Consider the following 72,089-nt stretch of genomic DNA (forward strand, 5'->3'; position numbering starts at 1 on the left):
GAATCATTCAGAATCAATCAAGTCCAAAAGTTAATTCAAAACTCAATTCCACCACATTATACATCCACACATTCATGCATACGCATCATTCTCACTTCATCATTAGCGTCTAAGATAGTGTTATGCAAGCAAGTAAATAAATAAGGATCTCTAAAAACTCTATATGTTTGCTTTTCAAAACACTCTCCACTAATGTAAAACATAAACTATCACCAGGGATCAATAGGTCTTTATTAAGCTTGTAATATAAGGCTGGGGTGAGGGCTACAAAGAAAAGGTAGGATTCAAACAAAGCAAGATAACTTAAGTTTGAACACTAACGGAATAAATAGAGCATTCTCACAAACATCTCTTCTCAATCTTTGTAAATCTCTCAACACACCTCTCTTTACTGCACTTTCAAGTATCTCTCTCTTTACCCCTATATTCGGCAGATCAGACTTTTGCTTTTTTGGAAATATTCTATATTTTTTTTGGTTGTCTTTGCAGATGACTCTCATCGGCCTTTTCTTGTTGGCCACACAATAGACGAGTTGACTCTTCACACCCCAAACTTACGATTTTGATAATATTGTTATAAATACTTTACTTGTAGACCTTTTACTTCTCTGGCCTTTCATGCTCTTGCGAATCTGTGATTTTGTGTAAACTTAGTTCTCTTGAAAGGTAAGGAAATCAGTGCTTAAACTCAAATTGGGTAGGGAATATGAGGTTTAGAAGAAGTTAAAAAGGGCGAATAGAGATAAAGATAATAAACAAGTAAACTTGAAAGACTCAATCGGTCCAAATAATGCATTAATCATTTCCCCAGTAATATTCTGTCTGGGAGTTCACCTTGAGTGTAATCAAACAAGTTATAGAGTAAGTTGAGACCATATAAATTCACAAAATTCACATAAAATTGTTCTAGGTACTCAAAGCAATTAATGATCATAAGAAGAATTCATTAAACATAGAAAATGTTAAATTAAGTAAGATCAAGTAAAGAATTAACAACTAGACTTAAGCAATAAGAAATTTTTCCTAAAAATTATAATCAATTTCAATCACATTCTTATCATAGGCTATTTATTCCTCAAACCATACTGTTTTTATCATCATTATCATCATCATTATTATTATTATTATTATTATTTTTATTTTTTTAAAATAAAATAATATCCTTTCCCCTCAAACTTGAATATCACATCGTCCTCAATGGGAAAAAGGAAGAGAAACTAAAGCAGAGAATGAGAGAAGATAAGAGATGCACCCTTGATTTTGTCTAGTTCTGTCATTTGAATATTTTCCTTGAAGGCGCAACCGTGTACTTCTTGGAGATCTCCTCGCCTCTCTGTTCCTGTAAAATGAAAGAAAAAGAATAATGTTAAGCAAAAATAAAAATAAATAAATAAAACTTGGGTTGCCTCCCAAAAGCGCCTTGTTTAAAGTCTGTAGTTAGACATTGTTGTCCTCTCACCATTTATGACTGGCGAGATCAAGGGCACACTTTTCTAAGTTAAAGTCATCATCCATATAGGGTTTTAATCTCTGTCCATTTACTTTAAATGTGCCTTTTTTCTCATGATGGACTTCAACCGCCCCATAGGAAAAAACACGGGTCACCATAAACGGTCCCAACCACCGAGAGCGCAACTTTCCAGGGAAGAGTTGAAGTCTTGAGTTAAATAACAGAACTTTCTGCCCGACTTGGAATTCCCTTCTTAGAATATGCTTATCGTGCCATCTTTTAGGTTTATCTTTGTAAATCCGAGCATTCTCACAAGCATCATTGTGGAACTCATTCATCTTGTAAATCAAAGTTTAGAGTCCTCATCGCCCAATAGGCTCTATGTTCTAGCTCCACGGGTAGATGGTAGGCTTTTGAATGTTGTTCGATAGACCTATAGCGCATCATCTAACATTCTCGCCCAGTCTGTCTGAGAGACACTCACGGTCTTCTCTAGTATGCGCTTCAACTCTCGATTAGACACCTCTACCTGGCCGCTCGTTTGAGGATGGTATGGTGTCAACACGTGATGGGTAACTCCATACTTAGTCAGTAGCGCTTCAAATTGGTGATTGCAAAAGTGCTTTCCGCCATCACTGATTATGGCCTTCAGAGTGCCAAATCGAGAAAAGCTGTTCTTCCGCAGGAAATTTACCATGACCCTCGCATCATTGGTTGGCAAGGCGACCGCTTCCACCCATTTGGAGACATAATCTACAACCACCAAAATAAATTTATAAGAACATGACGATGGAAAATGACCCATGAAATCTATACCCCAAACATCAAATAATTAAATAACTAAAATATTGTTTAAAGGCATTGCATGTTTCCCAGAAATGTTGCCAAACCTTTGACAATGATCACACAAAGTAACAAAATTAAAATAGCCTTTAAAAATAGTTGGCCAATAAAAGCCACATTGTAAAACATTTGCTGTTGTTTTTGCTCCACCAAAGTGGCTGCCCGCTTCCAAAGAGTAGCAATGTTTGAGTATCCTCGCCATCTCCTCCTTGGGCACACATCTCCTGATTATCTAATCCGCGCAGTGCCAGTATAGAAACAATTCCTCCCAAAAATAATATTTCAAGTCGGAGAAGAACTTCTGCTTTTGTTGATATGCCATCTCGGTCAGGAGAATTTTGGACACCAAATAATTTGTCCTGTCGGCATACCATGAAACAACTTGTATAGCCATTAATTACTCGACCGAGAAGGTCTCATTAATTTTGAAATTCTCGTCGCCAGCCGCCTCTTTAAGCTCAAGGTGAGATAAATGGTCAGCCACTACATTCTCGGTATCTTTCTTATCTCTTATGATATGTACCCGCGGGAATAGAAATCCTTTGAACCCATAATCAATTTGAAAACTTTCCAAGAAAGCCAAAATCAAGTCAATGGATAGAGAATCTAGACCCGATGATAAATCGTTTCAAGAATCTAGATTATATTAAAATCTAGACCCGATGAAGAACCCGTCTCAAGAACCTAGATTACAAAAGAAGAACGCCACAAAGGTTGTGATTTACCTTTGACAAGTTCAAAAGTTCAATTAAGAACAAGAGGAGTAAAACTCAACTCACAATGAATAAATTCATCAAATTTCATAAACTTCTTAACATGAGGCAACAAAGAGTATTTAAAGCCAAACCTAATTAATCCCTAGCCAAAATAAAGCCATTTTTCCCAAAAAATGCCCCTGATGAACAGTGCTGCGGCTACAGTAACGCGCTACAGTACTCACTACAGTAAAACCCTAACCCTAGTTCAATAAGATAATAACTTTCCCAACATGCCCTTGCATAGGCCCCTCTTAAGTCCTTCCCATAATAAACTCAATTATTCTAAACTAGTAAAATAAGTCAAAATGAATTAAGCAAGTTGAAAGCTTTCAAGTACCCAAAGCGTTTAAGTCATGTTGTTGCCCTCTTCTATAGCTTATCAAATGAATCAAAACTTGATCTTCATCCTTCAAGCCCATCTTGAATGTTGGGCTCTTGGTAAACTTGTCCCAAATGGATTGCATCAATCCGTGCATTACCTCCTTGATCTTCTTGGCTCTTGACCTTGTAATTGGCCCATCTAGAAGTTGCAAAGGAACGACCTTTAAGACTAGGCTCACCTTTCTTCCCATCATTCCTCCTCTCCTCAAAAGGATTCAACCTCAAATCTCCACCTGGATCAAAGGGAAAATGGTTGTAACATCGAAAATAGCAAAAACCGGATACTTACCTGGAAGTTCCATTAGATATGCATTATCATTAATTTGTTCAAGAATTTGAAAAAGTCCATCCAAGCTACTCCTGTCATCAACAGGTAAAGGTGTTAAATCTAAAGGAATAAATGGATTAAGTTTATAAACAATTTCAAATTGTGAAAATTGAGTAGTAGCATGAACACTCCAATTATATGTAAACTCAATGAATGGCAACAATACTCCCACAAATGTTCATGAAACATATCTAAAGCTTTCCTCACACCAAAATGACCACTCCAATTATATGTAAACTCAATGAACACAAATGATACTCCCACAAATGTTCATACAACATGTCAATATATGGCAAATGATACTCACATAAAAGTTCATGAAACACACCTAAAGCTTTCCTTACACCAAAATGACCGCTCCAATTATATGCAAACTCAATGAATGGCAAGCAATACTCCCACAAACGTTCATGCAACACTTTAATCAATGACAAATGATACTTCCACAAACGTTCATGCAACACTTCAATGAATGACAAATGATACTCCCACAAACGTTCATGCAACACATCAATAAATGAAAAATGATACTTCCTCAAACGTTCATGCACCATGTCATTGAATGGCAAATGATACTCCCATCAATGTTCATGCAACACATCAATGAATGACAAATGATACTTCCACAAACGTTCATGCAACATGTCATTGAATGGCAAATGATATTTCCACAAACGTTCATGCAACACAACAAAAGTCTTCCTTACACCAAGGTTACCCAACAAACCACCATGTCTATCACAAACAAGCAACTTACACATAAAACTAGTAGGCATACAAAATCTATTATCTCTAAACAAGTACCAATCTAGTTTATAGAACTTACCAAACGATGCTTTCTCAGATGTTCCATACACACTAGCAAAGTCATCATCATTAGCATGCAATTCCTTATCATATTCAAGCCTCAACAATTTTGCATCTAAAAAGAAGACAAGGATATACCTTCTTGCTAAAGCATCAACCACAAAATTTTTCATACCTTGTGTGTATTTGAATACATGAAGAAATGTATCAATGAATTCCTCCCACTTGGCATGTTTTCTATTCAACTTACCTTGTCCTTTCAAGTACTTCAAGAACTCATGTTCGTCCAGGAAAGGTCGGGCAGGAATTGTCATACCCGGCACACAATCAATGTAATGCTCTATTTCTCTAATAGGTGGCAATCCACTAAACACACAGCTAGGAAACACTACCTCATATCCCTGCAACAAAGAGACAACAATACTAGGCAAAGACACGATAAGTTCGTTAGTATTAAGACTCGCCTTAGCATAAAACTTCATTTTTCTCTTTGTTTTTCTCTCACTTTCTTCACTCTCTCTTTTCTTTCGACTCTCTCTTTCTTTTTCACTCTCTTTTTCCCTTTCACTCTCTTTTTGCTTTTCACTCTTTTTTTTCTATCACTCTCTTTTCCTTCATCTTTTTTTGAACTCTCGACTTGACAATTATTTTTCAACTCATTCTCTCTTTCTCTTGAGGTCTCAGCCTCATCCTTATCTTTTTTTCTCTCTCTCCTTTTCGGCCTCACTATTTCTTTTTTTCTCAATCTCACATTCACTCTTACTTTTTAGCTCAATCTTTTTTTCACTTTTTCTTTTTTATCACTCTCACTTTCACTCTTTCTTATTTAATCACTCTCATTTTCACTCTTTCTTTTTTGAGCAACATCACTTTTTAGTTTCAATTGGTCCCCATGGACTTGGGTTGGAGTTATAGGAGCAAGTTTGATTGTTTTTCCATCCTTTTTAAAAGTGTACATGTTCTTTAACCCATCATGGATAGCCTTCCTATCAAACTGCCACGATTTTCCCAACAAAATATGGCCAGTATGCATAGGCACTACATCACAAAGGATCATATCCTGGTATTTCTCAATTGAAAAAGAAACTAGCACTTACTTATTTACCCTAACTTCCCCACAATCACTCAACCACCGCAACATGTATGGTCTAGGATGTTTCAAGGTAGGTAAATTCAATTTCTCAACTAAAGTAGTGCTAGCCAAATTAATACAACTCTTCAAATCAATAATCATACTACATACCTTATTGTTGATGTGGCATCTAGTATGAAAAATGTTCTTGCTCTGCTACTCTGTATCATCCATCATAATTTGTATATTGAGTGCACACCTAGTAACAAAAGAATCACTATACTCTTCTTTATCATATCCATTTTTAACACTAGACTCACATCGCCTCCTATCTCTCATGCACTGTAGATTTCTAATTACCGCATCTTGATGATCCATCCTATCCCTCACTTCACCCAACACTAAGTTCAACAGCTCAAACTGTTATTGCATGGATTGCAACACAAAGGATGAGTTATCTACCATCCCCTTTGGTGAAGAGCCACTTCGATGAGACATTATAAAGTGCTGCACAAAAGAATGTTACTGGAAAACCTCACACACTCCCTTAGGTGTTTACACGCGAATAATGGCACTCCATTCGTGTTTCACTCTTAATTGGCTTTTTCCCGATAATAGTCTCACACTCTCTTGCCTTTTACCTCAATAGTTTTCCCACTCTAGTTCTTTAAGAACCAGTTGAACTAAATCAAGACAATACAACCTTGTATTATTCCAACTAGTAATATAGATCCAAGAAACAAGAAACAAGTAAGGAATAAAATGACACGAGACTCAAGAAATTTATACGAGGGAAAGAGTAATTATAAAACAAGATACCAACTAGAAAGATGCATTCAGTTCCTTTGACGATAAAGCTCAATCAATAAATGTATTTCCTTCTCTTTATTGTAACTATATAGCAACCTTTGAATATACCACCTTTTCTTACCTTCTTCTTCTTTTCTTTTCTTTATAATCTTCTTTTCTTTTCTTTTCCTTTCTTTTCTTTTCTTTTCTTTTCTTTTCGTTTTTTTTTTCCTTTCCTTTCTTTTCTTTTCTTTTCTCTTCTTCTCTCTAATTAAATCACAAACAACAATACTCAATTGTGAAAATCAAGCAATTGAATTCAAGCACACAAGAATTGCCAATGAAATAGAAGAGAATCAATGGAACGGCACTCCAAGCAATTGACAAATTAAGAGATGTAGGAAACCTTAGAATTTTGAAACCCTAGGTGATGAAAATTTCAGCCAAATCCAAAAACCCTAAAAATTTCGGCAACCTACTTTTTTTTCTTTTTTTTTTTTTTTTTTTTTTTTTTTTTTTTTTTTTTTTTTTTTTTTTTGCAACCCTAGAACAATGAAGCCCTAGAATTAAATTTAAAGAAACAAAAATCAAAAGATAGAATCAAACCTGATTGGAAACCTTGCTCTGAATACCAAATGATATGAACCTGCGGGAATAGAAATCCCTTGAACCCACAATCAATTTGAAAAATTCCTTGGAAAGTCAAAATCAAGTCAATGGATGGAGAATCTAGACCCGATGAGAACTCATTTCAAGAACCTAGATTATATTAATATCTAGACCCGATGAAGGACCCGTCTCAAGAACCTAGATTACAAAGGAAGAACGCCACAAAGGTTGTGATTTACCTTTAATAAGTTCAAAAGTTCAATTAAGAACAAGAGAAGTAAAACTCAACTCACAATGAATAAATTCATCAAATTTCATAAACTTCTTAACATGAAGCAACAAAGAGTATTTAAAACCAAATCTAATTAAACCCTAGCCAAAATAAAGTCACTTTTTCCAAAAATGCCCCTAATGAACAGTGTCGCGGCTACAGTACTCGCTATAGTAAAATCCTAGTTCAATGAAATAATAACTTTTCCAACATGCCTTTGTATAGGCCCCCCTTAAGTCCTTCCCATAATAAACTCAATTATTCTAAACTAATAAAATAAGTCCTTTAAATGAATTAAACAAGTTGAAAGCCTTCAAGTACCCAAAGCCTTTAAGTCATGTTGTTTCCCTCTTCTATAGCTTATCAAATGAATCAAAACTTGATCTTCATCCTTCAAGCCCATCTTGAATGTTGGGCTCTTGCTAAACTTGACCCAAGTGAATTGCATCAATCCTTGCATTGCCTCCTTATTTTTTTAGCTCTTGACCTTGTAATTGGCCCATCTGGAAGTTGCAAAGGATCTTTAAGACTAGGCTCACCTTAGTTCCCATCATTTTATTTCCAAATCAAACTCTTGTAGTAGCAGAATCCATTGTAAAAGTCTTGGTTTGGCATCCCTCTTCGACAACAGGTATTTAAGAGACGAGTGATCAGTGTAGATGATCACCTTTGAACCTATCAAATAAGAACGAAAGTTGTCAAAGGCAAACACAATTGTTAATAATTCCTTTTCAGTAGTAGCATAATTAAGTTGAGCTCCTATTAAGGTTCGACTTGCATAATAAATAACATGAAAAATTTTATCTTTTCTCTCCCCAAAACAACCCCTATAGCATAATCACTAGTATCACACATTAATTCAAAAGGTAAATTCCAATCCAATGACACAATGATAGGTGCTGAAATTAATTTATTTTTCAATATTTCAAAAGCATGCAAGCATTCATCAAAAAATTCAAAACGAGTATGATTTAATCAACAGAGTGCAGACAGGTTTAGTAATTTGAGAAAAATCCTTTATAAACTGACGATAGAACTCGGCGTGACCCCAGAAGCTCCTCACGCCCTTCACATTGGTCGGTGGTGAGAGTTTGTCAATAACTTCTATCTTTGCTCGGTCAACCTCAATTCCCTTGAAGGAGATGTGGCGGCTGAGCACTATTCCCTCCTTGACCATGAAGTGGCATTTTTTCCAATTTAAAACAAGGTTTGTCTCCTTGCATCTCTTCAAAATCAAGGATAAATTAGATAAGCAGTTATCAAAAGAATGACCAAAAATCAAGAAGTCATCCTTTAAGACTTCAAAAAATGTTTCCACCATATTCGAGAAGATGGACATTATGCATCTTTGAAAAGTGGTTGGCGCATTGCAAAGGCCAAAAGGCATGTGCCTATATGCAAAAATGTCGTAAGGACAAGTGAAAGTTGTCTTCTCTTGATCTCAAGTGCAATGCCTATTTGATTGTAATCAAAATATCCATCTAGTAGTCGTGGCCGGCAAGTCTTTCTAGCATTTGATCAATAAACAGTAAGGAAAAATGGTCTTTCTGAGTTGCATCATTCAGTCTTTGATAGTCTATGCATACTCGCCATCCCATGACTGTCCTGGTCTGTATGAGTTCATTGTTGTCATTCTTGATCACAGTTATCCCTCCTTTCTTTGGGACGACTTGCACTTGACTTACCCATACACTATCTGAAATTGGATAAATGATCCCGGCATCTAAAAGATTCAATATCTCTTTATGCACCACTTCTTGTATTGATGGATTCAATCTCCTTTGGGGTTGGACGATCGGCTTAAAATTATCCTTTATTAAAATCTTGTGCATGCAAATTGAAAGACTAATTCCTTTAATGTCTGAGATGGTCGAATCCAACGCTATTTCGTGATCCCACAAGACTCTCAGCAACTTCTCTTCCTCTACATCACCCAATGAACTATTAATAATAACAAGAAAAGTAGCGTCCTGGCCCAAGAAAGCGTACCTTAAATTTGAGGGAAATGGCTTGAGTTCTAGCTTGGGTGACATCGGTTGAGATGAGTTTAGCTCTTCCACTTTCAGTTTTATTGAATGAGAAATGGAAGGTGTAGCTTCCAAATATCTCTCACGCTTCTTAACTTTTTCATTTTCAGTTTCAATAGATGTAGAGTGAGTAAGACATACCTCAAGTGGTAGCTTTGGAAATTTAGCTTCATAAGTCTTGTCAGCCTTGACCATGTCTCGGTCTCTTATTTGAAAACAGGAATGTACCTCGAACTGGAATGCCATAGATTTAAACACGTCAAATGTGACTTGCTCCTCGCCTACCCTCAAAACGAGTTTTCCTTTCTGGACATCAAAATCAAAGGGATCTCCTCATCCTCCTCCATATCAAGTACATGCAATCGGTGGGGAAGATGAACTTATCAACTTTCACCAATACGTCCTCAATGAGTCCTCTCGGATATTTGATAGATCTGTCTGCCAATTGTAGAGAGATGGTGGTCGGCTTTATGTCTCCAAGACCCAATTTCCTAAAAACAGAGAGGCATTAGATTAATACTTACCCCTAAGTCACATAAAGCTTTATCAAAATAGGAATTTCCTATAGTGCAAGAGATCATGAAAATCCCCGGATCTTTCAACTTAGGTGGCATCTTCTTTTGTAAAATTGCACTGCTCTCCTCGGTCAGCATCAGAGTCTCATGCTCCTCCAACTTCCACTTGTTTCATAATATATCCTTAAAAAATTTTGCATATTTGACATTTGCTCCAAGGCTTCCATGAGAGGAATATTAATATGCAATTGCTTTAATATACTAAAAATTTAGAGAACTGGTTATCAATTTTATTTTTCTTTAATCTTTGCAAAAAAGGAACTGGTGGATCATAAATTGAAGGAGAACAAGTTTCAGAAGTAAACTCCCTAGATTTCTTGGATTTTGCAACCCCTTTATTCTCTCTAGTCTTCTCAGCTTGTTGGTTGGTCACCTTCCGATTGGTTTCTTTCACTTCGTCCTCAGTTTCCTTCTTCTCGGTCTCCACATTTTCAGCTTCTGCATCTCGCTTGGTACATATTGTTTGTGACTGGTCAATTCTATGGCTTTGACATGGTCCTTTGGATTGGTCATACTATTGCTCGGTAAAGTCCTTATTGTCCTTTCGGTAAGCAGGTTTGAATGTTGACCGATTTGCATCTCAAGATTGCATATGGATACTGAGTTGTTTTGGATCATCATATCAGTCTTTTGCATATACTGCATGAACATATCCTCAAGTGCCGCCTTCTTCTCTTACTGCGGAAACTGTTGAGGTGGTCTATCCGGCCCTTGGTTATTGCTCCATGAAAAGTTAGGGTGGTTTCTCCATTCGGGATTGAACGTGTTTGAATAAGGATTGTTCTGACATTGGAAATTTGACATGTAGTGGGCTTGTTCTTGACTCAGTTGGACAAAATGATTCCCCACTTGGCAATCTACACTAGAATGATTTCCTGCGCAATGATCGCAAACAACATTAGTTTGAAAAGCATTAAAGTTCACCTTACCTAGTTGTTGTGAAAGATTTGCCATCTGCGCTACCAGTGTGGTAATAGAATCAATATCAAAAACTCCAGCCACCTTCCTTGACATTGATCTCTCCGCAGACCATTGATAATTGTTGGACGCCAATTCTTCCAGAAGTCCATAGGCGGCTTCATGGGCTTACTCGTTAATGCTCCTCCAGCGGTCGCATCAACTATAGATCGATTTGTGGGTCCCAAACCATTGTAGAATGTCTATACTTGAAGCCAGGCGAGGAGGTCATGATGTGGACACTTGCACAATAAGTCTTTGTATCTCTCCCACGCCTCATACAATGATTCACCAACAAATTGGACGAAGGTAATAATATCATTCCTTAATTTCGCTGTCTTGGTGATAAAGTGTTGGAAATATATAATTAAGTTGTTTAAGTGAATGATATGTTTCATCAAATAAGAGTTAAGTAACTTAATTACACATCAAATTCTAGTATCGGACTCCGAATCAATTGATACCAATATTTTGTACACAAAAGTTTCACATTTGCCTCCGAAATAATTAAAACTCATAGCATACTTATATGTGCAGGGCATTTTTGGAAAGAATGAAAGCAAAGGGCATTATTAGAATTAAAGTGTGCTAAGTCATGAAGGATGGAGAGTGAGACAACCAACGCATGGTTAGAGCATAGTGGGATTCTCGCATGTATTGGGCACGGAATAGAAAATAACACTGAGTATGTCTACGTGCTGAGTATGTCTACAGAATGGAAGTGCGCAGGATGTGGAGCACGGGACCAGCAGCAAAATCACACGGAAGAGGCCTCGCTTTAGCTGGGTCAGTTTTGCATTGCAGTACGGGGGGCAAAAGCTGATTGGATAATCCCTCTTAGTGGGGTGAACTGGCATAAAGGTGGTGCCTAGTCTTTCATCTGGAGCATTTTTATTTTTTTGGCGGCTTTAGCATTTTGGGGCGGGAGCAGTTTTTTTCGTTTTATGCATTTTTATTTTTGGGGTCTTCAGGATATTTTTCTTCTTCAGCACTTTCTTTCTTCAGCAATTTTAGTTTAGAGCAATTTAGCATCAGGAGCAGATTTTGGCAGTTTTTCTTTTGGGTTTTTTTGCGTCTTTAGCGTTTTCGGCGTCTGGGAGTATTTTTGGTCTTGAGCATTTTTTGGTCTTCGGTAGTTCTCGTTTAGAGAGAAACCAGAAATGTTGGGATTTAATCCTTTTGGGCATTTTGCTAATCTATAGATAATAGGCTAGATTTTTAGCTTGGGATTCAAGGTGTAACCCATGACTGTTTGGGGTTAGATTTTCTTTGATGTTTTGTGATTTTGATGTTTAACTTGTTGGATTACTTTTCAATTTGCATCTAGAAAGGATTGAAGCTCTTTGTTCTTGGTTTAGCTCAGTTGTAGACGTAAAGGCACAATTGATACTTGAACAAGTAACAAGACTTTGATGGTTTTCTTTCACGGTTTTAAAGTTGTTATATAATCTGTCAATTAGTTTTATTAGGCTAAAAAAATTGTGGTTCATTGCTACATCATCCGACCATGATTTCTAGGAATGAGAGAATGGTTGAGAGAAGATGAAAAGAGAAGTAAATCCATTACCAAATCAGTGGGCAAAAATTGCATCCCAAGTGTTTGTTTTATTGTTTCTTACAAGTTTAAGTCAATTTCTATACATTTCCTCTAAATCTCTTAATTCTTAGTAATTTTAGAAACATAGATTCACATTTACTTTCAGTTTTACTCATGCTTAAACTTTTAGAACAACCAATAATTTCACTCTTAATTCAGTCCACACTCCCATTTTAAATAGCCCCCATTTTGGTGTCGATATAGTTAGTGGTCAACCTATGAAATTTATTTCTCATTTCTTACTTTTTTTGTTCATTGCTAGATCTTTTAGTTTAATGCTTTCTTATGCTTTCAAAATTTCTTGTCACCATAAACGATAATATGTTGTCTTGTGAATATGAAATGTTTGCTTAATTCCCATTGTCCTTGTGAATTCGATCTTGGGATTTACCCTTCTATTACTTTGACAACTTCTACGCTTGGAAGTCGAAATTAAAAGTTGATCACTTCGCCGAAGGGAAATACTTTGCTAAATTTTTTTATGCCAACTCCTCCCAGATGGTGATGATGCCGAGCGGCAAAGATTCAACCAAGTTTTTGCTTTGTCCCTAAGTGAAAAAAGAAAAAGTCTCAATCGGATTACATCATTTGTCACTCCATTATGTTTAAAAGTATCACAAATTTTCAAGAAATTTGCAATATGGATATTAGGATCCTCTTATGACAGCCCCTCAAACTGGACGGTTTGTTGAATCATCTGAATGATGGCCGGCCTGATCTCGAAGTTATTGGCTTGTATAACCGGTCGCCTTATACTGGATATCACCCTATTGACCTAGGGCATCGCATAGTCTCTTAACGCTTTGTGCTCCTATTCGGCCATATTAACTTTACAGGTTGCAACCTTTTTCTTTTTCTCTTTATTGATCTAACGTAAGGTCCTTTCAATCTCGGGATCGAAAAGCGTATGCTCTAATGATCTAGATCTGACGTAAGCCTCTGCTCCTCCAAATCTGCCTTCTCGAAAGAACACTTCAATGATAAAAACTGGAACTCTGAACTCAGACTCTAAAACTAAAAACTCAAAAACCAAAAAGACTTTATATTCATCCCACAAGTCGGGATTAAATAGATGTTGAAATTTAAATCTGGAAACAAGATAACTGTGGCTATAATCTTACCTAAGGATCTGGAAAATAATTTCTAAATATAGATGTCAACATAAAAGGAATTATGTCAAGATTAACGGGATTATCTAAAATGGAAGATTAAGTGATATGCAGCTTGAATTGCTAAATTCGGGAGGATTTGGTCGCCACACAAATTCATTGCGGAACTCAATTTGGTGGTCAACAACAAATTGATCCCAGTCGGGAGGAATTATCCCACCGAGTCGATACCATGTGCATTGAATATAATTGGCGTGAAAGTCACAACTGAACAGGTGTGGCGGTCACAAATGATCGGGCGTGGAGGTCACAAAAACCACACAGCCCTCTCCTCGCCGACCTAGTGGAAAGACTCCCGACCGAGATGAAAGACTTCTCTCGCCTTATCTAATTGTAGCCCACGATGTTGTTTAGGTTGGTCTTTTAAGTTGGTCATTAAGACTACTCGTCTAATCTAACCGCCAAATCTTCACGCCTTCTGGTCGTGAGTCTCCTCGCCTATTGAAAGGTAAGGCTTTTCGATTTTGGGTGAGAGAAATCTCTTTGCTGCCCACGGGACAAGGTTCCTCACCCAAATCTCATCGGCTCTCTTTAGATATCGCTGCCTTTGATCAGTTTGGATATGTAGTCTCTTATTTTGTACCAGAATGCTCTCATTTTGCACTAAATCTTTTTATTCTTTCAAATCCAAGAAAATAAATAAAAATATGTAGAAATAAAATAAAACCAATAGTATTTAAGGGAAAATGACACTTTTCATAAATAACAGAGTGATAAAAATCACATAAAACTAACATTCATTAGGAGTGGCAATTTTAGGATGTTTAGGGGTATTTTTGTAAATACCCATTTTTAAACCTTTTGATTATAAACATTTTCTATATTAGTTCAAATCCTAACTTAGTATATGTAACATCCCGCCCTCGAAGGTTCAGAGAGTTATCTCTTGTAACCTAAATCCAACTTCCATAACATATTTAAATACTCCAATATTTCCAAAAATACAAATCCATTTATTCAAATCGAAAATATATGTTTCTCTACAAGGACACCAAATAAATACCTGAATGAGATAATTTAAAAACTCCATAAATATTTTGAAATATCTAAGACTCCAAATATCAAATAACATAAATTCATAACCTATTAAATAAGATTCTCTAATAAACCTGTACCCTCAGGCACGTATTCCACTACGATCATCATACATTGTTAAAACTTCCTACTCTTGATCTCCAGCTAAACCATCAAAATTATCTGAAAAATATTTGGAGATTAGGGGTGAGTTATCAACAACTCAGTAAGTAGAAAACATATACTAGTATGTAAACATGAGTATTTTTAGAATTCAGAATGCAAAACAAAATGTTTACGTTCAGAATGCATAAACAAAATCATTTATTTTCAGAATGCAAATATCAAAACATGTTACAAAAATATCAGAGCGAAACTTTCAAAAAGACATTGTTATTCAAAAATCCTTTTGGCATATCAAAATCTGAGACCTCATCTTCATCAATCAGAGCATCACACCAGGACAGATACTGTAACACCTGGACCCAGCCAAACTCGCTTTACAAAATTTTTGGGTTTATAGGTATGAAAAGCCCATTTGGAATTTTAAGTAAATTTTTTTTGGAATAGAGTATGGGCTTAAAATATTTTTGATGGATTATAATTTTTGGATAGGTTTAAAATCTTTTAAAGGAACAAGTGGATCTTCAATCGAAAATTTTATGGGCAAAGGGTAATTTTTTTCTAGGTTGAGTCGAGGCCCAAAAACATAGACATAATGCCCATATATTAACCCCATACTAGATCAATGCCTAGGCCAAATATTTTCGGGTTAAATAGCCTAGCCCGTGAAAATAATTTCAGACTCCACGTTCTACACGTTCACTTCCGTTTACTCACTACATGCATGCTACTCTCTCCTCCAGGGTTTTCATATTCAGTCCCCTATATATATGCGCGTCTCAACCATCCCTCATATATGAAGAAACCCAAAGCTGCCACTACCCTCTTTTCATGACCTCGGCCAGCCATACTCCCCAGAGCATCTACCCTCCTTTGTGAACCACGACCATCACCCAAGCTCCTCCTCAAAATCGACCCAGCCACCGTTAGCACCACCGCGAGCCACAATCTCCGCCTAGCAACCAAAAACCATCCTATTTTTGCAGCTCATAACAGAGCACCTGCTCCCTCCATATCCAACCACAACCCTGCCACCCACAGCGCCGACTCTCTCTCCGTGTCATCATTACCTGCTTAGCCACATGAAACCATAGCCACCGACGCAACAGCCTAGCGCTCAGCTCGTTTGGCACCACCATCCAGCTCACAGATACTCAGCTCGTGTTGTCCCCTGTTTTCCTACACCCAAAATAGAGCCGAACTTCACACCTCCACCAATGACTGAAGCTTCCCAGCCTTTTGCCACTGTGCACCATAGCCCAGTCACGAGGCACTTCCAGGTCGATCTCCATTCACTGTCGGAGGTCCGGAGAGTTATCTCTTGTAACCTAAATCCAACTTCCATAACATATTTAAATACTCCAATATTCCCGAAAATACAAATCCATTTATTCAAACCAAAAATATATGTTCTTCTACCAGGACACCAAATAAATACCTCAATGAGATAATTTAAAAACTCCATAAATATTTAGAAATATCTAGGACTCCAAATATCAATAACATAAATTCATAACCTATTAAATAAGATTCTCCAATAAACTTGTACCCTCAGACACTTATTGTCACAACCCTGCCCTAACCTAGGACAAGGTCGTACCCCTTTACTTGTTCTTTCTTTATTATTATTAGTACTATATTATTATTTTTTTCTACGAGATTGATAAGGGATATGCGTGAACATGTCGTGCATGTACTCTACACTTCTAGTTTAAAAGGAAACACATGATAGATGATATGTTCAATATTTTAAATAAAGGACTCTCAGAGTCCATCATTCATTCATCAAACATAACTAGTTCTAAATAAGAGAGGACTCAGTCCCTACAACACATACAAAAGGGTGTTAAACCACCGTATGTGGAGTTTCCATCACCCCACCATAGAAGTTACACCATTACCATCACCCCACCACAGTATTTACATCATGTGCAAAGGCATATTGTCTTAAAGTTAATCCAATAAAACATCCCAACACGAGACCCATTGTAAAAACATAAAAACATAAACCATTATCATCAAAATTCGAACCGACAGGGAAACTCTAAGCATCGGCCTGCCCTCCTCGGTAGTGCCTGGCTCCACAGCCTCTTCATCCATACCTGGAAGTTTAAAACATAAACACAAAGTGCGTCTAATACTTAGTAAGCAGTACACCATGTTGTCAACTTATTAATCACATAATCTTTTCTTTTGAAAGCATGCATACATAAAAATTTGCTAATTCTTGACAATGCTTTCATGCATAAATAGTTTTGGGAATAACTATACTTTCATGCATAAACAATTTAAGGAATAACTATACTTTCATACATAATCAGTTTAAGGAATAACTATACTTTCATGCGTAAACATTTTTAAGAAATAACTTTACTTTTACGTTTCACTTTCTTTGGCCGGTACACACTATTACGCCTCGTGTGTTGGGGTTAGCGGTCTTTTGGACTAGAATTCCACCCGCGGCCACAACTTGGGAATCCCTTTCATGGGGGGCAGCACTGGGTGCACTACCAATACTACTTACCCAGCATTGCAATCTACCCATTCCTTTGGTACCCTTTCATTCATATGGTCGTTACGTACTTTCATGCTTTCATTCATTTTCTTTCCTTTCTTTGCAGTCAAACGTTTTCGTTATCTTTCCTTAGTCCAAATGCATATGAGTTTCTTTGAAAAGAGTATTCCATGTCATGCTACATATAGGTAAGGCATAGTTATTTAAGAGAGAGCATGTATGAAAATTTCATGATGCATTACCTTATACACATACACACAATTATAATCAGTAGGGTGCTTAATAGGGGCTACTAAGAAAGGCTTGTACATAATATATATCTTTATTCTTTCATTAGAAGAATATTCGAAAAGAGAGAGAGAGAGTGAGAGACATTTTTTCATAATAGAGCTTTGTATAAGGAGCATGGTCATAGCTACTTACCTCGATGCTTTACTAGTAGGTTTCTTGAATCTTAAAAATAAACTCATATTCAATAAAATGGGATAAATGTATTAATATTTATTTCACTTTAAGCTTCACTATCCAACACCTTTACGCGCTCACTTAAATTCCAAATTGGAATTAAAGTGTTTTCCTCAACCCCTTTTGCTACATACATGGCACTAAATCAAGCATTAATATCCTCATTCCAATATTTAAAGAAACCCATGAAAGTACATAACTTGCTTGTTGTCCCCTTTTAAAGGCCTTCGTTTTCTATTTGAAGCATAGGTAGAAATCATAAGTTAGGAATGTATAGATGGTAGGGATTTATTTAAGAATGGAATGGAATAAAGAAGTGCTACAATTCTGAAACTTTCATCAAAGAGGGCATTTGATAGCTTTATAACATCATATGGAAGGTAAATCCAACAAAAGGGCCAATGCTCACAAGAGGGTTGATTTTTGTCACTTGTTCTTCAATGGTTTTTCATACTAAAATTTATCTTTGGTTAAACAAAAGGGTGAAACTGAACAAAGGATGAAATTGGCTGGTTTAAGCCCCAAAAGAGAACATAGTGCAGGAATTTCTGTAGTGCATGGGCAGCTAGCAAGTCTTAGTACATTCATGGTCTTAAACATCTCTCACTTAGCCAATATCTCACTACATAATTAAAAAATACCAAGAGTTGTAGAAAACTTAAGAAAACATCACATGTTTTCTGAAAACATAGCATAAATAAAAGGGGTAGAACACATGGCAACTTAAAATTCCTATAGCAAGCTTACTAATTTAACTAAAAATTCTTAGTGGCTTACTTAGGCCATAAAGTTGAGGAAAGTATGTCTAAAATTACTAACATAATTAAAACATAGCATAAACATAATTACTAACATCAAGGCAAGACTAACATAATTAAAACATGGCTTAGACTCAAAAAAATACAAGGAAGGACTACAAACCTACCTTGCAAAAACACACGGCTGGAACACAAACATAGCATAACACACACGGCATCATCATATACATATATATATATATATATATATATCAAAAGATCAACTAGCATCACTTGTGACTAACCAAGTTAAATAGAAAAATACAATTTTTGAATGATAGGAAAATACATGGCAAAAACAGCTTCAACATGCTCGGTTTGGCCAAAAAGCATAGCTTTAATGTTTATTAACACATAAACAACAACTAAAAATTAAGATCCAAGCTAAAACAACTCAACGGGTCTCCCAAAATCAACTAAAACCGAGTGGGTCAAGTTAGGATTTTTACCTATGGTGAATCCTTCCCAAAACACAAAAATGGGGAAGAGGAACGTAGGTTCGGCTTACGGAAACAGAGGACACACGAATCCCTTGGCTGGAAGTCCAAAACCGAAGCATTTACAGTCACAAAAAGGAAAAACCCACTTGATTAAACTATGGCTAAGTTTCAAAATACACGAGGGAGAAGGTTGAGGGTGCTCTTACCTTACTATTTTCTTCTTGAGAAGAAGGAAAAATGGATGCTTGGCTTGAGATTGGAATTGAAATGGAATGGGAGAGAAGTGGGTTGTAGTCGCACGGTGAGGGCTGGAAGAGTTTTCTTCTTTTCCTTGCTCCAGCAGCCGATGGAATGGAATGAAAATTTTTCCTTTTTTAGTCTAGTTTACTTGGATACCTTATTTGTTCCATTTGGAGATCATTTAATCGGTAAAAGGTTGTTTAAACCCTAGAAAGGTCATTCTGGAAGATAAACTGGAAAGTGCAATATTTTGGAGTTTTTGACCAAGCTAATGAATAGATCTTGATCCAAAATTTTTATGGAGTACTATTAACATGTGTATATGATTATTGGTTGAGGATTTGTTGCATGATTAAAAGTTTTGGTTAAAGATTTTCTCAAATCTAGAAACTTAGAAACTAGAAGAGGAAAAACAGTTTCTGTTTTGAGAAAGTTCAAATCTTTTATGGTCTAATCTTATTCCAATGGTTTTGATATTTTTATTTGAAGATCCTAAGCCTCTTATATACATGTTATAATGTTGTTTTGAATATATTTTATGTTAATTTCAAATATATGAAATTTTATGCAAGGAGATATTCGGTTAGGCCAAAGTGATGACGTTCTTGGCTAAATTCATGTTTCCGTTCATTTTTAACCATGTGATCTTGAGTTTAAAGCCTAGATCTGTTTTAGGACACCTTTTTAAACCATGTCAAGTTTTTTTTCGAAGATCACATATTTTTAAGTATTGGATCGAGAGGTTGAACCAAACAAGTTAGAAACAAAAATCTGTTTTGAACTTAGAAGAAAAACTGAAGAGTTCGAGTATGGTTTTAGTGATTTTGATGACTTTTGTTCATGATTAAAAATACTATTATTCTTAGGAATATGTTATGAGTATATTAGAAGAAAATTTTTGGTTTAATCATAAGTCTTGAAACTTGAAAGAATTGCAACAAAAATCAAGAGAAATAGCCTATGTAAGTTTCGGCCCTATAGAGTTTTAGTGGTTGTGTTTAATTTTAATTTTTTTTTTTTTTTTTGAATTGCTATTTGAGCTTAGGACAAAATTTACATGAGGTATGTAAATTTTGTTGACTTTTGGAGTTAGGATGCAAAATCCTTAAGTTAGGGGTAAAATGGTCATGTTTTCATATGTAGAGGGTAAAATGGTAATTTTACTCTAAGTTGATATTTTTCCATATTCCTAATTGTTAGTGATTAAGTTCTAACATTTAGAAATCAATACTTTCAGTTTCTTGAGATCGTACTTGAGTTGTGTCTAGAAGCGTGAAGACCAAGGTAAGATAACTTTTAACTTACTATCAGTTTAATGTGTATGAGTGATGAGTAAAGGAACTACAATGTATGTATGTATGTTATCATATGTGTCAAGCCAAGTCATTATATATTTATCTGTCATACAGAATGTATTCTGTCATGAATTGTTCACTTGTTACCCAAGATATTCTGTCACATTTTATATACATTGTAAGTACGTCTTGTTAAGTATGTCATCTATTACATTTATGTCATATCATGTAATGTTCACTGTTGCAAGCATGTCATGTTAAATATGTTGTCTGTTACATGTTATGTCATGTTAAATATGTTATTTGTTACATATTATGCCATGTTACGAAATGTTACATATTATGCCTTTCGTATTCCAATCACGTTTCGTCTCGAATACAGTTTGTGTATTTCGAGTATAGTCATGTCCAGTTGTTCATGTACCTCATGTTCATGTACGTCCCTGTGCAGTTAAGTTATTGATCAGTTCATGGTTATTGTTAAATCATGGTAACCCCATGAGATAAGATTACTCTATCATAGTAATCCCATGAGATAAGACTACACTATCGTGTTAACCCCGCAAGACAAGAACATCATGTTAATTCCATGAGATAAGAATATATTTCAAGTTCAGTTCAAGTTAAGTCTCAAATCAAGTTCATGTTAAGTCTCAGATCAAGTTCATATTAAGTCGAGTCTCAGATCAAGTTCATGTCAAGTCAAGTCTCATTTGAAGTCCAGTTCAGTTTAAGCAAGTCAAGTTCAGTTCACACTTCAGTTTAAGTTATGTCAGTTATGTTATGTTGTATGTCAAGTTACGCTATGATTACTTATGATTTTGATTATGCATTCATATTTTTGTTGCCATGCATGCATCATTAACTTGTGTAAAGATTTTTTGTTAACTTGCTGAGATTTGTAATCAAATCTCATTATGGTACTCATAAATACCATTCCCCTCAAATGGTAGATCTTGTTACAGGATCTGAAGGAGAACCAGGAATCGACAAACTAAAAACGGTCGACTAAGCGACAGTGTGACGTAGATGATAGTATAGTAGTTACCTCAGATTACTACTTGTATTTATGGAGTTCAATCTCCAGCACTCTTTTGATTACAATCATTTTGGACTAGTGTTGTGATCTTAGTTGTTTAGTATGTCATTATATATTAAGTATGTTTTAAATATTTGGGATATTTCAGTTTGGTGCATAGTATTGCTAAAGAAAAAAATTATCCGCTGCAAATATTTCATAATGCTAAATGCATGTTAGGAACATTGCATTTTATATGTCATAAACGGAGGCAGGTAACCTTGTGTTGCATGTCTCGACGCTTCAAATGTCCGTCCGATTCCAAGTAGAAATTTCGGTGCGTCACATAACCAACAGGTCATCTATGTAAACTTCCGTAGTCCATCCTATTTGGTTTTTAAACATCTGGTTGACCAGCCTCTAGTAGGTTGCCCTTACATTCTTCTGGCCAAATGGCATGACTTGGTAGTAATACAACCCACGGTCTGTGATAAATGAGGTTTTCTCTTCATTTGCTAGGTACATTTAGATTTGGTTATAGCCTGAGTAGGTGTCCAAAAAGCTCAACATCTTGTGCCCCGCAGTGGCGTCTATGATGACATCGATTCATGGCAATGGGAAGCTTTCTTTTGGATAGGCTTTGTTTAGATCAGTGAAGTCCACACACATTTTTCACTTTTCGTTTGCCTTTTTCACCAGGACCACATTGGATAGCCATTTGGGGGAATGGGCTTCCCTGATGAACCATTCGACAAGCAGGTGTTCTACTTCCTCAACAATGGCTGTATATTTCTCCATGCTGAACGATTTTCTCTTTCGACACACCTTCTTTTGCATGGGATCCATGCACAGTTGGTGTTCGATAATTTTGTATTCTATCCCGGGCATATCTTCGTGACTCCAAGCAAATACATCCAGTTGCTCTACTAACAATTGCTTTAGGGTCTCTCAGTCTTCTGGGAGAATGAGTCCTAATCTGAGTTGTTGCATTGGGGCAATCTAGTATAATTTTATGATCTCCAAGGACTCATTCGCCTATGCTTGCTGTAGGTTTTGCTCATCCCTCACCTCCACGCCCCTATCCAGAAGGACTGTGGGGAATGGGGGCAATGTACCCTAGATGTCCTCCTGGGCGGCTTGGTCGTCCTCGCATGTGATAGTGCATACTTCTCCCGCTTTGCTCCTCATTTCCTGCACATAACATTCCCATGATAGGGCTTGCTCGCCTCGTGCTTCTCCCACTCCACCTTCAGTTGGGAACTTCATCTTGAGGTGGTACATGGACGTAACCACCCTGAGATTCTTCCCATCGTGGTATGCATCCATCTTCCCATCGTGACTGGGAGGGTAATGGCACCCACTGGTTGGATCAAATCTCCAAAGAAGCCCTTCAATGGTGTTGGAGAGGGTCTCAACATTGTGGCGTCTATGCTCATCTTTACGAAAGCCTCCCAAAATAATATGTCTGCTGAGCTCCCATTGTCAATGAGGATGCACCTGGTAGTGTAATTTGTGACCAGATGGGTTACTACTAACGCGTCATCATGAGGGACAACGCTCCTTCACAATCTTCTTCCCCAAAAGAGATAGCTACTGAGGCGTCAAGTTTTTGGCGCTTAGGTGACCCGCTACATAAATTTCTTCCTATCTTGCCCTTCGGGCATGCACCTTCCTACTAGACGAGGATGCGCCGCCCCCTGCAAATCCACTTGCTATTGTACTGATTTTGCCACAGGGCGCCTTGTCCCTGTCATTATTATGGGCGTCTTCCCTCGATGGGAGTCACCTATCCGAGCTGCTACTTCTACGTGAGTTGTGTCCTCTCTCAAATCATCATTTGGGCTTTGCTTGCTCTGCGACTATTCGCTTAAACTCTCTAGTGCCCACTAGTTCAGTCACCCTTTTCTTCCTGGTCGTGCAATCCTCTATCCAATGTGAGTTTGCTTGATGATATTTGCAGTAGTGTTTGTCGGTTCTAGGCTGGTGGTATTCTCTTTCTGATTCTTCCTTTTTTTGCACATTCAAATTATTGTGGATGAATCGGGTGTTATGTTCTTGTCGCCTTTCGCGCCTCTTGTCTTGGTGGTTGGTGCAGCTTTCTTGTCCCTGGAACTGTTTTTCTATTCCACCTTCGACTCCCCTTTCCTTGGTTCTACAAGAACGTGTCCCACCACCGGTTATGATCATTAACCTGCAAATCATTATGTAGGCAACACAGTGTGCTTGTGACACTTCCGATGCTTAAATCTGCAATAAGTGAGAAATAATAATTCAAGAATGCTCAATCAAATTATTTGAGAGTTACCTGTTTCCCCTATATATAGGCGTGGAGAACATTGGATTAGTACCATAAAATGATTAATTTTGCACAATGCTTAGCCATTAGAAGGCTCATCCATGATGTATTGAAATTATCTAATCATCATGTTTTCCATATTCATAATGTAAAGGTTTATCCCCCTTAATAATCAAGGCAGTTGGGGCTGCATTAGACTACAAGACTCATTTGAATAATTATCCTCTATGGATGATGGTCCTTGGGCTCCTAGTTTGGGCCTATCCAATATTAACTCCTCCAGGATCGATGAGTTAAATGAAAAGATTGATAGCCAAACATGTCATATGGACATCCAATGGGTAAGATTAATCTTGTGGCCAATATAATTATTACACTCTATATTTTTTAGTATTTATTTGGTAAATTAAACAATGGAGAGTTTAGGTAAAGCAAGATTTTAGGTTTTATTTTCAAAACAATGAAAATTAAAGTTGAGTTCTGAATTCAAACAAGGCCTAAATGAATTCATACACATCATTACTATTTCCAGGCAACCTAAGCCCGTCTCTCAGCAAGTCTGATCACAACATAATCATCATGGTTATTGGATTTCATCCAAACTCCTAATAAAAACAAAAGCCAAAGCCTCAGATAAAGATACCAAATTATAACAAAAAAAACATCCCAAGACGAGACTTCTTCCAAACACTTGCTATTGCCTTGGTTTGCTGCTGTCACGACTTAATGTTCAGTAATTGAAACATTATTTATTGATGCTTGGACATGGCTGATCTTTCTTGATTGATCTGAACATTCGGACGACTTGTCTAGTCCATCGCCAGTACTGTACATAAGAAATGGAGGTCTTGCGGGTACTGCTAGAGTAATAGAGTGGCTACTAAGCATGAGAACGACTGAAGCTGCTGTAGGTCTATCAGCTATATTTTCTTGAACACAGAGTAACCCAATATGGATGCATCTCATTAAGGGAACTGTTGAATTAACCCTCAGTGTGGGATCTACAAGATTTAAAGGTGTTCCCTCCCTCCAGATTTTCCATGCCTACAAATTTGAGAATATATTATTTTATTTTGCCAATATCATATATATATATGCATGATTATTAGTTTCAAATTGAGATGGAAATAAAGGTTTACAAGGAGAATTAATGTACATACATAGCTTATAAGGCCTTCTCCATTTTGTTCATTGGGGAAAGAAGTGTTGCTTTGCCCACTCACTATCTCCAAAAGTAACACACCAAAACTAAAAATATCAGACTTTGTGGAAAAGTTGCCGTGCATAGCATACTCTGGAGGCATATATCCACTACATTTGGACAACAATAGTATTAGTATTGTTTGAATGATAACATGCACCATATTACTACTTATATAGTAGAATTCATTAAATTTCATCATTTTAATGAGAGATTGTAAGGCAAATCTTTCAATGAAATCCATGTTTTCTAAGAAACATGAACTGTACTGTGATGTTATGGTTATTATCTCTAGCCTAAATCTACATATGTACTTACTAGGTTCCAATGATTCTCCTTGTATTCCCTTGAGTTTGATCTAACAATCTTGCTGTGCCAAAATCAGAAATTTTTGGATTCATATGCTCATCTAACAAAATATTGCTGGCTTTGAGATCGCGATGAATAATACGTAGCTGAGAATCTTCGTGAAGATAAACGAGCCCTCGAGCAATGCCCTCTATAATTTTGTAGCGCCTTTCCCAATCCAATTGAATACGCTTCGTTGGATCTTCATGTTATGCAACAATTGATTTTGTTAAACAAATACATGTCGAACACAAACTAAATTAAAAAAAAAAAATGGTTGAGTAGAACCTGAAATTCATGAGGGGCATAGGTGTAACCATACCAAATATGAATCGATCCAGGCTTGCATTAGGAACGAACTCATAGATTAGAAGCCTTTCATTTCCTTCCAAACAGAATCCTAAGAGCCTTACCAAATTTCGATGTTGAAGTCTTGCTACTAAGAGAACTTCATTCCCAAACTCTGAATCTCGGCCTTGTCCGGAATCCATAGATAGCCTTTTTACAGCTATTTCTTGTCCATTTTGAAGCATACCCTGAAAAATGAAAATATTTCATGATGTAGAATGTATTCAATACTCTGTAACTCAAAGAATTGCATTCAATATCCAATGACAAAGAATTTCTTAGATGCTTTTCATCTCAGTAATGTCATCGATCACCTTGTAAACAGCACCAAATCCACCTCCTCCAAGTTTATTTTCATCAGAAAAGTTATCTGTAGCTACTGTAATTGTGCCAAAGTCGAACCGCAATGATTCCACAGTACTCATGTCATGCGTTGCTTCACATAAGGAACAAGATAATACATTGAAATGTTATTCTTCATTGCTTAATTAGAGAAGTTTTATTCAATTAAATATAATATGCATTAAGTATTAAGTGATATGGATGGATCAATTTTATTGATTTCTACAAATACTAGTCAATGGTGCGATTGAGACTATTGGAATAGTTATAAAGAGCAAGAACTTCCCCCTCCCAAATAATATAAAAATTGCATTCAGCTCCTGTACTATGCCACGATTTTTCTAAAATCATAGAAGCAAAAATTGCCCCCGAACAAGCATTAGAAAACATTTTACGATTATAGCTTAGTAATTAAAAGGAGAAAATGCATTTTTGGACACTGTATATATACATGATTTATGGGCACTACATGGAAGAAGGAAAGGTGGATCAATGCGTTGAACTTACTTTTAACTTTCTCTCCTGTTTTCCTGATCACCCTTGAATAGAAGATGAAGATTCCAATTATAATCAGTAATAAAGAACCAATAGCTGACACAACTATAACGATTGTAGTTCGAGATGGGTTACCTTGGTTTCCTGCAAACACCAGAAGTTTGCTTTTAATACAACATTCTAGATTCTGGAAATAAGCATATCTAGTGGATATTGATCACATAAAATATGGGGTAAAACAGAATTACCTAAATACAAAATTAAAGATATATATATATATATATATATATATATATATATATATATATAGTTAGAGGTGTACTATCATTACAAAATCATTGATAGTAGTCCCCTTATCTTATTTTATTTGATCTACTGGTTATGACTTTTCATCTAGCAGTTCGTTGTGGTTTACGCCGATTGGCACAGGTGCGATCGATTCAACTTGAGTTTCCATTTGTGATTAAATTACGATCCCCATAATTAAGAACTAACATAACACGCCAAGCATAAGAGTCATGGTTAAGATCCATGGAAAGATGTTTAAACTATAAAAGATTTTCGATATTTGATACCAAGGAAGAGAAATGATATTTGCAGTCTCTGAATGTGCAGTCTCCACGTACTCCCTTTGAAAAATGTTGGTAAATCTAAGATCCGCATGGAAAATATATATATATATATATATATATATATATATATATATATATATATATATATATATACATACACACACATTAGAAAATCCTTCCAATTAGTGCAAGGCAATTGAAATACAGTGCATTAATGTATATGAGTGCTCAAGGGAGATGATGTGCTGAGACTCAAATTTCATTAATGAATGCGCAGGGAAAAAAAGTCCAAAATCGATTAGTGGAAATTTACAGAGGTTATATATATCCTTAGACAAGTAAGCCGTAACAACAAAAATAAAGTAATTTCTGTTTTCTAAAATGATCAACCACCAATCCTGTGGATTGAACTTCTCTTAAGTATGATCAAAAGTTCCTAATAATTCAAACAAGTTACCCATCGATCGTCTCTTTTCTTATGTTTCTTTTTTGATGCTGTATGATAAAAGCCAGATCAAATCCTGCAAGCCCCAAGTTCTTCTGGGTATGGGAACGGTATGATAGGAGCTAGTACTAAAGTACCTCTGTCGGGCATGCATGTAGCATTAGTACCATACCTTCTGATGTAGGGGATGATGGCGGCAGTAGCGACGGCGGTGGAGCCTCAGCGATTGGGTCATAGAAAGTGTAAGTCTCGTACCTTAAATCACAGCTGGGTGATATATATCTCCCTCCCTGCTTTCCATAACAGCATGTTGAAAATACCCTTTGCCTAGTCTGCTCCAGGCAGCTCTTGCAATCGAGTTCATCCAAATCAGGGGTGCACATAAGAAGTGCATGTATTGTTTGGAAATCTTGGGCAGTCTCGCTTCCCACAGCAAATTTGCGAGTAGAATTTCCTGCTGCGGCGAGGTTTTTTAGCCTCTCTAACAAGGGCCCTAGAACCTGTGTGAACGCATCTACATCTGAGGCGTTTAGTGTGTTGTAGAAGGAATATAAAGGGTTGGCTTCCAGAACACCAAATATAGATCTGTTTGAGTATCGCACCATACATTTCGTGTACCATACGATCGCCTCCTTCTGGTTGGGACAATACTGCAACAGATCCTGACTCGACGCATTTACGCAACTACGGCATTCGTCTGTCCCAATGTCTCCTCTACAAAGTGCAATCGCGTTTACTTTGCCGGAATTTTCTCCGACGGAAAAATTATAAAACCCGTAGCTGATATTGGTATTGGAAGACATAGACGCCAGGACGGTGTTGAGATTTGCTCTGTATGTACTGTTACTGGTGTAGTTACCCTTATCGGAGCAGGCGTAGGGAACTAATTGAGCTAACGTGGGAGCAAACAGATGCAAGATCAGAATTAGGCAGGTGAAGAAAACTAGTCTTGAACAGCACATCTTCTTTGTTTCTCTCTGTACGTAGTAGTCTTTAAGTTGAAATATATGCGCACTCGTGGTTAAAGTTGAAATATATGCGTTCAATATTCCAAGCGCCCAAAACTCAAAACTGACGTTGTTGAATATAAAACAAGAAGTGAAGACTGAAGATTGAAAACATCATCTAACATATTCAAGACAAGGAAAAGTACATCTTCCTTGAGGAATCCTGGGGCGAAACCATTCATGAATGTGGACAATTAGTTGATATTATGATCATATAACTGTGGAAAATATGGACATGTTGATGTATATGTTGACTTCACTGGTGTTAAGGTTGATCAGGACCCTACATGATTAATATTAAATATTAATGTAATTTGTAGAAGCTAAATTATTGTGATTTATTGTGATTGTTCTTGAAAAGGCGTCAACCTTTTCAATAGGAGCCACCATTAAAACGGACGTTTATTGTTAGAATGTTATTTATTAAAATTATTATTTTTTTAGAATTTGAAAAAAATTAAATTATTTATTATATTTTATGTAGAAAATTGAGAAAGTTATAATGATTAGACGATGTCAATTGAGTTGAGATCAACTTTGAATCTAAACGGCCTCTAGTTTTAGATCAAATATCTCTCGATAGAATTGTTTTCCGGGGCCGAAACCTGGATTTCAAATCCGGATGAATCCAAATTTTTATAACCCGCAAATCCAGGTTCTAGGTTGTACCCAAATGATTTATTTATTTTTTTAATACAAAAGCCTATATTATTAAATTTTTTTCAAGAAAAATATAATGTTGAAAAACGTTATTTTTTTAATATCTAAAAGCCTAAATTCTATTATAATTTTTTAAAGAAAAAATGTTGAAAAGCATTTGTTTTTATATAAAAAAAAAAAAAAAAACTAATTATCTTTTTAACTAAATGCATCTAAAAAAAAGAAGAAATTCAAAATTTATCATGTAAAATGCACGCAACACATAATGCAATTCACTACATATTATATTATTTCGTATTTATACATTACCTTACAAGAACACAAAAATATTACAATATATGAAAGTTAAATATCAAGATTAATACAGAGAGCCATTAATGGTTACTCCGTCTTTAAATGCTTAGAATGGTTCTGCTTCATCCAATAAATGCATTCCTCCACAGCTCCAGAGGGATGGGAAAGTTGCCATGCAAGCTGTTTTTCTTGCTACCATTTTTAATAAATCATATAGTACTGTTTCTACCTCCCTTATCTCCCCCTTCATTATATTCATCATGAGGAAAGGGAAATAATAGTAGTAGTAATAATAACAATGACTTACCCAAGACTTGACTCTGGGTTGGCGGGTACTCATGCATTGAAAAACCTTGCATTCAAATTTCAATGATCAAACTTTTGAGCTGGACTGCTGGATGCAAGTTGTTAAAAGACCACTTTGTATCCCCCTTTATTAAATACACCATATAAGATCGTATAAGCATTTGTACCCTGTTGTATGAGATACAGTGTATCTAATAAGATCGTATTGAGATTAAAGTTCTTACCATTTCTTAGAGTGCCAGCCTGCTGTTTCAGCCGCTTGCTGAAGGAGTTGCCTGCCAAATACACCATACCCTTCTTTCGGCTGAGGCAATATTGTCAATACTGCAATTGACAGGGCATGAATCAACAGATACTTGCAAGTTTTGGACTTGCTTTACCTCCATTTTTTGGTCATCATCGCCATATTGTACTTTGACTCTGGCACACCCAAGAGCTTCATCCATTTCGAAGATGTTACTTGCATGGTGTGCGCATTCTCTGCACCCTGCCAACAGTTCAATTGCACGTTTAGAGAAAAAATGTCCATGATTGGACATACATGACAGACAAATATCCAAATTTTGAGTAGGAAATTACCTATGCAAGCATTTTCATTGACAAATAAGAGTGTGGGGGGTCTCAAGGGTCCTTTCAATGACCAAATTGTGCATTCTAATCAATCTGCAAAATGATCCAGCCAGCTTGAGGAGTCTTGACGATCCAATTCTTCAGATCTACAATTTCATGCTTAAACAGATTTCAAACAACTAATGAACTTAGACCCACAAAAATAATTAATAATATTTTGGATTATAAGCTAAGCTCCGCTTGATAAGACCAAATGCTGTTTTTACATATGCCTTTCAGTTTTGGCTTTTGCTTTTATTTTAAGATCCGTTCGTTGATCAAACATTTGCAAAAAGCTGAAAGCCCGAGACGCATTCCTGATTCTGTTATGGGCTGAAAGAAGTGTGAAGGCTGCAGTGTTTGTGGTGGAAGTTGATGACAGAAGTGGAGGTGGCTGTGGAGAGGAGTTGCAGATCTGGTGAAGTCAGGATCGTGAATGACAGTTTAGTTAGTTAGTTGGTTAGTGTAATACGCTGTCGTTTTAATAGTGTAGTTTAATGTGCGTGAGTTGCGTATAAATAGGACGGCGTCGTTTGGTTTAGTAGAAATAAGTAATAGAGTGTTGTCGTTTTAAGGAACTTAGCTTGAATGGTAAAAACATCTTTGATTACACGGTATAAAAGCAACCACGATTTGAAAATGGAGGCCATCTGGTATTCAGTGCAATCTTCTACCTCTCTCAGCAGTCAATCCACAGTTACAGAAGAAGGGTCTATCAGAGATTCCGAAACGAACCTTATCATTTTTCACATTGTCTTCATTCTCCGTGCCACTGCCTGCGTCGTGCTCATCGCCGTTACCTCTGCGTACCGCCAATCTCTTCATCGTAGACGTCAATAACCCAAGGTGAGCCCCTCTCCGACTCAACCTCTCTCCCTCTCTATGGATTTTGGTACATTTATCCGTCTCAGCTTGTGTTTAAAGATAGTCTATTGGATTGGTAGATTTTGTTTTTCCCTTTTGTTTCCGTTTTACCGTTTTGGCTTTGAGGAGTTGTGGGTGGTTTCGTGATTCAAACTTTGTCGTGATGGGGATTTTCTCTAATATCTATTGGGTTGGTCTGTTTGATTTTCATTTCCCCCCTAATTTGTCTATCTTGCTGTGAAGTTTTCACCGGGAAGATTTTCTGCCTCCGTATATGATTGAAGTGCCAATTTGTCTCTGAAACTATGTCATGTGATTTATTAGTGTTTAGATGGCCCAATATTAAAAAAAGAAGGTAAAAATTAAACGCCCCGAATCAAACTCTAAGGAATCGGTTTGGAGAAATTGCCAGTCGGCTTCAGGGCACGACCTATTAGGTCCTAAAACCAGGGCAAACCCTGACCGATACAGAATTATGGATCACTCGCACCCCTGTTATTGTGTAGTTCTTTTATTTCTTTGACGGGATCCACAGTGTTCTTGAGACTGCTCAGCCGAGAGGGTCCCATCCACCTCTTTTTCATCAAAACACTGCAGCTCCTGAAACAGAATGTTCCGCTGGTCATTAATGTTCCCAAAGACTTCCATATTCCAATTTCTCAAGTCATTTTTCAAGGCTTTAAGTTTCCTAGCTAAAACGAAACAACGAGTGCCCGAGAATTTATATGAGGACCACCACGATCTAACCTTGTCCGTAAATCCATTGACCTTCAGCCACATGTTCTCGAATTTAAAGTATCTTTGTCTCTCATGGAGACTCCCACAATCCGATAAGAGGGGAAAATGATCTGAACAAAACCTAGGGAGACGCTTTTGGCATAGGTTGTGAAAGTTAGCCTCCCAAGATGGAGAGATAATAAATCTATCCAACCTAGACCAAGCCCTCCCATTAGACCAAGTGAAATCTCCCCCAGCTAATGGTAGATCAACCAAATCCAACTCAAAAATTAAAGCTGAGAAGTCAGCTATGGCTGAACCTATGCTAGAGTCCCCTGATCTTTCACTTGGAAAACCGAGTGATGTTGAAGTCTCCTCCAATACACCACAGGCTGTCCCACCAACTACACAAACCAGTGATCTCATCCCAAAGAAACTTTCTATTGCTGTTGTCGTTAGGCCCATAGACTCCTGTGAACCCCCACCCAAAACCATCTTCCACATTCATGAAAGAACAAGCTACTGAAAATTCGCCGACATACTCCTCCACTAAGTTAACCATTCTCTTATCCCACATCACTACAATGCTCCTTGAAGCATCCTTGGAAGCAAGGGAGGCCCATCCTGCAGAAGAGCAACTCCACAAACTTCTTATTATTTTTCTGTCAATAAACTTCAGCTTAGTCTCCTGCAAACAAATTACATCTGCCTTCATTTAATGACTTTTATGTTGTTTTTTGCAGCGCTTAGCTTGTAATTAAGAATTCTATGGACTTGAGAGATGATTTTGATGAGATTTAGGAGATGCTTGGGGAATGAGATGAGATGAGATGAAAATTTTGTGAATAATAGTAAAATGGTTTGTGAATAGTAGTGAGATTAAGTATTTATTGGGTTTTGAGAAAGGGGAGAAAAAAAGTTGAATAAAATATGTTATAAAGTTAAAATATTGTTAGAAATAATTTTTAATATAATTTTCATTTTGAGATTTGAAAAAGTTGAGTTGTTTTTTGTATAGAAGTTTGGAAAAATTGCAATGATTAGTTTGAAAAAGTTATTTTGATTAGTTTGAAAATGTTTTGTTTGAATGATGTTTGGGAAGGAAATGAGATGGGATGGGATGAGATGGAAATTGTTTCCAAATATCTCCTTAAGGTTTCAGATCCTGCAAGACTTTATGGAACGAGTTTTTGGAAATTTGAGGTTCTTTTCCTGGGCATTACAATGACATTTGCATTGTGGTTATGCGCCCATCAGTTGATTTCGTCGCCTTTACACTGTATTTGGAGTTTTGTTCCATTAGGGTGTACAGCCGCATCATACAAGTTGCTTGTACCATGATTTCAGATTGAAATTTAGGAGTGAAAAATCTCAAGGAAATTTTAGGTGAACTCATATCGGTACATTTCATAGACATTAGAAATTTTGTTCGCAATCTAATTTCAGCTGCTAGATGAACATATTTCTTGATTTTATGTATTTAGCTCATTACCATAGGTGTGCTTGATTTCATTATTTGAATATGTGCAGGTGCAACTATTGTGGGGCTTAATATATAATTTTAGCTATTAAACACGGAGGTTAGTATTAGATCACCGAGCTTGTAACACTATGCTTTATATTTTCCATTTATAGCCGTGTATCCTATTTTAAATCCTACAAATAGTAGGTTGCACTTCTGCAATACTAGAACTGTATTATCGATACATATATTTCAATTTTCTGATATTCTTGCTTGTTAGACATGTGGAGGTGATGCTGGAATTATAGATGTGGACAAGACCACAGAGACATTGGAACCTAAGAAGATGAGCAGTGGAGGATTGTGTCTTCCTAGGAAGGATAGAGTGGAGTTTAGACCTCCAGAGAGGAAATCTCTTTTAGGTGCGCTAAATTTGCAAATATATGATAATGTACAATGTAATCACACTGATTTTTTTTTTACATGTTTCCTATCAGTTTGGAGTCGGAGAATCCTAGTGCTTTTCTTCCACCAATATTAATTGGAACTATACTCACACGATTGATAGGCAAAAGTTGCTGTTTGTTACACTAATTGTAATTTACTACATAACAGGGTCAGATGTTCTTGCTATTGCAAAACGAGCAGTCTGTCGCTAATGATGGATTCAAGGCTCCAAGAGAAAGAGTTGCTTCTGTTTTGGCATCTTTAGAGGAAAAGGAGAATTTTGAATCCTCTGGATTAGATGAAGTTGGAAGTAGTGGAAACAATGGTAGATCCAATCATGCTAGTAGGAAATATCGTGAATCAAATGCAAGCAAAGTAGGTAAAACTATGTTTTTATATTAACCAGGCATTTTACCCTTTTAAAGTTATCCGGACATGATTAGCTTGCGGTCTAAGTTATCATATGCTGCAGTATCTTCTTTATGTCTAACACAATGTGGGTTATATAGATGATCAAGTAAATTTTTCCTGAAATTGCAGTCTTGAAATTTTCATTCTTGATATACGACCCAACAATAATTATTAGTAATTTGTTTCTTTGTGTTGTCATTTAGGCCTTGTTTGAATTCAAAACCCACCTCAACTCATCTCATCTCATCTCATTATTATAACTTTCCCAAATTTCCACGCAAAATTTAATAAACATTTCAACTTTTATTCTACTATTCACAAACCATCTCAACTCATCTCTGAATCCAAACCACTCCTTAGTTAAAAAGCATTGCCTCTTATGCTTCAGGAAGGTGTTTTGGTAGAGTATGTGTTATGATAATATTTTAGGGGTTGGCTCAAGCGGTAAAGGCCTTAGTCTTGGTAGTATGCTTCTTCCAAGTGTAAGGTTAAAATCCTCTTGGGTGCAAACAATTTCTAGGGGCCATTAGACTAGGGGAACTTCCCCTTGAATTATCCGGCTACACTTGCGAGAAACTCCTTGCCGAGGGCCTATCCACTGATAGGCCACGTCATTCAACAAGGTCCCGTAAACCAAATCCCAAGTATTTGGGATAATCTGGGACGTGAAGGACCATGCATGCGGCGCATGCGGCATGCATGCAACAAGGAAGGTATATGAGACTGGGTCGTGGCCAGTGTGAAGTTACGCACGAAAGGGTCTTCGGTAGTTACGCATTTTACGTCAATTTCTTTCCGTTAATTTTATTCTGTTTTTATGCTCTGTTTTATGCTCTGCTTTACGGGCATTGCGTTCAGTTATTAGTACGCACGTTTTCCTTTTATTTCGGTTTGCAGTGTACATGATTCTGCTATTTAAGCAGACGTGAATCATTAATGAAATTTATGCAAGTTAATTCAAATCTGTGGTACATTCTCACCCGAAGAGAAAACAAATTATCTTAGTATTTTTATTCTCTAAGTTTGGGACCTATCAGCACCCTTGGGATTTGTCGGTGCCAAGAAAAAAAAAAGTGTTATGATAATATTTTAGAGAACAAGGTAATGCATGCACTCGACATCATCACTTACCATTACCAGATTTAAGATGAATTTTACTTGAGGAGTGAAACAATAGTTGTTTACTGTTGTATATTTTCTTCAGAAGAGATATCAAGGGCCAAGGGGATTGCATCAAATCCTTCATTTAAAAGTATACTCCTCCAACTCTCTATTACCATAACTTCTTTCCAGAATGATAGTGACCCATGTAAAGGTTTGCTTGTGCCATAAGTATGAAAATTGTTGAAGGTAAATGTTTAATCACTTTCTAGCTCCTAATTTGTTACTAGGTGTCCTCTGTTGTATACATCCTGTATATTTGGGCTATGCCTATTTATTTGTTTCGATAAAATTTTATTTTACTTATTAAAAAAAGTATGAAAATTGCATTTCTCGTATAAACATGTATTTGATATGCTTTTGATTAATCAATTGCATATAGTATGTATCACTTTATTCAGTGTGTGGCAACGGTTATATTCCTTTCTGTTTTCCTTTTCTATCTTTATTGAGCCAAAACTATGTATTCTTTGCACTTTAGGAAGTATAGTGACTCAAGAAGAATAAGTTAATGATACACCTCAGTCTCATCACTTGAGTGAATCTATGTCTTCAGATGTAAGTTGATATTATATCGTTTTATCCCATTTGTATTGAAATGACTGGCTTGTCTAAAAGTTGAAAAGAAGCGATACTTACTGATATGAGGCAAACTGCCATGCATATTACTCCTCACTAGAATACCAGTTACTCTCAAATCTTTGGATGCTAAGGACAAGCATAAATTAGCCATAGCTCTACATGCACCCGACCTCTCACGAGGGAACTGAGTAACATCAAAGCCTCCGCTGTTGCACTAACCAGCTTATTAATTCAGCCAACTCCATACCATGGAGTTGGAGTTGGAGTTGGAGCCATTGAAACACCTAACTACAAGAATGTGAGCATGACAGCGATATCGATGCACTGGGTATAGGATTCAAGTTAACACATCTTACTTGCCTCTTGTTCTTGAAAGCTTTTGTTTATTTCTGGTAGCCTTCGCAATTCTATGTACTCGTTCCTAAGTCTATCGTCAAAATTATTTAATTGAATCATTGGTGGTAGGGACATTTGAAGGTTTGTAAGCATCTTCAAAAATACGAATTGCTGTTTTTGGTGGTAAGTGTAGATAAATTCATGACACTTGAAGTTGAAAATGGATTTGTTGTTCATGCTTTAATTAATCTGATTGTAGCTTGATGCTTAAACTGTTGGGTTGCTTCACCTTGGTTTTAGAATATGTGCTCCTTGTAATTAATGCTACAATATATTACTTCATTTGTTGTTGACAAATATAATTGATCTGCTGTTTGTTTCTCCATTTCAAGGGTTCAAATACACCCATTAGAAGTCACCAGAATTATCGGTCTAGGAGTCCCATGTATGACAGAGATAACCGAGATATTGAAAGAAAAGATTACAGGGATAACAGTAGAAGTGAAAGAAGAAGAGTGAGTTATAGACAGTGTTGATAAAGAGAATTATCATAGAAGGGAAGCACATGTTCGGCATGATCAAGACCATGACGGAGAATATGGAAGAAAACGAAGCAGATATGAAGGGTCAAAGAGGACACCTGGTATGTAATACTTATCTTTGGTTTTGCTTAATGTTTTTATCATTCTTGCAAATATAGAAAAATGGAAGAGGACATGGTATGGATGAATATTATGTTTGAAATTGAAAATCCTCACCAGTTCCAGAAACTGGCCTTTGGAAAGGTGACCTATAAGGTGTTGAATATACACATAGTTCATTGAAAAGGGACTTGTAAAAAGGAAAATGAAGTAAAGAACATATGCATACTATCTATTCAATTTGTTAGCATTAGTTAATCGGGGACACTTCTGTATATCTTAAAGGCGTACAGTATTGCTCAATCTAATTCAAATCTTGTAGGTAGATCTGACTGCGATGATGGAAGATGGGAATGGGAAGATACACCACGCCGGGATAGTCACTCTCATACCAGTAGGTGCCACAACCCTCACCATCCCCAATGCTAGTTGGGGCATCACCAGAGATGCACATCTAGTTTCCCCATGGTCGGGTGGCCAGACACCTCTTTCTGCTGGTATGTTCTATAGATGTGAATGACTCTTTGTATATGTCAAATACAAGTTACTTTCAATGGAACTGAGTGTTTATGACCGTTTCTGTTGATTTTGGGCCTGTGACTTTGGCTCAATAATTGTTAAGCGCAGGTTCTGCCAATCCTCGCTGGGGCCATGTCTCTCCCTCTCCAGTTCCAATACGTGCTTCTGGATCCTCCATGAGATCCTCAAATTCTAGACATGGTGGAAGGTCCCATCAACTTGATTTTTCTACGGAAAACTCAGAAGCATTTGAGGTATTATGCTTGTGGTCGAGGAAGTTTTCTTCTCCTCTTCCTTTCATTTATTCTGGGGGAATAAGAGTCATGCATGTTAAACTCTGTTTCAAGAAAGTATGTTTTATCTTCTTCACCTTGAATAATGGTGATGATTGTGGATTTCCTTGCCTCAATAATTCACATGCTTTCAATCTACTGGATTTTTCATTATTAACATATGTGCAGGATGGAGGTGCAGATAAGTTTGATGCGTCTGAAGAAAACAATTACGAGATTACTGAAAGTATGCGTCTGCATATGGAATACAATTCAGACCGTGCATGGTAATTAGTCAGTGAATAAGTCTTTCTTAGTTGATAATATTTGACTTTTTGGTATGTACTGCATGACCACATCTAGACGCTGATTGTCGTAAAAGGATACAGGCATGATAACATGAAGCCATGGACATCATTTTGCTGCCATGAATTTTTTCAATTTGCAATTCATGCTCACAATCTTTTGGAATCTTTTACTTGACAAAAATTATAAAGATTGGAATCTTTGACCAAGCAGTAAATTTAATTGGCTTCTTGTTTTCTCTTGTATACTTCCTGTGGACTAGGGTTACGCCTTTTTATTGATTCAATAAAGCTTTATTCTTACAAAAACAATTAACTGTTTTCTTCGATGTAGAACTAACTCGTCCAGGACTTTTTCTAGCCAAAAAAAAGGACCCATTTAGAGATTTAGCTTTATTTGTAAGGCTGTACAGAAGCCTGCGGGACCGACCGTCGCTGACATGGACCGGCCTTTGGAGTCTGGAACCAGTCAAAACCAGTGAAGAACCGGTCGGCCGGCGGTATAAATTTAATGAAACCAACGTTGGCCGGTTCGATCCTAGTTTGAACCAAACGCAAACCACTGAACCGATCGATAATATATATTATATATATCTCTTACATAAAACGATGTCGTTTCACTTAAGTGAGTGAAGCGTTGTCGTTTTACACCTACAGTTTACAAACAAAAATTAAAATGAAATGACGCCATTTGGTTTAATACACCAAACGTCGTCGTTTGGCTTTAGGGTTTAATACCCTTGCATCCCCACTCCCCTCCACTCTCCTCCTTCTCCCTCACGTCATTTGACTTTAGGGTTCTCATACTCTCTCACGCACAGTCGTCGCCGCTGCAAGTCTCTCCTCTCTCACGCCGTGCAGCCTCTCCCTCCAACAACCGACGGCATCCATCTTGCCCTCTCTCTCACAGAGCGTAGCTTTCCTCCGTTAGGCGTTAACGTCTCCTCCCTCCCTTTCCCTCTCCTCTGCTCATCTCGCTGAGCTCTCTCATCTTGCCGCCCATGGAATAATTTGGGACTTCAAGTGGTTATTGTGTTGAGTTAATGGTTTTGTAACTTTGTTTTTTGGATTTGTTAGTGTATGGTGAATCGGTGATGGAAAAACCAAGCTTGTCCATTTTTGGTGTTTGCTGATGGAAAACCGATTCCCCAAACTGCCGAATCGATCGATACCAACAGCCAAATTCCAGTTGGTTTTGGTCGAGAATAGTAGCACATTTTCTCCTTGTCGGTGTGGTTTCGGTTTTGGACCAAAACCGCACCGATACATTTGGTTTACAGCCCAATTTATTTGTAAATATTCTATCTTTGATTTCATATTAATTCTTTTATAGATAAGGGGCTGGACCGAGTCGTGGGTTTTGGTGCTGGGTCGAGAATGGATGAGGGAGGGCGGGGGGTAGATCCTTTGGGTTTGAAGGCCACAAGTGTGCCCGGCAAAAGGGCGTTTCAGCGCTGTCACAAATAGGGTCGTTGGACGCTAGCATCTTTGTCCATGCCAGTGTCACTATGCCTCCTAAGGGAGCAGTAGGGCGTTAGGCACCAGCTGCAGATGGGGTTGGTAATTCTGTCCAGGGTTCATTTTTAGTTGAAAACGGGGGTCCCTCCAGGATCTTGAGTACTTTGGAAGAAATAGTCGAGCCTCTTTTAGAAGATGCAACGGGGTAACAGAAGGTAGTGCTTCCCCTATCTGTTCTATGCCTCCTAAGGGAGCAGTAGGGTCTGACAAAGTGGCACGGCAATGATCGTCGGGGGATGGAGCACATACAGAAACAATGGACAACAACCATATAGCTATCGAGCAACCATATGGCAGGAAGGAAATTATCGGTTTGTCGTTGGTGCCTCGTGTGGGGGAAGGTTTAGAGTCGGGAATGCAGTTGGGTACTGTGGCTGGGGATAATGTCGTTCTCCTGGTTTCTCTTCCTCCGATAAATGATATAGCAGGTCCACCATCGGATTGAGTTCTGAATAAAGTTAACGGGTTTCAGCAAATCCTGGGGCTTTCACATGGAGAATATGAAGACCAATTTAAAGCACTACTCACTGCGATTGAGGCGAGTCACACTCTTGAAACCAAATCAAATTTTAAGAAAAGCAAAAAGTTAAAACGTCTTTCATGGGCAATCAACTACAATGCTAAGGGAGGTAGCTCAAGTCGAGGGAAGACTAAAGAGAGGGCATTGTGAAGACATTCTTGTAGTGGGATTTTCGGGTAGAGGATTAGTTTTACGGGAAACAAGGGGCTGGGGTTGGGGAGGTATGTTACATTCCAATTCGGGCTTGGTGTATTTTGGGTAGGTTTAATGGGCTTTTTGGGTCATTAGGGGCTCTCTAGTATGGGCTAGGTGTTTTCTTGTATATGTTCAATGTACTTGGTTATTCCTATTGATATATATAATATTTTTACTTATAAAAAAAATATATTAAATCCTTTTTTTTATTAGTAAATTTTATAACATTTATTAGGGCTACTTAGTTGTCAACTTATTATATTGATAAGCAGTTGTCGACTTCTTTTGACCACACTTTATTTTATAGGTATGACAGAGAAGAAGGTAATACAATGTTTGATGCGGATACCTCATCATTTTTTCTAGGAGATGAGGCTTCTTTCCAGAAGAAAGAAGCAGAGCTGGCCAAAAAACTGGTATTTTAAAATGAATTGTTAGTTTCTGGAAATATGCTTGAATGATTTCATTGGTGAATAAATTTTGTACACCACAGTTACGTTTATTGGTGCATGCATGTGTCTGCCTGTTATCGTTCTCAAATATAAATGCAAAAGTATAAACTGTTTAAGATAGTAGTGCAGTTGGGGATTACATTGGAAATCTACATTCTTTTCATCTCCCATAAGGAGTTGTGATCTCCATTACAGGTTCGCAGAGATGGTACCAAGATGACACTTGCTCAGAGCAAAAGGATGTCTCAGCTCACTGCTGACAATGCTCAGTGGGAGGACCGGCAACTATTGAGATCTGGAGCTGTTAGAGGGACAGAGGTGCAGACGGAATTTGATGATGAGGAGGAGCACAAAGTTATTCTTCTTGTACATGGTAAGAAAACTTACAATAAGCCTTCTCAATTGGTTGATGGATTGAATGTCACTTTGCTGCTTAGGGAATCAGTGTCATGAAGTGCCGCAGGGATAATTGAGAAAAGATATGTCTACCTCCTCGAGCTAAAATATCTCCCATCTTTTCTTGTAACAGATACTAAACCTCCTTTCCTAGATTGGAGAGTTGTTTTTACTAAACAAGCAGAGCCAATCATGCCACTAAAAGACCCAACGTCTGATATGGCTATAATTTCACGCAAAGGATCTGGTTTGGTTAGAGAGATTCATGAGAAGCAGAGTTCGAAAAAGTCACGCCAACGTTTCTGGGAGCTTGCAGGCTCAAAACTTGGTGATATTCTTGGTGTTGCAAAAACAGCAGAACAAGTAATGGTGCTTTTGAATGAAGATATGACTTTGACCCTTTTATAGGTTTTAAGGTCTCTTCATTCTCTTTCTGTTTTTTTTCCTTTTGTTTTGTTTTTTTTTTTTTTGAGCAGGCACAAGCTTAAGACTCATCTTTTTATCTTAATGCTAGATTGATGATGATACTGCTGTAGTGGGCGAAGAAGGTGAAATTGATTTTAAAGAAGATGCGAAGTTTGCCCAGCATTTAAAGAAGGGGGAAGCAGTGAGTGAGTTTGCAAAGTCAAAAACACTAGCGCAGCAATGACAGTATCTGCCAATATATTCTGTGCGAGATGAGTTATTGCAGGTTTGCCATTACTCCCTTGGCACATGTATGTTTGCTCCTAATGACTGATCACTGCTTGCAGTCGTGTCATTGAGGCAGAAAGGAATATCTATTTTTGAAATTGGTGATTGAGCTTCGGGTTCTTAAAATCTAGGTTTTGGGGATCAATTAGTCTAACCTTATTCTTTGAATGATAATAAATTGTTTTTTTTTTCGAATATTAACTACATGGTTTCGACCACCCAATTCTTTTCTTCTTTGGAGGGAGGGGGGGAGGTAACATAAGAATTTACATTTGGCATCAAGTAATCAGCAGATATCTGAAGTATCGCCATAAACAAACTACTTTAGATCGGCACGCTTTATATCAAGTCTGAACTAATTTTACAACCAACCAGTGGTAGTGCCACATCATAAAAAATACTAAATTTTTTTTATTTGAAATTCAAATTTTACACAACTGCCCTTCATTTAGAACGGATTTGCAAAGAGTTATAAAAATATGTACCATGTGTATCATCTGATGATTGGTTGAAAAAGCCTGTTAAATAATAATTTGGTACTTAGGGTTGTGCCCCTTTGTGCTCTTAATAAGATTGAATTACTTGTAAAAAAATAGTTCTTTGTTTTTTTTCCTTAATTTATTTTGTCGCATACATTGCTTGGAATTCATTTTACAAGTGTATTTCAGAGTCCTGTATATTTTTCTCGTTTATCAAGTACCCTTCAAACAATTTATATTACTCTTTGATGTGTCCTAGTTCTGTTTGAATGTATATTGGAAAGGTAATTCACGAAAATCAGGTGGTGGTGGTGGTCGGAGAAACTGGTTCAGGAAAGACAACCCAACTAACACAGGTTCCTTCAAGCTTTATTAGTCGAACTACTATTATTTTGATCATTATTTATGTTGCCATTAATGGTTGAGGCATTTGGCCTCCTAAACTGAAATATGATATTTGGATTTTGTTGACAGTATCTGCATGAAGATGGCTACACTACAAATGGTATAGTTGGTTGCACCCAACCAAGGCGAGTTGCAGCTATGAGTGTTGCAAAAAGAGTTAGTGAAGAGATGGAGACTGAACAGGGTGACAAAGTTGGTTATGCTATTCGTTTTGAGGATGTGACTGGGCCTAACACCACCATTAAGGTGATTTTTTGGGTACTCAAAAGCACAGTTGTTGAAATTCGTAGCACTTTCAATTGTGGCTTTTTCTAATGGATTTTCTTCTGTAACTTCTTATTATTCTTGATGATTGTTGATATAACTCATGCTTTTTTAAGGGAATGAATTTTGAGTTGAGAGATTGCCTTTATATGATTATATGCTAAATCTTTGCTAGTTCAATATTACAGTACATGATGGATGGAGTACTCTTGCGTGAAATGCTCAAAGATTCTGATCTAGAAAAGTATTGTTATGGGAAGTAGGAAATTTTTTCTATCTTTACATGTAGCTGTTCAATTACCATCAGAACACAATTATTTACTGTCAAGGTTATTACTGTTGCAGTGTCATCGTGATGGATGAAGCCCATGAGAGGTCACTAAGGACAGATGTGCTGTTTGGGATACTGAAGAAAGTGGTGCTCAACGTCGTGATTTCAAACTCATAGTAACATCTGCAACTCTGAATGCACAAAAATTTTCAAATTTCTTTGGAAGGTAACCTTGTCATTTGACCGCAACTCTATTATGTCATCGTTACCCCGTCACTTGCACCAAATTACTAATTTCTGAATTTGTTGCAGTGTACCGATTTTCCACATCCCCGGCAGGACATTTCCTGTTAATATCCTTTACAGTAAAACTCCTTGTGAAGATTATGTTGAAGCTGCAGTGAAGCAGGCCATGACCATCCACATCACCAGCCCTCCAGGTGACATCCTCATCTTCATGACTGGCCAAGATGAGATTGAGGCAGCCTGTTATGCCCTTGTGGAGCGTGTGGAACAGCTCATGTCATCCACGAAGAAAGCAGTTCCAAAACTCTTGATACTCCCTATATGTTCACAGCTGCCTGCTGACTTGCAAGCAAAGATATTCCAGAAAGCTGAAGATGGGGCCCGGAAATGCATTGTGGCAACCAACATTGCCGAGACATCTTTAACTGTAGACGGAATTTTTTATGTCATTGACACGGGTTATGGTAAGATGAAAGTATACAACCCTAGGATGGGTATGGATGCTCTCCAAGTATTTCCTGTCAGCCGTGCTGCTGCTGACCAACGTGCTGGACGTGCTGGTAGAACGGGGCCTGGGACATGTTATCGGCTGTATACAGAGAGTGCATACCTAAATGAAATGCTGCCTAGTCCTGTGTCTGAGATCCAAAGGACGAACCTTGGGAATGTAGTTTTGTTGCTCAAATCTCTCAAAGTTGAGAACTTGCTGGATTTTGATTTCATGGACCCACCTCCTCAGGATAATATTCTTAATTCTATGTACCAGTTGTGGGTCTTAGGTGCTCTTAACAATGTGGGGGGCTTGACTGATCTTGGATGGAAAATGGTGGAGTTTCCATCGGACCCCCCACTTGCCAAGATGCTGTTGATGGGGGAACAGCTAGGATGCTTAGACGAGGTATTGACAATTGTTTCAATGCTTTCAGTGCCATCAGTATTCTTCCGTCCTAAGGACAGGGCAGAGGAAAGTGATGCTGCGCGTGAAAGATTCTTCGTGCCAGAATCTGACCATTTAACGCTATACAATGTTTACAATCAATGGAAGGAACATCAGTATCGGGGAGACTGGTGTAATGACAACTTTTTACATGTCAAGGGATTACGAAAGGCCAGAGAAGTGAGATCCCAGCTGCTGGATATTCTCAAGACTCTAAAAATCCCTTTGACATCTTGTTGGCCTGATTCAGACATCGTGAGAAAAGCCATCTGCTCTGCATACTTCCATAATGCGGCAAGATTGAAGGGTGTGGGGGAGTATGTAAATTGCAGAAATGGGATGCCTTGCTATTTACATCCGAGCAGTGCTCTATATGGTATGGGTTGCACTCCAGGGTATGTGGTTTATCACGAGTTGATTTTGACGACAAAGGAGTATATGCAATGTGCTACGGCAGTGGAACCTCAGTGGCTAGCTGAGCTGGGACCGATGTTTTTTTCTGTTAAGGAGTCGGATATGTCATTGTTGGAGCATAAAAAGAGACAGAAGGAAGAGAAAACAGCCATGGAGGAGGAAATGGAGAATTTGAGAAAGGTGCAAGCAGAAGCAGAGAGACGAAACAAGAATAAGGAGAAGGAAAGGAGGGCAAAGCAGCAACAAGATGTCTCCATGCCAGGTCTGCGGCAAGGTTCTTCTACCTATTTAAGACCGAAGAAGTTTGGTTTGTAAGTAGAAATTGTACTGTATGAAATAGTTAATTGTGTTTCATGGAGGAGAATAGAGCTGTTGTCAACACGGGAAAGAAAATTGTTCTTGATTGTACAAGAGACATTGGATAAAAATATAAACAGAATAGTTAATTGTGTTTCTTACCATCCTGTTGGCAGCTAAGCTCCGCTTGATAAGATGATGTCGGCAGTGAGAGACCTAATGCTGTATTTACATGTGCCTTTCAGTTTTGGAATTTGGGGGATTCAAGCCTCCGAGAAGCAAATTTGAAGTTCTGTTTAATAGGTGCCAAAGTAGCCTTCTGCTTCAGATAGGCATAAAAAGCAATGTGCATGCATGTTGGAACACTATTCACATTCAAAAGCATAAAAATAAAAATATAGGCGTTGTATTTTGAGGGCATTTTTGTTAAAGACAGACAGCCTATCTTTTATTTCTTTGACGGGATCCACAATGTTCTTGAGGCTGCTCAGTACTACTTTATATGATTCAACTTTACTCGCCATGAATGCCCTTGAGCCTCAATAATTTGAACACTATATCGAGGATGATATCAACGATTTAACGTTTGGGGGTAGGACATTAATTATCATGTTTGTTTATTGGTAAAATGGTAATGTATTCGTGCGTAAACTACTCATAATTATCAGGAGGAATCTTTTGTAACAGAATTATTCCTTATAAAAGTGTATAAATACACTGCCACAGTACTTCAGAAAACTTCTGTGTCTAACATGGTATCAGAGCAGCTCGACTAGCTGTCTCTTGATCCATGGCTATGCCCACATCTTCCTCTCTTCCCCAGCCTCACTCTTCCATACTTTCCTCCTTTTCTCACGTAGTTATCACAAAACTTACTACAGAAAATTATTTGCTCTGACAGTTTCAACTCTCTACATATCTTCAAGGTCAAGACCTCTATGGATACATTGATGGAACCATTTCTTGTCCTGAGCAAGCCTAGATTACCTTACTTGGAGGTGAACAGATCAACTGGTGCTCAATGTTTTGTTCTCTTCCCTCTCAGATTCTATTATTGGTCATGTGCTTTCATCAAGCACAACACGAGGGCTATGGCTCTCCATGAAATCAATGTTTGCGTCCCATTCACAAGCCAAAGAATTCCAAGTTAAATTTCAGCTTGCAAATCTTTCCCGTGGTGATCTTTCCATTATAGAATATTTTAGAAAGGTCAAAAACTTAGTTGACACACTGGTAGCAACAGGTAATCCTCTTCCAGACAAGGAATTTGTCACCTATCTTCTCATTGGTCTTGGAACAACCTATGAAACTTTTGTGACTTCAATCACCACGAGATCTGACCCTCTCTCATCACATGAGCTTTATTAATTACTGCTGATTCAAGAGAGTAAACTTTCTCATGTTGCTAATACTACTAAACCTTCCATTGAGTCTTCTGTTAATTACAGTAGCCAAGATCAAAGAGGAAGAGGTTACTTTCGAGGTGGAAGACAAGGCAGTGGACGTGGTGGCAGATTTCAAAACAACCATGGAGGTCGCACTTCATATAACTCCTCAGGAAACTTTTCTCAAACACATGGTGGCCAAAGATCCAACTACCAAATTTGCAACAAACAAGGGCATATTGCCCATTAGTGCAAATACAGATTCAACCACTCGTATCAAATAGATCCACCTTCCTCTTTCTATGCCAACCATGCCACAAACCATGCCTCTTCCACATCTTTTCCAGACCCAACTTGGTACCCAGATTTAGGAGTCGTTCACCATATTACCCATGATCTCACTAACCTCAATCTTCATAGTGAACCATACTCTGGTGCAGATACAATTCGTGTCGGTGATGGATCGTGCCTTCCCATCCAACATACTGGTGCAGCTCCCTTACTTCACTCTTTTTCTTTTACTTTGAAAAATCTTTTTCACGTTCCTTCTATTTCGAAAAACCTAATCTCTGTTTTACAATTTTGCATCCCTAACTCTTGCTTTTTTGAGTTTCATGCAACTCATTTCTCTTTGAGGGATTCTCAGACAGGGACAACCCTCCTCACAGGTCCAACTCGTAATGGCTTGTATGTCTTTCCCTCAATAAAATCTGTTGTTGCCTCTCTTAATCTCTATGAACGGACTACTCTCCTAACTTGGCATCAAAGACTTGGTCACCCCTCTCTTCAGCTCATCTCCAAGATCAATTACACTAATTGTTTGCCTCTTTCTCCATGCAGATCCTCCCGAAAATGCTTTGTTTGTCCTCTTGCAAAAATCCATCAACTAGCTTATGGGCCGAGCCAATCCATTTACACTAGGCCCTTGCAAATCATTAGTGTAGATCTTTGGGCCCATCTCTAGTTGTTTCAATCAATGGTTTTCACTACTACGTTTCTTTTGTAGACCATTATACTCATTATACATGATTTTTTCCATTAAAAATGAAATCCGATGTTCAAACTATCTTTTCATGTTTTTTGCCTTCCATTGAGTGTCTTTTTTATTGTAAATTAATTACTCTCCAAACTACTCGGCATTACACACACTCTCTTGCACATATGCTCATCAACAAAATGGGCTAGTAGAGCGTAAGCATCGGCATATTGTCGAAACTGGGCTTGCTATACTAGCTCATTCCTCTCTACCCACAACTTATTAGGTCAAAGCCTTCGAAACTTCTATCTATTTAATAAATATGCTTCCATCCAAAGCTCTAAAAACCAAATCACCTCATTTTATGGTGTATAATAAAGATCCTAATTACTCTTCCTTGAAAGTCTTTGGGTATGAGTGATGGCCCAACTTAAGGCCCTATAACAAACACAAACTAAATTTTCGCTCTGTAACATGTACATTTTTAGGATACAGCACTTCCCATAAAGACTATAAATGTCTTGAGCCCAACACAAATAGACTTTACATCTCTAGAGATGTAACTTTTGATGAGGTTCCTTTCCCTTCTTCAAACCAAAGCCCAGTTCCACACCAACAAGTCTGGCCCAAACTCAAGTCTCTCTTCCTCTCTTTCAACAATCTATTCTTGGTCCAGGCCTAGCCCATCATCTCAGCCCATCCCCTTTCAATATCCCGAACCCTAATTCCTCTCACATCCCTAATCTTTCACCCTCATCTTCTTCTGCCGCTAACACTCATCCCTCAAACTCTCCTTCCTCTCACACGAACTCTTTGAATCTCACTCTTCCTTTACAAAATTAATTTTCTTCTTCCTCTCTTGTTCCTCCCAGGTCTCATATCACCACACGGAGTCAAACCAACTCCTCTCGTCCACAGTATATCACATATGGCATGATTCATTACCCACGATGGACTTGCCTCAACACCACGGTGGCCGTTCCAGATGAACCTTTCAGCTTTTCAATTGCCTCCAAATTTCCTGACTGGTATGATGTTATGTCCCTTGAATATAATGCTTTGATTCAAAATAAAACTTGGACGTTGGCACCCCCTCTCCCTACTTTTAATATTCTTGGATGCCGATGGGTTTATAGAACTAAACTTAATTCTGATGGATCTTTTGATCGAAGAAAGGCTCTATTGGTAGCCAAGGGCTACCACCAACAATAGGGTTTGGACTATAACGAAACGTTTAGTCCTATTGTTAAAGCAACTACCATCTGTTTGATCCTATCTCTAGCTGTTAGTCAAGCATGGCCTCTACGCCAAATTGATATTCAGAATGCTTTTCTACATGGTACTTTCACTAACATAGTTTATATGCAGCAGCCTCAAGGGTTTATCGACTCTAATTACCCTAACTATGTCTGTAAGTTAAATAAGGCAATCTACGTTCTCAAGCAAGCTCCACGTGTCTGGTTTGCCCAACTCAGTACTTAGCTTTTGGACTACGGTTTTTCTGCTTCAAAAGCATATCCTTCCTTATTTATCCTAACTCATGGTGATCTGACCATTTACTTGTTGATATATGTTGATGTCATGGTTATCACCTCCTCACAACCGTGTGCTATTGATTCTCTCATTTCAGACTTGGCTACTGTTTTTCCTATTAAAGATCTTGGTACACTCTCTTATTTTCTTGATCTTGAGGTTAATTACACTAATACTGGCTTGTTTTTGTTACAACGTAAATACATCAAAGATTTGTCGGCTCGAAGCAATATGCTTTCAGCCAAGGCCATAACATCACCTATGGCAGCTTCTCTTAAACTGTCTAAATATGACTCACTTCAATTTTATGATTGCACTTTGTTTATAAGTGTTGTAGGAGGGCTACAATATTTGTCATTGAAAAATCCTAACATTGCCTTTGTTGTAAACAAAGTATGTCAGTTTATGCATTGCCCTAAACTCTCTTATTGGACTGCTGCTAAAAGGATTCTTAGATACCTAAAGGGTACTCTGAATTTTGGTTTGATCTTTAAGAAGTCTTCCAAACTCAACCTTCAAGTCTACACCGATGCTGACTGGGCAAGGTGTCCAGACGACAAGCGCTCAACTAATGGATTTTGCATCTTTCTTGGACAACACTTGATCTCCTGGATCCAATATTGAAGACAGTTGCTAGATCCAATATTGAAGCTGAGTACAAATCATTGGCATCTATTGTTGCTGAATTGATTTGGCTACAAACATTTCTCCGTGAACTTGGTATTTTTTTGTCACAACCACCTACTCTTTGGTGGAACAACATCGGAACAACTTTTCTCATAGCAAATCCAGTCTACCACTCGTTGACAAAGCACATGGACGTTGACTACCACTTTGTTTGAGATCGGGTTGCTACAAATACTCTCAAAGTTTCCTACTACAGCTCAAAAGATCAACTATTTGATGTCTTTACTAAACCTTTAATTTCAAACAATTTTATTTTATTCTTTTTTGTACGAGTCTCAATGTAGTTGACACCCCACTGGACTCGAGGGGGTGTATTAGCACAATACCTTAGTCTTTTAGAATACTCTAGAATATAGAACTTTTACTTTTCTATTATTATTGGAATCTTTTGTAACAGAATTATTCCTCTTGTAAAAGTGTATAAATACACACTGCCACAATACCATTAATACAACTTGAAAATTCAGAAAACCTCTGTGTCTAACAATGTGTATCAGATTTTGTGAACCATAATATTGCTCATTTTATTATATTTTTCATTTTTTGTAGTGTGGAGGAAGGAAATAAGTTATCAAGTTTGAGAATAGCTCGACATGGGGAAGCCATTTTTCATGTTTGAAACTCAAATTTTTTACATTGATTTAGTTTTGAATTGGTACAGTTTTGACATGGTTTTTGTGGGATATTGAGTGAATTCTTTTTTTGCCACACATTGTTCTGTGCTGGCTGATCTCCTTTCACTCTTCCGGAGAACATTTGAGTCTCTAGCTGTAGATAATATGACAATGTCAATCTGTACCCTTTTCTATCAAAGTTCAAACAATTTTCTAATATGCTTTTAAATAGTTTTCAATAGATGACAAAATGATTTCTTATGTAGAGAGTTTTATTGCAGGATGTCTATTGTGACAGTCTCTAGACAACCTACAGAGATATTTTATTCAAGTTTATCTTTCCCCCTCCCTCCCTTCGTCCCTCTCTTGTACACACATTACACGTCGTCTCCCTCTTTCCTCCAATTGTAGCTCTAGATATGGCGGATTACTTAAATTTTTCTAAGCTCAATTAATGTCAATTTTTGTTGTGTTTTCTACCTTTCTAAATGTATGTGTGTTGATTGCAAAAGTAACCTATGTTCTCTGGTCCTAATAGTTGATTTCTTTAACAGTAGGTCCTAATGAATGGGTATGCATGTCCAACAGGTTTTGCGGTTTCTTTTGGAAGGCAGCCAGAATAGGTGGGGCTTCTATCATATGTTTTACTATCATCTGTCCACAGAACTCCATGTTTTTTTGTTTCACTTCATTTTTCTTTGACTTCTCTTGGGGATTTCTTGCCTTCCCATTTCCCTTTTTTCTTCTTTGGAGTGGTGGGGGTGATAATTTGTGAAGTATAACTGTTGACATCGGGGACGCAGGAAACCATCCTTGGGTTGGCACAAAAATAGAAAAGGAAACTATTTCTTGAATTAATGCTCTCAGTTGTCACAAAAAAGGGTGCCCTTAAAATCCTGGATATGATGACATCTCTTGCCCTAATACGTATTTATTTTGGATTACATAACGAATTCTTAAGCATAGAAGTAAAGAGAGATGCTAATTTGGGTTATTGATCCAAAAAATTATCATTTATTTACAAAGGGAAGGGATTGATTTAGGAGTTTGCAATACAGCTGGTAGCATCGATCATTACCAAAGGGTTTGTAGAATAGCAGATTGCCCATTGATTGATGTTCAGCCTGTCTGATGAATTCTAGAAGGCTATCTTGATCTGCAATCTGAAAGGCTGACCATTCCTTGTTTGTTTTTTTTAAAATACGTGAGCGCTTTAGTCCATGGGTGGTTGTTGGATGCTTCACCATGGGTGTGTCAATTATCTTCTTCTAAGCCACGTATTGTTATATTCAGATGTAAGCTTCGGCCTTCGGTTTTTCCTTTCTTCATATGACAAAACTCTCACTCCTTGAAATTTGATAACGAAAGTTTTGTATGATGAGAACCTTTAGCCTCTGTTTCATGACCTAATTGACATACTCATTTTGGGAAAGCCCTTCTCTTGATCCAATTCTATCATAATTCAACCATTCAATGGAAACTCTTGATCATTCTTTATAGGCATCAAGTGCCAAAGCAGTGCCTCTTGATGCGTGTTATCATAGATTTCTTAAACTGGCATGTTAAGTTGGAAATCTGACGTGAACACTGCATGAAATACTTATTGTTGCTGTTTGGTATGGTCACAACCTATATATGTTGCCATATTTTAGATTCTGAGACTAAAAAGTACTTTACAGCAAAAAATATAAAATTTTGTAATCGAAGCTTGCTACGAGTGGCATGTTATTCTATACTTAAATGTGCATGTAAGAGTAGGATGAAGGAAAAGTCTTGCGTTTATAGGTGAGGTTAGACTCACCATAATATATAAATTCATCATTTGTTCATGAAACAATGGGATTCAGAAGAACATAGGAAGACGAAGCAGGAGATTAGGCTGAAATTACGGTAGTAGGGGTCTTAATGCGAGCGGGGAAACATGCAATGACATAAATTACGAGCTTACATTTGAATCTCCTTAAGAACAAAACTGTGTCCACACCAGTGAAACATAGATAGGATAATCTTCTTCATGGGTCTCCTTTGATTACTCCCATCGGCGACCCTCCCCACATCTTCTTCGTTGTATTCATCATCTCCTTCCCATTGAAGAGGATATCTTCTCAAGAACACCCTTCTAGTATTGTACTTCTCCTCACGAAAGCTTCTTGTTCTTATCCCATCTCCCAGCTTGCCTTTACAATCCATACTGGAAAAGATCATACACTACTGAACGGTGAACAAAGTTGACTTTTAATACAAGGAGAGAGACTAATAGGGTGAGAGGCTTGGAAGCTTTACGTAGACATGATGTGATACCCCATATGATATGGATAAGGGTAGGTGGTGTAAGAGATCCCACATTGCTTGGGAAGGAGAAGTTATTGCTCTTTATAAGGTTCCAATGGGGCTCCAATTATATCATTGACTAGTCCTTTCGGAGTATAGGCCATGTGGTTTGGGTCTTCTTTAGGGCGTTACAAATGGTATCAGAGCCTACTGTAACTCCCCGTTTCCGGAGGTCTGGAGAGTTAGCTCTTATAACTTAAAGATCAACTCAAAAATCACAACTATAAAAAATCCAGAAACTCCAAAAAAAAATATTCATTTACTCAAACCAAATATCTATGTTCCTTCATAAGGACAAAATATAAATTCTTAATAAAATAAATTGAAAGTCTCCAAAAGACTCAAAAATATCCTTAACTCATCAAATCAAAATAACTAAAAATAACCAAATTACTAACGAAGACTCTCAAATAAATACTTGTACCCTCGGGTACTTATTCCTCTGCGAACATCAAACCTCTCTAATACTGCCTACTCTTGCTCTCCAATAGAATATCTGAAAAATGTTTAGAGATAAGGGGTGAATTATTAACAACTCAGTAAGCAGAAGACATTTACTAATGTGTAAACATGAACATTTACAGAGATCATAATGCAAAACATTTTCATTTTCAAAGTGCGGAAGCAGAACATGTTACCAAAATATCAGAGCGAAGATTCAAAAATAATTTCATTCAAAATATCCTTTGGCATAGCATAAATGATCATCATCATCATCAGAATATCATATCAGAACAGCTGCCATGTATAACCCCCGTGGTAGGGTTGTGCATCTGTGGATAGCCAAGCAAAACATAAATCATTATGTCACCAAGGTGTGCACTCTAAACAGAGACCACTACTATAACTCGTGACAAGGCCGTATCCACTATTATAACCCGTGGTTGGGCCGTATCCACTATTGTAACTCGTGGTTGGGCCGTATCCACTATTATAACCCATGGCAGGGCCGTAACTGAACAAAGTGAAAGCATAATCAAATTCAGAATCAAAGAGTCATACCAAAGGTTTTCATAAATCACATCTTATCCAAACAGAGTATTGAACAAAATCATATCATCTTCGTACTCAAAGTAGATCCAAAGCATATTTACATAATTATGCACAAATTTACATATTCGCTCTTTTTGCATAGGTCAGAAATAGAATGTAAAAAATAAGCTCATGTCTACACCAATCATGATAGAAAATACTTTCTTTTTAAACAGAATCTCATGAATAATGCAGAACAAATAACTAAGGTAGTTTAAATTTCTTTTCATAACCAAATATGTATATTTTCCAAACAGTCAGCCTCAACTCATTTTATTTTAATGCAAAGTCTAGCATAGGAATCTTACTTACCTGGGCTTCTTAGTTTTTTCAGACTTTTCCTCAAAAATGTCGAACAATAATTAATCGTCACCTATAAAATAATCACGTAATTCTCGTAAATTTCTAATCGAACATGTATTTCAACATTTAAGCCTAAGATGCTAAAATAACCTATTTTAATTCCTAAAAAAAAAAACTAAATTTACATAATCCTCAAATATTGTCACATTTCTCAATTCATCAATGCCTAAATAATTAGTCCGACTAAAACACAAAATCTAACTTATTTACTAATGAAATCAAATTATAAGATTTAATACTAGCTAATATATTTATACTAAAATGTTTTAAAATTAAACAACTACAACTTAGATTCATTTTGGTAATTAACTTAATCATATTTTAAAACTCATATATTTAGTAATTTAACTTCTATCCATAAATATGAATTCTTATACTGCTAATAAAATCCCACGCATAGCAGATGATAAAAACATGATCGGTACATACCCAATCAAGGGCATTTTGGGAAAGAAAACTCATAACTCTTTGAGAAAATAACCTAGGATCAAAATTTACGTGATAGGGGCCATGCATACCGAAACTATGTGCAGCAGTGGCTTGGGTGGAAGTCTACGGCAGCACAGCTGGGGGCAGTGGTAGATCACGGTGGTGGGGCACTGAGAGAGAGAGAGATGAGTGAGAGAAAAACCTCACGTAGAAAAAGAGAGAGACGGAGAGAGAGAATGGAAGAACGGCGAGGAGGCCGTGGCACTCTGTGAGCTTACCAGTAGGGACGCGGCGTGATAGGAGTGGCGTGGAGTGACTGTCGGAGTTCTCTGTGCCAGTGGTAACGATGTGGAGGCACCGGCACCGTGTGTGGTGGCTTTGAACGACAAGGGCACCGGTTGTGCGTTGCTCTGTTTTTTGGACACAAAACAGAGGAGTTTTCGATTCACTATGCAGGTGGTTGTTCTTGGCACTATGGTGGTGGTGCAGTGGTGTACGGCAGAGGAGCTGGAGCTCCAGTGATGGTCAAGTGGAGGTGGCACACGGCAAGGTGGAGCTGCGATCCGTGGAGATGCAGTGTATGCATGTGTTGCGTCGATTTTTGTATGGGGGCAGTGAGAATTTTGGGCGGTGCAATCACACAGTGGTTTCCGTCGTGCGGGATGTGGTTCATGTGTTTCGGGCTGGGCTCGATAGTGGCAGTAATTGGAGTGCTACGCGGCTTCTGGTCTTCAAGCGGGTCTTAGGACGTGCACTGAAGTTGGACGGTGGGAGGGCATGCAACGCTGCGGTTGCTAACTCTAAGGCAGTGCACGTGTTACGTGGTGTAGGAAGACAAAGGTGGATGGTTGTTCTGCCGATGAGGAAGAGAAAGTGTGCAGGATGTGTTGAAGGTGAATATATAGAACAAAAACCGATAAAAACCCTAGAGAAATCAAAGGTAGAAAAACTGTCGTGTAAGTATATCTCCAAAGCAAGTAGTTGCCGTGAATGTCGTCGGGATAGGAACATGCATGCAGAGAAAACTGAAGTCTGATGTCAAGAGTGAACCTAGTTAAGGGAGGTTCTACGTGCATGAGATGATGCCTAAAAAAAAACTAGTTGAAACCTTAAGAGAAAAAAACAATAATAAAGAAACGTGTGTGAAATGTGTAACACAAAATATATATAGTAAAAAAAAAAAAGAAAAAAAAACCCTAGGAAGGAACAAAGGGAGAACAATGCAAGAAAGACATGCATGAGGAGAAAACAGGTGCATGGCGTGCATGGCATGGAGACTAAAGGGATTTTCACGGCTTGAGTTTTGGATGGGGCTTTTTCTTCAAAAAAAATTTGGATCTCGATTAACCTCTAAAAAAAATAATAACTTGTCCCACTAATTTTCACTCCAATAAAAATTTCACCTAATCCAATGTATTTAAAGACTTAAACCTACTCGGCAAAACCCACAAATTATTGATATCCATCAAAAATAAAATAAACAATTTGAGCTCGTAGTCTATTCCAACAATAATTGCAATTTCAAGTGGGCTGTTCATAAAAAAAAAATAAATAAATAAAATAAAAAATCGGACTCGAATTCCTTGCTTGGCCCGGGTGTTACACATGATGATCCTAGGACAAAGGGAACAAGAATTATTAATTCTGTAATTGATATGCTAGTGTCAGTGAGACTCTTGTAATTGGATTTCATAACTCCAAATGGATATACTTTATCCAATCATAAACTAATATGGTTATTATTTTATATGATTGTTAGGTGGACTGAGCATTGTTTCTATATTCTAACGGATTTGATAACTACATGATTGGTAGACCTTCAATAGTTGAGTTGTTGTGCAATCATCAGGCCCTAAACAGTGCTATTGCTTCCATCTTTGCCAGTGTACTACACCATAGGAATAGGTGTGTGTGTGTGTGTGTTTGATTTCTTTTATTAAATCCTTTGTCCGCATGTGTATAATTTTATCTTTACTAAAGATGCTTCTCGTATTCTCCACCTAATTTCTAAGAAGGATCAATTGTCCTTTTAAAATAAAGGATAACTTTGGTTACTTAGGCGGGTTGAAAGCTGCTATGTTTTGAGTCCTATCTTCAATCAAATGGGCATACTCGTAGCCTCCCAGCCTCACTCTGCCATGGGTACCAGTTGCCTTGGCGGCAACACATGGGAACTTATCATTATCTCTTCTATAAACAAAGACAAAGTAGACAGTTTTCCGTTGAGAAATGAACGTTGTAGGAGGCAACTTATCGAATTAAACTGGCTATGAGAGGAAGGCCTTACTTGATGAGGAATGCTACCCACCTCTTCATCCGACCACGTGGATGAATGAGATAGTTTCAGAGCGAGGATGTTACGGGACGAAGCTGAGTCCAGCCGAGTAGCTAAGGAGTAGGCCACAACCATCAATCTTAAGCCTGAGACATTAGGATAATTGATGTCGTCTACTCATCGAGGATGATTACTCATTTAGGGTCATGTACTCGACAATAACAATGAGGAGGTCGAGCAACATATTGAACCCAGGCATTGTGGTAACATGATTTGTGACTCCAATGGTAATGTGATGTACTATATGCCTTAGCATACCAAGATAGTAGACCCCGACTCATCCCCACCCACATAGACTAGTGACTATATGTCCAATGAAGGACAATAGGTTTAGTGAGCAACATCTTCTCTTTTAGATGATAATAGTTATTTCTTTTAGTGCATGTAGATTTCTAGGATAAAATCTTTTTTAGGAGGGGAGGTTGTAATAATTCAATAGATGAGTTTCATTAGGCTTTAGGAATGTCATGAAAACTTGAGAAAGATCTCACGAATCGAGCAATCGCGTAAATTTTAATCTGTTAACATAGTTAGTTTATTACCCACTTTGGTGTCAGAAATGCGATTTTATTTATTTGAGAGACTTAGGAGTGTGAGAATGAGAAAAACTCTACATCATTAGTCTGAGATGAATATTTAGGATTTTATGGCACAATAAAATAATTTTCGTTTTACAGACAACAACTATTCAAAAACATGTTTTGATTTCTTCGAGGCACTTGGAAGTTGAAATTCACGAAAAGAAGTGCACTCCTAGTTTCATAGCATTATTTAGGATTTTATGATGCAAAGTTTATCTCACTATTTTCGAAGTGAATAGTAAGTTCTATGTTAATTCCATGTGACCTGCAGTCCAACCATTTTTAGATCACAATGTGGAATGTTCAAATCAGTCTAGAGAAGTTTCACTTGGACATATAGAAAGATCCTAGCCACACTTGGTGAATAGTATATATCACCATATTCCACTTAAGATTTGGCGGACTTCGAAGTGGTGGGACATTCAACACAAAGTTACATGCTCCCATTCATGACAAATAAAGATATAATGCACCTATTACATCTAGCAATATGCAATATTCGCAGTGAATAAATTATTTTTTTTCCTTGAACAATACATAAAGTATCATAATGCTAATCCTAAACTTAACTACTTATCCATAACTATTCACATATACCGAATTCACATAAACCATTCAGAAACTAGTTCAAACCATGCATGAACAAAAGTAGGGTTCCTACAACATGGACCCTCTCAAACCTCAAAAGAGAAGTACTTACTACAGATTAAAATATCTTAGTCCTCATCCTACCAGAATTTCTACAATCTCCTCCAAAATTTCCGCAGTTCCTTCACTAGCAGTATAGTAATATTCATGTAACAACCTATTGGTCAGAAGCGATCACCTATAGTAAATTTAGTACTACTCGATTTTGGCCATGCCAACCTTAGCAGTGTCCAGTTTGGTTTCATTGATCCATGTCACAGTACCTACCATTCAAGGGGAATGGTATTTGGGACTACGACTGTGAGATTTGATTACAAATCGTAGCAAGTTAATAAAAAATTTATGCTGACAGTTTAAATATGCATGCATGATAGTAAAAGCATGAATGCAAATGTGATCATAAATAAGGATTATGTGACTTGACAAATAACATGACATAAACTGAACTGACGTGAAATAAACATGACATAAAGCTGAACATGAAACTGAATATGAATTGAACTTGAATTGCACATGAATTGAACTAAGACTAAACATGAATTGAACTTGAACTAAACATGAATTAAGCTAAAACTGAACATGAACTGAGTTGAAATTGAACATGAATTAAACTTAAACTGAACATGAACTTAGAATCTTGTTCAACAATCAAACTGGTTAATTAAAAGTGAAATATGGGTGCTACACAAGTCCTTTTAAGCCTTGTGTCCTTACCAATACCGTATCACATCACAGGTATCTGCACTAGATGTGAGTGCATTAACATACGTATCAATTTACAGGTATTTGCACCCGCACGAGTACATATAACATGAAATTGAAATGTTGGTGTCGCCATCGGCATTGGTGCCTGACTTCTCTTCGGTGACCAATTATTTAAGCCTCATTCCGACGCCTATTGATCTTTACTTTGTCAACCCATGAAATTTCATGCTAATTTAGACACTCTAGCATGAACAGATGAGTTCCACAAGGATATTATCGCATCCTAACACTTAGGGTCGTGATAAATATAAACAGACTTGGCTGGCATGGAAATACAATTTTCGAGACACACTTTGTACTTAAGACATGACGTGACATGAAACGAAAGGATAGATGACCTGAAGTAACGTAATGTGACATGTAGTGAGATGAATGACATGAAATAACATGAAACGGACAAACATTTCATGACAGGGCATAAGGTGTAACAAATAAACATTTCGTAGCATAATAAAATATGCAATATATAAACATTTTGTGACATGATAAAATGTGTAATAGATATACATTTTGTGACATGATAAAACGTGTAATGGATAAAAATTTTGTGATATAATAAAATGTGTAACAGATAAACATTGTAGTGACATGGCATAGCATGGCATATATAAGAAAATAAGAACATGAACAACTATTCTCTTACCAACAAATACACAATATCCTAACAGTAAGTTAGAAGATAACATAGAGTGAGCGTAGGGTGACAAATTAAACGCGTGAATTATGAGAAACTGTAAGGAGAGGCATCACATGTGAGTATTAAAGCTACTGGAGCATGCTTTCTCAACAAAAGATTCAAGCTTATTCTAAATTGAATCTATTTTTAACCTCCCAATTTTAAACTTTTTAGATCTTTGAAAAAATATTTTAAAAGCTTATTACATGCAACGAATCTTTATCAAACTTGTATATTAGTATGTTAACTATAATCTATAAAAATATCAGACCAAGATCTTGTCAAGAAGACTATCAACAAAATCAAAGAATCACACACTGTCTAGTTTATCGCCTAGAACTACTTCTTCATATTTAAACAAACTTTTCATCTATTAAATGACCATGAAAATTTATAACAAATATACCAACAGAAACTTGACTCGAAGAGGAACAACTTATATGAAGGGTACTTTGTAAGAAAACACTTATAACAACTTTGAAAAATTCGATCAATGTAGGCTAGAAAAACAGTCCGAGAGTTTCTCTGGTTTCTTTTCCAAGAAAATGCTTCAAAAGTGATCAAATAAAACTGGAATGGATAAGAATGACAGCATTTGGAGGAGTAATAAGAGATGTGTGAAAAACACTTTGGGTGATGGGGTGTCAAGCAAAACCGTGGGTAATACTATATGCTATTGCACATGTTTTTCAATCAAGGAAACTTCCTAGTGAAGGGTGGTGGTGATGAGGCTTTTGGCCTTCCCATCAACCACGATTTGGGGCTGACTTGAGTAGTGAAAGGACTGTCATGGTAGGGGGGAAGCATCTTCCACATGCCTTCCCTTGGTGGTGCAATTTCATAGGCCTTAACTGAATGGGTTTCCATTTGGAGTTCCAATGGAGTTTGGGTTTCTATCAAGCCAAAATTCAATTTTTCTTGGTCTAATAAAATTAACAATGTTTAAAAGAATAAATAAAAATATAATAACATGAACAATCAAATGATTAAATACTAAGCTAAGGCTGGGTTCAATTAGGGTTTGGAGAAATCATTTGGGGTTTTGGTTTTCACCAAGATTTTGGGATTTCAATAGGATTTAAAGTATTTAAGGTTTCACAAGGGTTCAAACCCTCTTTGGTTTGGCACAAATTGGATGGTTTGATGTAATAATGTTTTGGCTTAGGTGGCATCATCACAAATCTTGATTTTCTTTACATTTTTATCTAATGGTTCCTCTTGGTGCCAAGTGTCCAATACTATTAACCAAGTATGGTTAAGATCTTGCGAAGTTTCTAAATAAAACTTTTCAAACCTAATTTGCACTGTGATTTTGAAAAACATTAATCTAGGTGCTAACATCAAGGATTCTATTCACTCTAAAAAATAAAAAATAAAATTTACACTATAAAATTCTAAATATTTATCTGAAACTTAGAAGCAATTTTAGTTCATGAAATTCAAATCCTAAGTGCCTTGAACAATTCAAAATGCTTTCTCAAACAACTGTTATTCGGAAAACAAAAATCATTTTATTGGGCTATAAAATCCTAAATATTCATCTGAGACTAATGATACAAATTGTTTCTCATTCTCACACTCCTAAGTATGTCAAATAAATAAAATTGCATTTCTAGCATCATAGTGAGTAGTAAGACCAACTATGCTAATAGACTAAAACCTACGCGACTGGTTGATTCGTCAAAACTTTCAAGATTTTCAAGATGTTCCTAAAGCCTAAAGAAATTCATCCATTGAATTTATGGTGGGCTGTTACAGTATAAGACACTTGGAACCAAGAGGAACCATGAGATGAAAATGTGAAGGGAATGAAGGAAAATCAAATTTTATGATCATACCACCTAAGTCAAACACTATTCCATCCAATCATTCATTTCTATGCCAAACCAAAGAAGGTTTCAACCCTAGTGAAACTCCAAATATTTGGAATCTAATTGAAACCCCAAATACCTTGTGGAAATTGAAATCCTAAATGGTTTCTCAAACCCTAAATGAAAGTGGTTTTAGCTCAGTGTTTAGTCAGTTGATCAAACCCTATTGAAATCCCAAATGAGGCTCAATTCGTTTAGGCCCATTAAGGATCACCGAAATGCATCACCTACATGGCTTCTTGGGAAAGTTTCACCACTGTCATGAGTGCACTTCCACTGCCCATGTCAACCACAAATAGTGGTTGATATGAGGGCAATCAATCACCTCACCACCACCCCATCACACAGCAGATCAAGGCACAAAACCGTGTGCTCTAGCCCATGGTTTTGGGCATGGTTTTGTGTGACGCCCCTCAATTCCCTTTGGGATCGAACAAACTCTAAAGCATTGGGACATGCAAAAGTATTTATCGATGAATGGTTATATAATTTTATTTTAAATGTAGTCACATCTTTACCTTTTTTAGTTGTTCTTGTTACTCTTTTAATTAATGCATGCCAAATAGAACATCTTAAGCATCTACTTCTTTTTAACTAGGACTGGTATTTCATTATCCTTTTTAATAGGATTGACGTTGGACATGAATTGAAAGAAATTGGTCAAGTAGCTTCATAGATTTTAAGTTGCTAAAGGTGTGTCTTATATGCATTTGAAATATTTGAAGAAATATAAGTTTTTCCATATAAAACATTGATTAAACTAGTTTTGCACTTTATTTCATGAGTTGTTAATTGGTCATTTTTATTTATGTCATTTTGAAGGATTTAGGCTAAATGATACGGACAAACACAAAACTATTAAATCATTTTTCAAGAAAAAAAATGTAGATATTTAAGTTGAACTTGCTTCTACTATCAATATTGACACTTAAAATCCTATGCAACATTCTCCAAAACTACCCATAGTTCTCTCGTTCAAATGTAATTACGGTAGAGTATTTTCACATTTGGAAAAATTTTAACAATGGATAAGACTGTGCATTTTTTGTTGTGAAAAATGATGACAATAAAGTAAATTCAAAGACGGGAAAACAAGCAATCACACACGACACAATATTTACGTGGTTCGGCAAATTGCCTACGTCCACGGGGGCTGCAGAGGATTTTTATTTCTTGAGGAATCACAATACAATGTGTGTAGGACGGCTACTGTTTACTCTGATTCAGTACAAGTCAAATAAAATAAAATATATATGTCATGCGGCGGAAACCCTAAACTCAGCAGAATTAGTGATGTTCGTTCGAGCGGCGTGTCGAGCCCGCATCGAGCGAACCTGTTTCCGCAATTGCTCGAGTCATGTGTCGAGCAGCTCCTCAAGCGAAGCTCTCTGACTTCCCTCCGCTCAAGCTGTGTGTCGAGCGAAACTCTCTGACTTGCCTTTGCTCGAGCAGTTTGTCGAGCTATCTTTGAGCAAAGCTCTCTAACTTGTATTCGCTCGAGCGGCGTGAACCAGACTCCAAATACTCAACATTTTTGTGTCATGTGGGTAAAGACTTCACTTCACCACATAATGTTGCTTCAAAAGCTTGTGAAGATTTTATTAACCAATTGCAACATACTGACAAAGTGATACATTGACCAACAACACAATAAATTTTGAAGAATTGAATTTAGCATATGGCTTTGATAAATGCTATTCAATAGTTCACTTTTGAAGCATGTGCTTTAAGAGGTTGGGATGTAAATTCCAAGAGTCGAGGTAATTTTACTAAGATCTTGAGACTTTTAACCTCATATAATAAAGATGTTGATGAAGTTGTCTTTGAAAATGCCCAACAAAATTCCAAATATATCTCATCAAAAATTCAAAAACAGATTTTGTCTCTTTGTACAAGAAAAGTTAGAAGTACGATTCATGATGATATTGGGGATGCAAAGTTTTGTATTATTGTTGATGAAACATGTGATGAGTCTAAAAAATAACATATAACTATTGTCTTAAGACTTTTTGATAGAGACGGATTTGTTCAAGAGTTGTTTATTAATCTTGTGCATTTTAAAAATATTATAGCATCAACTCTAAAGAATGAGATATATAATATTTTATCTCATTATAATCTTAACATTTAAAATATCTAAGGTCAAGGGTATGATGGCGTTAGTAATATACGAGGTGAGTGGAGTGGTTTGCAAGCTCTATTTTTACATGATTTTCCATATGGATATTACATACATTGTTTAGCACACAGACTACAGTTAGCTCTGATTGTAGCCTCAAGGGAGGCTATCCCCATCCACCAACTTTTCTCTAAGTCAACCTTCATTGTTAATATTATTAGAGCTTCATGTAAACATAATGATGAATTATGTACTCAAGCAAGTGAAACTTCCAAGTTGATTGCAGCTAATAAAGTTGAGATTGGTATTGAGCGTAATCAAATTGGGACATTACAATGCGTTGGAAAGGTGACGTTTCCATTTTCAGCCAATTTGTAGGTTGATATGAATGTTTTGTCCAACCTGTTTAGTTTTAAAAAATATTCTTGATGAAGGAAGCTCTTATAGCCAACATGGAATGCTTCCTTGGCTTATATACGATAACATCATATGAATTTATATTTATCTCGCATTTGATGAAGGAAATTATGGGGATCACTAATAGTCTTTGTCAATATTTACAAAGAAAACCTCTAGACATTTTAAATGTTGTGAATTTTGTCTAAAGTAAAAAAGAGCTTATTCAAAAACTAAGAACCAATGTTTGGAATACGTTATTTGAAAGTGTGTTGTTATTTTGTAAAGACCATGAGATTGAAATCCCATATCTGAATGCTCATTTTCTTGTTGGTCTTGGTTGTCATAATCTACAAGAAATGACAATATCTTTATATAGTGGACATATTCACTACTATTATAGACTCTCAATTTCAAGAGATAAATACTAACTTTAGTGAAAAAGTAGTGGAGCTTCTCGTACTTTAAGGGTAGCAATATGTTACTTTAAGGGTAGCAATATGTGACACGACTCGTTAACCCAAAGAATACGACACAATAGTAACGGGTTAGAGTTTAGTTTTAACAGGTTCAGGTCAAAATGGACTAACCTGTTAAGAAAGTTAAAGTTACAATTATACCCTTATACTTAAAAGTAAAATTATTAGAATTTTAATTTCAATATTTTTATTGTTTGATTGTAATTTAAGACTTATACTTAGTTTTATATTTTTTATAAATATTGTGATTTTAACATTTATATAAAATTAGGTTAAACTTAATCAGGTCAAATAGATAATTCTGGGTCTGTTCAACCCATTTACATAAACGAGTTGAAACAGGTCGGGTCGTATTGTGTTAACCTATTTCGTAATATTCACTAACGAGTCAAAACGGGTTGACATGACACAACCCGTTATATTAACGGGTCGTGTTAGAGTTTGAGATTTTGACACGTAAGCCTAATGGGTCGTGTTCGAATTGACCTATATAGTATAATATTCATGCATTGACAAGACACGAACAAGACCCGTTAACACGATTTGATACCCCTATCGTACTTAGTTCTTTTCTAAATCCCAAAAATACTTATCATTTAACATTAACAATATATATGGTCTTATAGAGAAGTTTTATCCAGAAGATTTTTCTGAATAAGAAAGATCAACTATCATTTTGGTTGCAATATTACAAGCAAGATGTGCCTTATCATCTAAATACACGAGACTTTTCTATAATTTCTTATTTATATCGAGTATTAAAAACTATGGAAAATGACAATGTCTATTATTTGGTTATCACATTGATTCGACTTGTCTTGACACTTCCAGTTTCAACGGAAACTATTAAGCGAGTTTTTTTCCAATGAACATCGTTAAGACAAGGCCTCGAAATAAAATAAAGGATAACTTTCTTGGAGATTATATGATAGTCTATATTCACTACAACACAATTGCTTTTTAGTGATGGTTGGAAAATTGTGACAGTCCCCAAACCGTCACTAAAAAGCATTTTCTATGACGATTTCTGAAAACCGTCACTAAAGATAGATGAGATCCAATTAATGTTCCAATGTATGGGAAATTTACGTTCGAACATCATATATAAGTTCGAACATTGTGGCTACTTACGTGCGAACGTGAAATATTTTGGCGCCAATGTTCAAACGTTAGTAATTAAAGTTCAAACGTGAAATCGCCAACGTTCGAATGTTAATTGTAAATTTAAATTAAATATGACTCTAATTTAAAATTTGTGCAATTTTTATAGTGCATAATTTGTGAACAAATCTAAAAAATTGACTTGTATATATTTATATATACACAATTTGTAATATATAAATATATATTTATGTTTATATATATTTGAAGTGCAATGATTTAGTATTAAAGATGAAAAACATAACATCAAAGAAGATTGAAAATTGAAATTAAAAAATCATAGAAATATTCAACAATATTTTTCTTTACATATAATACAAGTAAAATACAAAATATGATAGAATTTAGTAAACAACACTCAGATGATAACGTTGTCCACGAAATTCGAACTCTGTACCTCCTCAGTCAAGGTATCAAATTTGTCGTTGAGGATACCTACACAATGGATGATCTCGGCGACAGACGCCTCTATAGCTTGGAGCAATCGATCGATCGATCTTACAATCGATATGCGCAATTAGCTGTTAGCTGTGAGATCACTTCATCAACCCAAGCAGGCCACGCATCTCCCGCAGATGTACTCGGTGTCTGTTGACTCCTCTCCACACATGACCTGGCTCAGGCTGCGTCGGAGGAACTAAATCCTCTACAGGGGTGGCTGACGTCCCATCACCTGTCCAATGCTACGTCAATGCGTGGTCATGTCAAGGGGGCTCATCTAATCTTTGACCCGCTCCTCTGGCTGGATTGGTACTCTTCGTGTAAGTAATAGCCGGCTAATCAGGATACCGTATGAGAGATTATCCATGGAGACGATGCTCGCCTCGTAACATATCCTCTCAAAGATGTGCAGTGGCAAATTTATGGGATCTCCACGTGCCACTCGTATCAAAAACTATACCAGAAGCCGACTAAATGTGGTTTTATTTATCACAGGATCCACATTTGTTGTAATAATAAAATGCAACATACGGGAGAAAGGTAGCAGATGGTTCTGATTGAAGGCGTTCTTCCTCTCAATTTGCATGCGGTCCCTCCTGGTGAGGATGTAGAAATCCTCGTCTTGATCATCATCCCTAGCCTCGAGGCCAGTATCCTCGGCCTCTGACCTGTTGGCTCAAATGGGCGGCCAATAAATGATGCAGAACTGCCTACATCCTCACGGGGTGTAGCGTGTGCAGATGTCTCAACTTCTCGATGAATCCCGAGGTGCTTGGCGATGACATATGGTGAAATATCAATGGAAACACCGCGTACAATCAGGGTGTGAGAGGATGCATCCTGAAGCATGTCACACATCCCCATATAGAACTCCTAAATCATTGAGGGTTATACATTCTCCCTCAATGTGTAGATATTTCCGCAGCCTCTACTGAGGAAAACATCTCTCAAGTTCGTTTGCTCCCATGCGAGTTCATCGAACTCATTAATTAGGACCTCTCACCCTACCATAATAGTACGAGCGCTGATACGAGCTGTGTTCTGAGTGGCTCCTTCCCTCCCTCGTTTCCTAGTATGCAGAGGATGAGTCATATCCTGAAAATAGAAAGGAAAAAAATTATTTACATTGATGCATTTTTTGGGTTAATTTTAAACTGTTCTGCATTAACATTCAAACATAGTAAAAGAAATGTTCGAACGTTCAGATAAAACATTCGGACATGTATCCTTTACGTTCGCACGTAAAACACTTACATGCGAACGTATAACATACACGTTCGACGTAAGCAATAAATAAATTTACATAACGTACGTTCAGACGTTTATGTTATACTTTCGAACGTATGGGTTTTACGTGCGAATGTAAAGGATGCACGTCCGAACGTTGAGGCATAAATAAATTTAAAAAGTAGTACGTTCGGACGTATAATTAAACGTTTAGACATAAATTTTACGAAAAATAACATCCGAATGTAAAACAATACACATTCGAATGTAGAGGCCTTAACGGCTATGTAATTGAAACGTCGTATGTTCAAACATCTTGGTGAAACGTTCGAACGTTACGACACAGAATGCCTAAGTCGACTCAGCCATTATTGAAATCTCGAAAATCAATCTACAAGATTCTAAATGTTGAAATATGACCGAAGAAATAAAGTATACACTTCAAGAAACTTTTCTACGGTAACTATTTGGCCAATGGCAAGTCGTGGTGGCCGGAAAATGGAGTTAAAAATTCAGCCACCACTTGGCCCGTTTTAAACAAAACCAAACTCAAATATCAAATAAAATACATGTTATTTGATTAAAAGATGAATGCCTAACTTTTAGTGACGGTTGTGGCGAAGTTTGACGACAGCGAAGACGGAAGAGTGGCGGCGTGCAAACTGGAATGAAGTTAGATAACAATGAAAATGACGTTTCGTAGTTTTGTTTTGGCCTTATATACACGAAACGTTCGAACGTAATTCTTAATATGTTCAAACGTTTTTCGATTTATTTTCCAAAATATTGACTATAATATATTATATTATTAATATATGTTATATATTATAATGTATACTATAACATATAGCATACTATATATAATATTATATTATAATATATATAGTATATTATAGTATCAATATATATTGTGTATTAATATATATAATGTATTCTATAGTATATTATAAATATATTGTACTATATATATAGTATAGTAATATCTAATATTATATTATATAATATATTATATATATATATAATCCATTATAAACTAATGAAAACAACATTAGAACCACAAGCTCTTATTACTAGCCCAAAACGATATACTTTATTATTACAATCTAGTACCCAAAATTCTAGTGTACAAATTTCTAAATAGATTAATTGGAATCAAATTACTCTTTCTAATGAATGACAATAAGATTAATTTGGTTTTTTTGAATTTGTGAGTGCTAGTTATATTTCTTCAAGTTTAGCAATATGTTTATACATGTTGTAATTTTATGGTTACTCTTGAAATAATTGTGATTATTGTTTGTAAATTTTGTGAATAGTTTGCGAGTTTATGGTGTTTATTGATGAATTCATGTGTAGAAATATTGTTGTTGTTGTGATAAGGATTTGAAATATTGTGATTATTTTTAATTTTTTTTTATTAAATATGTTTAACAAGAAAATTACAAGTTTAGGATCTTAATTTAAGTAAAGATTAAAAACATTTAATATACAGCTAATATAAGAATTAATATTTAACATGGAGTAAGTATATATAATATATTCAGGAGTAAGTATATATAATATATTCATACTAATTTAATTAGAATATGATTATTATTCAAATTGAAAGTATAGTATAAAACTTAATCTTAAAAAAAAGAAAAAAAAAAGTATATAACATAACTATATATAAAGTATAATACTTTTTTCATATAGAGGGAGATAAAAAACGGGGCTGGTCATTGGATCAGTAAATAGCAAGACAATTTTAGTAGGAGGATCGATCCCTTTTGTTTTCAAAGTAATGTTCAAACATCCTCCATGATTGTGTTACAAGTAATAAATATATAGAGGACTGACTAGCTAGCTAGCTTGATGATCACGTTGTAGTTGCGTACTTTCATTTGTTGTATTTGTGGCTATAAAGTGGGCCGTATGTATCTTCAGATATCGATATAGGTGTCCATTAAGTGAGTCACAGCTGTACGGGCCTCTGCTGATAGTCGTGGTTACATTAAGTGTCCATATCGAGGGTGTAAAAATTTGTGTGCGATAGGGTTAAATGAAGTTGAAAGTCATATATTTGGATGAAATTGAAAGTAATACAAATTATGACCCTCAGATGATGTGATTCCAGAAAATCATTACTATATAGTATATATATAGTGCATTATATACATATATATAATGTATATATATAATTATAAGTTTAGGATATATATATATAGTGTATTATATATATAGTATTATATATAATACTATATATATACTATATATATAATACTATATATATATATTATAAATTTTGTTGTTAGTTTTATTAATTATATATTATTGATTCATATATATAGTATAGTATAGATACTATACTATAATATAGTATATTATATACTATATAATTTACTATATATAGTCTAGATTACTCACATTGGCATCCACCTCTCATAATCTTAAAAATACAAACGGATCATATGAAAGAAGAAAATAATGACAAAAAGTTTGTTTTTCTCAACTTTGATTATATTGAAGAGAAATATTATGAGTATCAATCCAAAATACATATATATAACTATTATATTAACAAATACTAACTATTGAATAAAAGTAACGTTCAAACGTTAATAATATATTCCCGCTGGATTTACTCATATCTAGGATGATCTTTCCACGTTCAAACGTTTCAATTTAATGTTTGAACGTTAATGGAGGTAAATGAAAGTTCATTTTCATGTTCGAACGTACAATTATAATACGTTCAAACAGGAGAAGAAAAATGCGGGAAATTTTTCGCTCAATTTAGGCATCTCTGTGATTATCTGAAAATGTTCGGATGTTAAAAATAAATGTTCGAACGTGAGAGGAAATGTTCGAACGTAAATTTTTCTAACTTTCGAACGTGAAAGTAAAAGTGCGGGAAATTTGGCACTCGATTTAGGTACCTCTGTGATGATCTGAACGTTCGAACGTTATCTAAAAATTGGACGGGATAATATAACGTTCGAACGTATAACTTAAAAGTTCGAACGTTTCATCTAAAAATTTTATGTTTGAATGAATACACGCACGGAAGGTAGCAACCTCATTTCTGCTACTTCTCTCGTGCGTGCAACAGAGAGAGACGTGAGAGAGACTATTCGTGGGTTAGAGAGAGAGAGTGGGTTAGAGTGAGAGAGAGTTGAGTGAGAGAGGGACGTGGGTTAGAGAGAGAGAGAGAGTTAGAGAGTGTTAGAGTGAGAGTTGAGTTGAGTTTTGGTAAGGAAAATTTATTTTTCTTTTGTATTTTTCTGAATTTTATGATATTTATCTTGTGTTTTTGTTATATATATTTCTAATAAGTTAGTGTTTTATTTTTTGAAAGATTGGTTGTTTTGGCAAGTTGGAAGCTTTTGATTTGTAAGAGGATATTATAAGTGCTAGGTATATTTTTAAACTTTAGCAATATATTTATACATTTTATGCTTACTCTTAAAATATTATGATTATTGTTTGTATAATTTGTAAGTTTATGGTATTATTGATGAATTAACATGTGTAGAAATATTGTTGTGGGAATATTGTGAATATGTTGTGATTTGGATTTGAAATATTGTGAATATTGTTTATGAATTTTGTTTGAATATGTTTACATGGTCATAAATATGTTGTGTTTAGGTTTTGGATTTATGTGAAAATTTTGATATAATATTTTTTCGCTTTGAGTGCTAGTTATATTTCTCAAGTTTAGGAATATGTTTATACATGTTGTTGTGATTTTTGCTTACACTTGAAATATTGTGATTATTGTTTGTATTCATTGGTGAATTAATATGTGTAGAAATATTGTTGTGGGAATATTGTTGTTGTTGTTGTGATATAGATTTGAAATATTGTAATTGTTGTTTGTGAATTTTTATTGAATATGTTTATATGGTTAGATTTAAGTAAAGATTAAAAACATTTAATACATATTTAACATGAGATTTAGTATTTAACATTTAATAAGTATATATAATATATTCATACTAATTTAGTTAGAATATGATTATTATTCAAATTATAACTATAGTATAAAACTTAATTTTTAAAAAAAGAAAAAAGGTATATAACTTAACTATATATAAAGTATAATATATACATACAATAATTATAATTAATAATTACTTATTAAATATAAATAACTCACTCAATTAAGTATAACAATTAAAATGATACGACTTTAGGAATGATAATAATTAAAATTATATAATAACTTTTGAAATTAAGTATAACAATTAATATGATACTTTAGAATTAAGTATAACAATTAAAATGATACTTTAAGAATGATAATAATTAAAATTATATAATAACCTTTGAAGAAATTATATATAACAATTATATAATAAGAATTAAAATTACGTAGGTATCGATTAACAATGTCCTAAGATATATAATAACAATTAAATTATAATTGTGATGCATTCGAGATCAAAAAATTAATATTTCATCTAGGATAGCCCCAGCCAATCCAAAATCACTATAAAAGACTTTGTTGCCTGTTGAAAAATCTGAAGTTTCGATTTCATAACTATTAATTTGTTTTTATAAGTATAACAGTGTCACCTTCGTATTGTGTTATATTGTTAAACTAGAGAGAGATAAAAGAATATGTAAACAAGTTTCGTATCTTATAGACAACGAGGGAGTATGATCTTGAAGAAATGTTAAAATTTTAGTTTAATTGCTTGACTGTCAAACTCTCTCCGGCCTTGAGAGTTGTCAAAGTCGGACAATTTGTGACAGTTAAATAATTAAACTAAAATTTAGATATTTCTT

At 36.4% G+C, this 72,089-nt stretch overlaps 2 protein-coding genes, 1 non-coding gene and 1 pseudogene across 3 annotated transcripts; 2 read left to right on the forward strand and 2 right to left on the reverse strand.

The window, feature by feature from the left end:
- Window positions 1-11,092: 11,092 nt before the first annotated feature.
- On the forward strand, window positions 11,093-11,199 carry LOC121261761. Its single transcript, XR_005939983.1, has one exon. It is a non-coding gene; the product is annotated as a small nucleolar RNA R71 (small nucleolar RNA).
- A 13,355-nt stretch (window positions 11,200-24,554) lies between these two features.
- LOC121259719 (putative receptor-like protein kinase At4g00960) lies at window positions 24,555-28,610 on the reverse strand. The gene is made up of 7 exons (XM_041161440.1): window positions 27,760-28,610; window positions 26,583-26,714; window positions 26,048-26,169; window positions 25,708-25,921; window positions 25,356-25,587; window positions 24,997-25,147; window positions 24,555-24,880 (listed from the first exon to the last, which is right to left on the reverse strand). Exons 1-7 carry the CDS (start codon window positions 28,547-28,549, stop codon window positions 24,560-24,562), a joined length of 1,962 nt encoding a protein of 653 aa, XP_041017374.1. The 5' UTR covers window positions 28,550-28,610; the 3' UTR covers window positions 24,555-24,559.
- Window positions 28,611-31,822: 3,212 nt separating this feature from the next.
- Window positions 31,823-32,539, reverse strand: LOC121260128. Its single transcript, XM_041161975.1, has one exon. It carries the CDS (start codon window positions 32,537-32,539, stop codon window positions 31,823-31,825), a length of 717 nt encoding a protein of 238 aa, XP_041017909.1.
- A 615-nt stretch (window positions 32,540-33,154) lies between these two features.
- On the forward strand, window positions 33,155-45,676 carry LOC121260129 (annotated as a pseudogene).
- Window positions 45,677-72,089: the final 26,413 nt, after the last annotated feature.

Source organism: Juglans microcarpa x Juglans regia, chromosome 4D, assembly GCF_004785595.1.
Source record: "Juglans microcarpa x Juglans regia isolate MS1-56 chromosome 4D, Jm3101_v1.0, whole genome shotgun sequence".
Lineage (NCBI taxonomy): Eukaryota > Viridiplantae > Streptophyta > Magnoliopsida > Fagales > Juglandaceae > Juglans > Juglans microcarpa x Juglans regia.

Coding starts and splice junctions, on each gene's coding strand:
- LOC121260128 (XM_041161975.1), bottom strand. CDS start 32,539: ATGGTTTTGGGTGGGGGTTCACAGGAGTCTATGGGCCTAACGACAACA.
- LOC121259719 (XM_041161440.1), bottom strand. CDS start 28,549: ATGTGCTGTTCAAGACTAGTTTTCTTCACCTGCCTAATTCTGATCTTG. Junction 26,715..27,759: donor ATCATCCCCTACATCAGAAG/GTATGGTACTAA, acceptor TGGTGTTTGCAG/GAAACCAAGGTAACCCATCT. Junction 24,881..24,996: donor GAGAAGGCCTTATAAGCTAT/GTATGTACATTA, acceptor TCAAATTTGTAG/GCATGGAAAATCTGGAGGGA.